The sequence below is a fragment of the Callorhinchus milii genome, unplaced genomic scaffold (assembly GCF_018977255.1).
Source record: "Callorhinchus milii isolate IMCB2004 unplaced genomic scaffold, IMCB_Cmil_1.0 Scaffold1, whole genome shotgun sequence".
Classification (NCBI taxonomy): Eukaryota; Metazoa; Chordata; class Chondrichthyes; order Chimaeriformes; family Callorhinchidae; genus Callorhinchus; species Callorhinchus milii.
The window spans coordinates 97,574,948-97,640,104 of NW_024704742.1; the positions used below are offsets into that span (position 1 = coordinate 97,574,948).

The following is a 65,157-nucleotide window of genomic DNA, read 5'->3' on the forward strand; positions in this document are numbered from 1 at the left end:
CATTTCATTATTTATATTTTAAATGGTTCAAAAAGGAAGTCTGTAATGCCATAACAGCTATGTTAAAAAATACATTGGTCCTTGGAAATAAAACTTAGGGGGGATCCTTCATAGGCTTAGCTGTGCAATTCTAATTGCGAACATCCCAGAACCACACGAAGCAGAAAAGCAGATGAACAATAATAATAATAATCCTTGCATTTGATATAGACATCTCAAAGTGCTTGACAGAATATACTATAAATAATAATAATAATAATCCTTGCATTTGATATAGCACCTTACCACGTCTTTGAGGCATCTCAAAGCGCTTGACAGAATATACTGTAAAGTGAATTGACTATATTTTGTGGGTGAAACGGGGCAGCCAATTGCACACAGTAGTGTCCCATAAACAGTCATGGAGTGAAGTGACCAAATTATTATTATTATTTTCTTTATGAAGGAATTATTACCCCCGGAAAAGTGATCCACCAATCGACTAACAACCAGGTTTCTACTTACTGCTTGGAAGAGGCGTGTGGAATAAGGAAATTTGCCTAACATTTTGACCTGCTGGGAAACCCAGGTCTCTTGCTTGCTGGGTGAGTGCTCTAACCACTACGCTACAGGATTCCACAATTGTAAAGTGAATTGACTGTATATTTTGTTGGCAACATATGGCAGCCATTTGAACAGCAGTGTCCCACAAACAGTCATGGATTGAGTGACCAAATGATCATTATTTTTTAGATTTTTTGTCAGGGGAACTTTCTCTAGGACTATGCCTCCTCTTCCCTCGCCTCCATCTTCTCAAAAATGAAGTGCACCACCTACTCCCTCAACCTCATTCCCACCCTTCTCCTTACCTCCCAGCTCCACCTCCTGGTTCCTCTGTTAACCAACATCATCAACCTCTCCTTATCCACTGGCACTGTTCCCATCCGTTTAAAAACAACTGTCATCACCCCATCCTCAAAAAACCTTCCCTCAACCCATCACTACTCTCCAGCTATCACCCCATCTCCAGCCTTCCTTTCCTCTCCAAGACCCTGGAATGAGCTTTCACACTCCAGCTTTGCTCTTTCCTCTTCCGCCATTCCATCTACAAACCCCTCCAAACCTCTCAAAGTCACTAACAACATTCTGTGCATCTGCGACCAAGCAATCTCTGCATCCTTGTCCTCTTCGACCTCTCTGCTGCCTTCGACACTATCCTCGTCCACCGCCTCTCCTTTTATGCTTAACCTTCATACACTTGCCTGGTTCAAATCCTACCTCCTACCATCTCCACTTGGTCTACACTAACGGCTTTTCCTCCAAGCCCTGCACTGTTTCGTGCGGTGTTCCTCAGGGCTCTTGGTCCCCTCCTTTTCAATCTGGTCTGCCTGTCCCCAAATCTGCAACATTGCCCAGCTCTGTCACTGTCTCTTACTGCAGGCCGCCGAGACCCTCAACCACGTGTTCATCACATCCAGGCTTGACTACGCAAACACCCTGCTTGCCGTCCTCCCCAACTCCTCCCTCCACAGGCTACAGATCATCCAGAACTCTGCAACCCGTGACCTCTCCGGCACCAGGCTCCACGATCCTATCAGCTCCATCTTCGCCTGGCTCCACATCACTCAGAAGATATAGTCAAGGTCCTGGTCCTCACCTTCAAAGTCCTCCATGGTCTTGCTCTTCCCTACCTCTGTCCGTTCCCTCTGCTCAGCAGGCTCTGGCATGCTTCACATAGCCCGCTTTGCCCTCCCCATCATTGGCGGACAGACCTTCAGCCACTCTGCGCCCATCCTCTGGAACGCCATCCCACAGTCCCTCCGCCTCAGCCCCACTCTTGTCACCTTCAAGATCTGCCTCAAGGCCCTCCTCTTCAACTGTGCCTTCAGTCACCCTCCTACCACTAAACTCCCCGACCTCCATCCCCCTGATCCCAACCACCAGCTTGAGTGCGGATTCCTGACTGTCCAGCACCTTGAGATGTCCTCCTGACATGAAATGCGCTATACAAATGTAATTTGTTGTTGGTGCTTTCGGCCATCTTTCCCCCCATCATTCCTACCTCCAGCTCGGGTACCAACCCAAGACTCTCCAGCATTTTGGGGCATACTCCTGACATGAAAAGCATTATATTAAGCTGCCCATATTTTCTAAACTAAATCCGGGAACACTTATGAAAACTATTTAACTCACCACAATTCCTGATGCTGGCAGTACTGTGGAAGCTTGTTGGATTAGTCTGTAATTATGTCTGTATTTCTCTGATGAATGTATCCGTTTTAGAATTTTATTGTTCTTGTTCAGTTTGTTGCTGAACTCAAAACAGGGCAAATTTGGCCATGGATGCAATAGTTTACCCGGGGACTGTCCCCAGAAATTGTGGAAGTATGGTCACCCTAACTATATAAACTGTAATTTGTATTGTAAACAACAACAACTTGCATTTATATAGCGCCCTTCACGCCGGGCAGCGTCTCAGAGTGCTTCTGAGTTGCTGCTTGTTTAGATGCAGCTTGTTTCTCATGGGAGGCTCACACCAATTCTCTGAATCACGTATTTAGCTTCTGAAACTGAGATTTCACAGAAACCATATCAAATTGGCTGAAGAAGTGATGCAGTGTTTTACATACAAATTTTCCACTACAGAAACCCAGTCTGAATCATTTACAACCTCAAATGTCTAATTCGCTGCTAAACTGATAGATTTGCATAATTATGGTGAATTTAATGGCTTAACCTGCTATATTGAGTAAAACTGTTTTTCCAGGAGTGCAAATTCAGTGGAATGCATGGTAACGTTTAAAGAATAATTGAGACCTGGTATTAAAAACTCAAATGCTATGTTGATGACCACTGGACCCAGGATTAGTAAATTCTGATTATTAGAAGTGTGTGGTACATTATAACTTAAGCAGTATTAACCTAATACAAAGAATTCCTGTGTAAGATCAGAAGATTGTCAAGTGAGGTCTGCCAAATCCTCTGTTTCTAAGATATTCAGAGTGATGAGCTATGATAATGAGTCATTTCAAGTATTCAGAGAAAGCAAGAGAATGAGAAAATGTATGACACTAAAGTGATTGACAATTCCTATTCCATAAGTAAGACTACTTACAAATCTGTTAGTAATTTGCGGCAAAACGGCAAAATAGTCGTTTTTTTTGCAATTTCCCCTCCCCCCCTTTGTTTTGCATTATCAACACCTCTTTTGCCCTGTTTTGTTGCAATCCACCCCTTTGTTTTGCATTATTAACACGTATTTAACCCATCATCCTCTGGCCTCGACCCTATTTTCTCCTTTGTCTTCCTTGCCCTGCCTCCCCCTTCTCTGTTAGCCCTTAAAAGCCTCTCCCCCCACCCCCAACATGTCCCAGTTCTGACAAAGGGTCGTAGACCCGAAACTCACTTTCCTTTCTCCATAGATGCTGCCTGATCTGCTGAGTGTTCCCAGCGACTTCTATTTTTGTTAGTAATTTGCAGCAGTTTGCCTCATTGAGGGAATTAAAGTCAGATAAAATGCTGTAAAGTTCTGTTTGCAAATGCAGTAACTTTGTATTTTTAAAAAATTAAAATCACAATTTTATCATAGAATCAGAGACCATTTGGCTGATTGGGCTATCTACTCTGTCCAATTTCTAACCTCTCTCTCCCTTTTATACATTTTGTGTATCTAATTTCCGTTTAAGGTCTAGTCCTGTAATAGATTCTGCAACTTATGGTAGTACATTTCCATATCCTAATAACCCATTATGAATAACGTCTTGCTTCCAGTGATATTTTAGAATTGATGGTCCCTTGGTGCTGATTCAAGGGGATCCTCAGGGAGTGTTGTTCTTTGTTATGGTTCAGGTCTAATGTAATGTAGAGCTCTTTTTCAATTACCTTACAATGCATCTTAATCACACGACCAGAAAATTATCTCCTGCTTGACCAGTGTGACACTTTATTTCCTCAGCCTGTGATACTTCAGAGTCAGATTCCTAAATGAGTGCCAGCAATAACGGACACTGGACAGTTTACACTCTGGGCTCACATCCAATGGAAAATCGATCAGGTATTTTCATTTGCGTCTTTTCAAACCTTCACAGTTACTGAGTTTATGTTTGGGCTAATTCTGGATCTCAGACGCACCATTTGTGATACACGGCATTATCCAGGAAACATTTTAAACACGCTTTCTGGCAGCTAATAAGAGAGGAATACTGCATTGTTAATTTCAGCAGCCAGTTCTAAAAACAAGTAAACTGCTGGTTCCCTTACAGCCATTAACATAGTGCAACAATACAGATACTAATGCCTGCTTCAGTAGCTCTTTGGCCAGGAAGCATGAACCAACTGCTAGGGTGGATCTATCCAATTACAGACTGAGTGAATTACTATGGGTTTAATGACAGATAGAATGGAAAAGGCTCTTTCACCAAGTACATCTCCAGCTAGCTGCTGAGGAGGGTGGATAGACAGAAGAATAATAAGATGTTGACATTTCCCATAGCCAAGGAAATTAGAGCCAGGAAGAGGTGAGTATGAATGGTTGACAGTCGTACATAATGGAACAAGTCATTTGCTAATACAGTATAGGCAGCTTTGTGTTTAGAATTTCACCTCTTTAGAGCCCTGCAAAGTGTGAATTGAGCTCAGTAACAAAGGAGGCCGAGGTTGCTTGGAGGAGTACAACATAAGAGAGACCTGCATAGGAGAAAATTGAAGGCTTCCCGAATTTCTTCCTTATTGAAAACAGAAAACTTTCATTGCAATGCCTAATTGGAGTCCTTGAAAATATAAATTAATGTGAAAATGGGAACATACAATTCCTGATGTTGTAAATGGAAAACTGATGTGACTGCCTGATTTGGCATTAGGAAAGCGTTAAAGAGCACTTTTGGTACAAGTTATAAAACTACTGTATTTTTTATTTATTTTCATTCTTGCAAAATAATTTTTAAAATTGCGTTAGTGAAGCAGCAATAACAGGATGGCTGTAAGCAAAAGGCAAAAGTGCTATTGTGAGATAAATGAGAACACTGCATATATGGAGCACTTTAATGGAATGATCCTACTAAACTGTGTACTTTAACTATAAATTCCTCAAATGCACAAAACACCTGAAAAATACATAAAATCTGAAGATTTATATTGCTATAGAAAATCCAAAGCCAAGGGTCTTTGTTACCAAAGTTCTTTCTCCGTCCATATTTCAGTTAAGAGTTTGGAGACCGTTCATTTATATTCCGGATCAGAATTCACTCTATCTCGGAATAATTGCAGGCTTTTTAATCTCCAACTGTACTGAGAACAATGAATGTGTGTCTTGAAAGCGTAGTCACTAACGGAGTAGATTACAGGCTCCAACCTGCCACATCTACTGCTTTCCCTTTAAATGAAAAATACAATAAAAATAAAGATTATATGCAGGACTTTTTTGGAAACAAAAAATCCCTTGCAGGCAATCAACATCACCCCATACTGAGAGATAATAGGCACTATTTCTGCTAAACTGCATTCTACCTATCCAACTGAATCTTTTGTTTGCAAGGATACTTCAAGTTGTAATAATAAGCCTTGCATTTCATTAAAGCAACTTTCACATCGGGACGCCATCTCAAAGCACTTTACAGGATATACTGTAAAGTGCAATCACTGTGTAATTTGTGGGCGAATGCAGCAGCCAAATTGCACACAGCAGTTTCCTGGATATTGGATGGTGAAGGACAATTTGTAGATTTCCAAACAAACAATACTGCATTGTATAAGACCCGTACAGTCTGACAACTAGGGAGAGAAACATATATATAATGCAATACAATGTCATCCACCATTTCAATGTCTAAGGCCACAGTATGTTATATTACAACAATAAATTGCATTTATATAGTATTTTTCGTGTTGAGAGGATGCCCCAAGGCACTGTAAAAAAGAAAGAAGGGAGGTAAGGTTGAGGCAGAGGGGTTCCGGGATGGAATTCCAGAGGGTGGGTGCAGAAAAGGCGAAGGCCCGAGCACCAATAGTGGAGCAGGCAGTGCCTGGAGAGTGGAGGGAGCGGACAGGTTGGTGAATTTTCATTATTTGACTCAAAGGTAAGAATACTGTAATAGACTGGAAGCAAGGAAAGTTGTTGGATTGTACCTGAGAGGGGCACGAAGCCTAGGACCATGGTTGGTCTAAACGTTTGGTAGTGTCTACAGGACGGAGGGGATTGTGAGGCCTCGTGAATGTAAGAGCATTTGTATGACACAGACTGCAAACGCAGATGCTGGAGCCTCACTGTTGGACTGTTGAGATTTTCCTCTACCCTAATAAACCCATGAACTGTGTGTGTCACATCTGCCTGGCTCGGTGAGGGGGTGGGTTCTGCCCAAGTTATAGTACCATTTCCCATATTTCTATATAACAGTTGTCAGATTCAAATAGATCTTTATTTTGTTGTTTTTATATCATGGAGTCATGGAGCTAAGCATTTTTTTTTGGGGTGGGGGAGTTGTCGGTTTCCAGTATAAAATAACAATAAAATTACCACTTTGTCTTAAGTATATTACTCTCATGTTTCCTACATGATGACATACTACAGACAATACATTTAGGATGATATATAGAGGTTGGTTGCAATAATTGTGTAAATGAGTATTGAAATCCTTTTCCCTTATGATTTTTGTCTCAATCGTGCCAACATGTAATGAATTTGAAAACTATGACTTCTGACTTATTAATTAACCACTGTACAAGATATAGCTCCATTATCTCACATGGGGTAACTCACTAATTTATCTGGAGGTTTGGTGGTTGGTATAGTGGAAGGAAATGTCTTCTTGAAATAGCATCATGTGCTCTTTAACATCCACTTCAATTTTTAACATGTGAGCAGCACAGAAATCCAATTGGAGGGGCTCGTGAAGGGAATGGTAGGAGAGGAATGATTGAAGCTGGGAAGTAACGACTCTTTCAAGGATGTTGGAAAGAAAAGGGAGGTTGGAAATGGTAATTAGAAGGCAGGGATGGGTCCAGCGAAGGTTTTTTCAGGATGGGGTGATTATAGCTGTTTGTAGAGAAATGGGAACAATGCCAGAGATTGACGATATCGATGAGTAGGGGGGTGAGGAGATGGAGCTGGGAGGTAAATGGGGTCAAGGGAGCAGGTAGTGTGTTTTATGCTGGATATGGTGGTGATGAAAGAGGAGGGGGAGACAGGTTCAAAAATGTAGAGGGAGGGATGGGTAGGGGTCAGAGTGTGGGGGAGAGAAGGGGAGGGAATGGTGGTTGGGAGGGCGGAGGCAACTGAATTGGTCCCCTCAATTTTGGACATGAGGAAATCCCCTCACAGTCAGAGCTTGAGGAGAGAATGGGCAAGGCTTGGGAGGATGGATGGAGGAGCCTGTTGCTGGTGGAGGATAGGAACCTGGGGTTGTCCTTTGCCTCCAAGATTATTTTGGAGTAGAAGGATGATTTGGCAGCGGCGAGGGCGGTGTGGTACGTTTTGATGTGATTCAGCCAAATCTGCCAGTGGACTGTTAGGTCAGATTTGATCCAGGTGGTTCAGCAGGTCTGCACCTGAGCCTTGAGGAGATGGAGGTGACTGGTACCAGGGTGAGGTTTGTGAGTAGGAGGTGGTTCGGGAGCTGAGGGGGGCAAGAGCAACAAGAGTGGTGGAGAGGGAATTGTGGAGGAGAGTGAGCGAGGAGGATAAATCAGTGCAGGAGGTAATCCAGAGAAGGAGGAGTTCAGATGACTCCAGGGCAGCGGAAAGGGTTGCAAAGAGATTTTTTTCCAGAGGCGATAGGAAATGGAAGTGGGTTTTGTGGCAGTGGGGAGAGGAACTGAGGAGTTGAAGGAGATGAAATGATGATCAGAGATGGCTTTGTCTGTGATTGTGATATCCGAGACACTGAGGCCCCAGATAATCACCACATCCACTCTGCCACCTACGTTCATGGCCACCCACTCGAGAGGGTGACCATGCACATAGGTGGCAGAGTGGAAGTGGAGGGAGAGGTTGTGAGAGGAAAGGAGAGAGGAGAAGTCTGAGCAGATAAAGCAGAAGGGGGTGAAGTGAAGGTTGAAGTTGCCGAGGATGAAGTGGCGTTCAGAACAGAGGCAGAAGGAAGCTAGAAGGGTGGAAACGTCAGAGATGAACGTAAGCACATAAGAAATAGGAGCAGGAGTAGGCCATTTGGCCCCTCGACACTGCCCCGCCATTTAATAAAATCATGGCCGATCTTCTAATCTAATTCCGTTTACCTGTTCTATCCCCATATCCCTTAATCCCTTTAGTTGGTGGCGGTGGGGGAGGTTTTGAGTGGGGGCACTTTTGAGGGAAAGATTGGAGGGATGGTAATGTGTAAGGTGCTCGAATGAGGAGAATGAGCCAGAGGAGCCTCCATGACCTTGCCCCCTCCTACCTCTCCAGCCTGCTAACCCCTTATCTACCTGTCCACTTCCTCCACTCAGCAAGCTCCAGCCTGCTCCATGCCTCCCGCCCGTCCCGTCCCAATATTGTCAGTCAGGCCTTCAGCCTCTCTGCCCCCACCCTCTGGAACTCCATCCTACATTCTCTTCGCCTCTCTCCCTCCTTTGCCTCCTTCAAGGCACACCTCAAGACCCTCCTCTTCGAACGTGCCTTCGGCCACCCTCCTACCCTCTCTCCCCTCCACTCTCCCTGATCACCATTCCACCACTCCCCGTTCAGTGCCTTGGGACGTCCTCCCGACGTGAAAGATGCTTTACAATTGTAATTTGGTATTTATATTGTATTGTATGAAGTGAAGGACCAATTTTATCCGAGCAATTGTTGGCCAGGACATTGGGAGAAATTCCCTTCTCTAAACTGATTGCTGGGTTTGCCTACAAAATGCACAGTCACTACACTGTACAATAAATCCTGTGAAGCATTTTGAGACTATTCAATAAAGTGCTAAGGCCATATATCACATGCAAGGATTATTTCTGTTAGGATATTTCTGTTATGATATGAAGATTATTCTACTAGACCAAATTGCTGTCTGACCTTTTGGAATGTCACTTCTGGATAAGGTAACAACAATCTTCCTAGGTGATCTCTAAAAGCGTAGACAGTATCTGCCGATCAAACTGCAACATCACAAAGTGCTTCACAATAATTACTGTCAAGTGCAATGACTGTACACTGCAGGAAAATGCAAATAACTCTTTAGAGTCCCACAAACAATCATGAGATGAATAAGCAATTTATCTCATGAATTTCCGTATATGTCAGTTAGCTGGCTGACCAAATATAATCAATTTACCCAGAAAGGACAGTTAAGCAAAACTATATTTAATTGTCTCATCCAAATGACCACCTTAACAATGCCATCTTCTCCCAGTACTGGGCTCGAGAGTTAGCCTAGAATCAATATAATCACAAGTCCCATTTTGAAGTTTGAACAGCGAACGTTCTCACCTAAAGGAGAGAGTGCTACTGGCTCAGCCAAACTGACATTCTGACTCTTACTGCCTCTTACTGCAACATGGTTCATGAATTAGGATAGAATGTACGTTACACATGAATGGTTCGCCAGAAAAAGTTTTCCTTGTGTGGGAATAATTTATATATTGTTCTAAATGTAAATCAAGATTTTTAATCTCTTAGTTGGTAAATTTTTACTGATGGACTAATCAAAAGTAGGTACTTGTGAAAAAAAATCCAATGTGCTTTGTGTGAGAATTGTGAAATTGTGCATATACGTATGAGATTACTAGTAACATTGCTTACATGGGTGCAGTTTTGTAATTCTCTCACATGCATTCAACTAGCTTTTTTTTCTCTGGTGATGCAAAGGTACACATCGATTACAAAGGTGGATAGTATCAGGCAGAAAGAGAAAAGGAATAAATGTACAGAGACAAAGAGTGAGAGAGCAAGAGAAAAAGAATCAAGAGAGACACAAAGAGATGGGCTGGCATAATGTGATTTATGGACACAATAACCGTGGAGAATACTCTAAATTGCCATTTCTTTAAAATTTGGGAAACATGTTTTCGCTGTTATTATAATCTTAATATATTTCTTTGTACCACCTGATTTTGCTTTATATTTGTCTTATGTCAAAAGGTATACAAAACAGATTTACTAACCCAACATGTCAATGGAGCCGCTCAAAATGAGTCACATTATTTGCAATCTGTATTGCCAGAATATAAATAGACTACACGACTACACATCTGATTTTCATCAAGACTTTCTGGAGACAATACTGAGTGGGGGGGTGTGAGGGCAGGCATCTTGGAGCCACAAGCTGCAACACCAGGAGACTATAAAGAAGAAGAATATCATATTGACAATGGCAAGTTGTCTGATGCTAGGTCATCATTGAAATAGAAACAAAAAATGGAACAATAAGAGTGTTTTTTTTTGTTTGATTTGTGAAAACAGTGTAAGGTGATCCAATTCTATAGAAAATAATATCCTTATTTCAATCAGTTGACCCAATGTAGTGCCAACTTAAAATATTACTGGACATCTTTCTAAAGCAAAAATTGTAGCTCTGCCCAATTGAAACAAACTGACAACTAGGTTAATGGTTGCTCAGTAAGATGATGACTTTGGATTGAATGAGTTCACTCATTTAAAGGGGAAGGATATTCCACCAAGTTGCTCCACAATCCTAAACTGAATCAAAGATGTTTGTACCCTTAGGGGCGTAGAATTGTGGGCTTCACTCTACACAACATGAAGTCACTAAAGGTCGAATCTATAGAAGGAGAGAGCCATTTAAAATAAGAAACTAATATTAATATTAAAAAGCGTCATGTTACAAGCTTAGAAACTAATTATTCGGGCAGTACAAACAGCATTAGATGCTAGACTTCTGTTTCTTAGTTACTGCGGGATAGTTATTTCTGAATGAGCATTTTTAAATTCAAACAGTGGAGTTTGTCAAGGAGCAGGTTAAAAACTATAGTCCACACCTTGCCCTTACAGACTTCAAGATCCTCACCTTGTCTTCAAATCCCTCCATTCCTCTGTACCCCCCTACCTCTCCTGACCTCCTCTCTCCTCACAACAATGTCCGTTGTCTTCGTTCCACTGGGTCTGGTCTCCTCCTTGTCCCCCGAGTCCTCCGCTCCACCCTCGGCAGCCGTGCCTTCAGCCACTATGCCCCGAGGCTCTGGAACTCCCTTCCTCACTCCCTTCGCCTCACCCCCTCTCTTCCTATTTTCAGATCTTAGCTGAAGACCTTTCTTTTCGACCGCACCTTTGGTCACCTTCCTCCCCCTCCCCCTGGCTCGGCCCCGGGATCCGTTACTGTGAAGTGCTCTCAGACGCCGTCCGGCGTGGAGGGGCTATATAAATCCAAGTTGTTGTTGTTATTGTATGCGTTCTAACTAAACTTAAAAAAAATTGGTCACTTCAATCCACGACTGTTTGTGGGACACTGCTGTGCACAATTGGCTGCCGCCTTTTGCCCACAAATATACAGTCAATTCACTTTGCAGTATATTGTGTGAAGCGCTTTGAGACATCTAGAAGACATGAAAAGCCCTGTATCAAATGCAAGGATGATTATTATTATTATTATTATTATTAATACTACTCTACATTTACGCAATGTGAACAATTTACAGAACCCATGCAGACCATGTGTTGCACATACAAATAATCTAGTTATAAAAATAAATAATAATAGCACTTATAGCATTCATGGTGCATGTTTTATTGCTCTGCGTTAGAATAAATTATGGTGCTGACTCTTTGGAATGAACTATCAGTGAATTTGACTTCCTGATATTTTTGAAGCAGTCAAAAACCACTCCTCATGACAGTGACCAATTCTTGTTGTGCTGGTCACTGCACGATGTTAGTTGTAGGATCATCCTGCCCGTTGGGGCTTTGGGAGAGGACATATCTGCATCTCCAAATTCGTCTCAGATCATTGTGGACCTATCTAGTTTTGCCAGTTGTATCTCCTTAGAACCAGTTCAGTCTCAGGAAGCCATTATTTACATCTCCTCAGACATTTAAGATAAGCAGAATGTGAATAAGCTTGAGAGAGGAACTGAAATGGTTGCTGAGTTGAACGCAGAAGATGTGCGTTTACAGCCTGCAGCACAAGTGACATCAGGAATGATGCTGTGAATACATATAACTGGTTTCACACTTTTCAAGATAATCCTTAAGAAAATCATTCATGTGATATCTGAAAATTCTATATCCTCAACCATACATTGGCTTATCATTTTCTATAGTTAGAGATTCTTCTTATAATAATAATTACAATTGGTAAAGCAACTTTCACATCGGGAGGACATCCCGAAATACGTCACGGGATATACAACAAAATCAACAACAACAACAACAAAATTACATTTGTAAAGCGCCTTTCACATTGGGAGGATGTCCCAAGGCGCTGGACAGACAGACTTACAGACCTGAGCTGGCGGTAGGGGTGGAGGAGGGTGGAGGGCAGGGGTGGAAGCAGGGAGATGGAAAGCAGGGTCGAAGAGCAGGGTCTTGAGATGGGTCTTGAAGGTGGCGAGGGAGGGGGCGAGATGGAGAGTCTGCGGGATGGAGTTCTAGAAGGTGGGGGCAGAGTGGCGGAAGGCCCGCCCGCCAATAATGGGGTGAGCATGTAGTGTAAAGTGTAGTGATTGTGGGCAAATGCAGCAGCCAATTTACACAAACAATATCCCATCTCTTTTTGAATAGTGCCATGGGATCTTTAACATCCACCTGAACAGGCAGATTCAGTTTACCATCTCATCTAAAGGAAGGTACTTAAGGCTAAAACAACAAAAAATCTCAGGTTTATGCATCTCCTTTAAAAATTCTGCATTTGGAATTTTATCAAACATCTTCTGAAAATCTATTTATGGAATATCTTTCACCCACTAATTTAAAAACATTCTAATAATGCAGTGAGCCGGATTAAATTTCAGATCCAGAAATGCCTGGGCTTTACTGGCAATGATTCAAAATACCTTTCATCTCACAATGAAAGCATTTAATCTCTTGTGATAATTATTCAAATAGATTGCTGCTATTAAATTGTATTCCTATCCCAAATTGCAGCAACACTTGTAAAGGGAAGAAAGGGTCTTGTTTTGCCCTGGCATCAATTTACCTACCTTTCAGATAATTAAGGAAACCTATCTCTCTTGAAGAAGCCTCCTAATAATTAACCACACTAGGCAGCAACAATCAGGTAGAATCTAATTCCCTATGAGTTAATAATGCATGATCTTTCCTGAGATAATTATATGAGCTGCTCTACTCCCGGAACACTTTTATAAGAATTGTCAGGAACAATAATCTTACAGGCACTAACCATTTGGGATGTTTCTTTTAAAATACTGTACCTCCCTTCTCCATACCACCACTAAACTGATATGCTTTATCTCATAGTGCATTCACTGTATGTTGTTGCCTGCAAATCGTCACTATATTTTAAATTTATTGATATTTAAATCAAGTGGGGAGCTAGCACCAACACAGACACAAAGAGCTGAATGCCTTTTATTCTGTTCTGTTTGCTTTCTGTGATAGGTTAGGGTATGTTGTGTAACATATAAACAAGAGAATATGGGTTGATTTGCGCAGTTAGCTGATCTAAATCAGCAGAACAGTTGGTGTACTTCAGCTGGTTTAGTGCTCCTGGTTTGGGAGGAGAGAAATTAGCCCCAGATCACTGTTGAATGCTAGAAAGTACCCATGTGAGGATGCCTGATGAGAATAGTATTGGCTCGACAGTAATGGCCACTATGGTTGAATAGCTTGCCAACACTCAACTAAAGTGTTTAAGCTCACACATGAAGAATTGCCACTTGGGCAAGGTAATGGAAGGCTTGCCAGCATCCAAGCAACCATATCCTAGTTTGAGCCAGCTTGTTCAGGAGAGGAGGAGAGGACAACAGGGAAAACAATTCTCACAAGAAAAAAGCCTAAGAGAAATGTACGAGCCAAAGTAAATAACAGATAATTGGAGTAAATGTTCTCATTTGATTACACTATTTTCAGGAGAACAGAACACGGTACTGAAACCAGACAGTCTAAAAATGAACCGAAAATTAAGCAACCTAATACTGTTGTGGTTTTGACATATTTTAAAGCTGTTGCAGTATGACCTTTCGTAGCTTGTTTTGCTGGCTATAAGTTTACCTATTCATTTAGAGCACTTGGAGCCAAGATGATGTTCACAGGAAGCTGAGTTTCTCCATGGGAGATTAATCAGCTCCTTGTATCCAGACAACTGTCCTCATAACCACGGAAATGGTCAGGGTGAGGGGAGGGAAGGGAGGGAACGAGGAAGGGGAAGAGAGTCGAGAGGGGAGCTGAAGGCTCGGTCAAAGAGAAATACTGTAAATACTGTAAAATACTGTACCTCCCTTCTCCATACCACCACTAAATTGATAAACTTTATCTCATAGTGCATTCACTGTATGTTGTTGCCTGCAAATCGTTACTATATTTTAAATTTATTGATATTTCATTTAAGCAAAATTTTTGACTTGAAAATTCCTGAGTCTTATGTGGTTTGGGACCTTGAGACAATTAAGCTCACACAGACCTACATAAAACAATGTACATGATACAGACAGGTTATAGTTATGAATCCAGAGAACAGAATATACAATTGCAGGAGTTTTCTTCTCAGTAGTTGTTTTTTTCTTCCTGGGTCTGTTCCAACTTCAGTTTGGGTTGTGCCCGATATTAATACATGTGAACAAACAAGTTTTCACAACTTTCAAGATCATCCAGGAGACAGAAAGCAGAGAGTGATAGTAAACGGTTGTTTTTGTGACTGGAGGGAGGTGTGTAGTGGTGTCCTTTGGGGTCGGTATTGGGACCACTGCTCAGTCTGTATCCAGACAACTGTCCTCATAACCACGGCAATACCATTCAGTGCGAGTTGCCTGGATCTGCTTGTGCCAGAAATTGATCTTTGCCAGATGGGACTACTGACTAACAAACTAAACAGTTAAACCATTGAAAAGCAATTTTTAAAAATTCATCAAACGATTTTGCAAAATGATACATCATTTTTAAAGGATTACTTAACCTGTTTTCTATTTTTTTTAGCACGTTAGAAATAGTGGTGTACTTGTACATATGTCAGCTTGGCTCAGTTGGCAGCACTTTTAACTTTATGTCAGAGATTGTTGTTTCAGGACTTTAGACTTAGAGCTCATAGTTCAAGTTGATACTCCAGTTCATTGTTGAGTGTAAGCCCTATATTTTCAGAGGTTCCAACCTTCAGAAAGGACATGAAATCAAAGTCTGGTCTGCCTCTTCAGGTGAATGTTAAAAATCTTATGGTACATTCAAAAAGAGAAGGCAGTTTTTATAAAAATAAAAATATTAAATATTAAGAAGGGAAGCAAAAAGGGAGATTACAAAGGCTAAAAAGAAGTCAACTTGAAGAGCAATAGCAAATCATTTTATGAGCATATAACAAATAAGATAATCAAAGAAAGGGTGAGACAACAAAGGTGGCAATCTTTTTGTTTGGTCAGCCAAGTTTCGGACACATGCTTAAGAGTACGCAAACCAGATAGAATTTCATACATCCTACCTACACATGGAAAGTTACGCATTTTGAATGGGATACACACTCTCTCCCCGGAAGGACAAAAACAACTTGCATTTATATAGTGCCCTTCACGCCGGTTATTGTCTCAGCGTGATTAATAGCAGTGAAGCCTTACGCCCAGCTGGAAGGATAGTGGGGAGATGTCAGTAAACACAGTTGAAGAAAAAGATCTTCAGGGTAATCTGAAAAAGGAGAGGAGGCAAAGTGGAGGGATTGAGGGAGAAAGTATTGGGGAGTGAGAAGTGGCTGAAAGCACAGCGACTTACAGAGCATAGAGAGGAGTGAGTGGGATGGATCCTGAGGAGAGGGACTGGTTGAGTTTGTCTGCCAGCAAGGGGCAGAGGAGGGGGAGTTGTGTGAAAAACAACTGGGTTGGAAGGGGGTCGAGGCAGCAGTGGGGGGCTTCATGTGGGTGATGATCATTGAGAGGGAGGCGGGAGAAATGGAGGCAAAGTGGGGGCAGCAGGCCTTCAGTTCAGAGGCAGAGGAATGTGAGGAGAAAGATGTCCAAGAGGAAGGAGCCAAGTAATTTGGGAAGGGGTAGACAAGGAAGATTTTGAAGGAGAGAAGGGAGGGATGCTGTGGCAAAAGGAGTGGATGATGTAGAAGGTATTGGGTGGGAAGTTCTAGGGGACACAGGAGAGGAGGAAGAGGCAGTCAGGCAGATGTTATCTATCTTTGAAACAAAGAAGTCCAAGACCTCTTCACATTGGATGTAAGGTTCACGGGTGCTTGAGAGGGTGCATAGAGGAGGTGATGTAGTGATAAAGAACAGCACTTTGGGGGTTATTTTTGACTTCCAGAATGGCCTGGGAATTTTGGTTGCGCCACATTTGGCGGTACACAGTAAGGTCGGTTTTGTGTTCAAGTGTTTGGGCTTGGGATTTAATCAGAGCTATCAAGGTCATGGGTAATAACAAGGTAGAGAGGGTAGCCATGGTTGTGGGTCAGGGGAGTTTATATGGAGGCTAAGGTTTAGGGAGGAGGGCAGCAAAATCAGAGTAGATGGTGCAGGAGGAGTTAAGATGAAGCTTGAAATTGCCCATTATGGGCAGGCTTTCAGTTCAGATGCAGAGGGATGAGAGGAGATATCTGAGAGGATGGAGGTTTGGGGGGGTGTAGATGAAAAGGATTATGACGGAGAGAAGTGGGGGATGGCACAGGTTGAGGTGCTCAAAAGAGAGGAAGGAGACAGAGGATCAAGGAGAAATAATAATAATAATCCTTGCATTTGATATAGCGCTTTTCACATCGGGAGGACGTCCCAAAGCGCTTCACAGAACACACTGTAAAGTGAATTGACTGTACATTTGTGGGCAAACGCGGCAGCCAATTGCGCACAGCAATGTCCCACAAACAGTCGTAGATTGAAAATGACCAATTTATTATTGTTTTGGAGGGATTATTATTAGGCTCTGTGTGGAGTAAGGAAACTTGCCCAAAGTTTTGCCCTGCCTGGAATTGAACTCGGGTCTCTCACTTGCAAAGCGAGTGCTCTAACCACTGAGCTACAGGACTCCACACCACTGAGCTACAGGACTCCACGATAGATGGAGAGAGGCTTGGAAGATTAGAACGACCCTGCCACCACCTTGGTTGGGACGGGGATGTGGTGGAAAGTAACTAAGCAGGAAGGCTTTGATGAGGAGTTCGAGGATCACAGGGGAACAGCCAGGCCTCAAGGCGTGGCTCTCACCCAGAGTATGCATTGCTGCTAGAGTTAAATCAGGGAAAATAACATAGGTTGTCAATGAAAACTCCATTTTACAAACTTCCCACTCCTTCGGGGTAATCTTGTGGTTCAGATGCAGGCGTATAATCATAGATTCTAATCTTGCCTCGAGTTTTGGTCAACCATTTCAAACTCTTAGAAACACAGAAACAGGAGTAGACCATTCAACCCCTCGAGCCTGTTCTGCCTTTCAATAAGATCATGCCTGATCTGTACCTCAAGTCCAATTACCCGCGCTTATCCCTGAATACCCTGACCTAACAAATTTCTACTCACCTCAGTCTTGAAGATGTGAATGGATCCAGCATCCACAGCCTTTTGAGGGAAGAGTTCCTTTGTTCCCCAAACCTCCTTTGTTGCAAGGTTACCTCAGATTCCATGCACTTTTATTTTTGCTAGTAACCTCTTTTGCGGAACCTTATCAAATGCCTTCTGGAAGTCCATGTAGACGACATCCATAGACACTCTCTTATCCACAGTATAGTGGAGGATATTTGATCCATTGAACTGTCTGTTCCATAAGTCCTTTGGAAGCTGGAACAGGAATTGCCATTCCGATAACAGCGTGCATCGGACTTGGCTGTTTGTGGGATATTGTTGGATGCAAATTGGCTGCCATATTTGCCCACGTAATTACAGTCACTCCACAGTACAGCCGTTGAAGTACTTTGTGACGGTTCCCCCCCGGATCAACATGCAAGGCGCTATAACAAATGTAAGGGCTCACAGTAAACTCCGGCTTACTAGACTTCAGGTGTCCAAGAATTCGTACCTAGCTGGACCGGACCTGAAATGGATTTTAAAAAAAAGCCAATTAAAAAAAATCCATGTTTTGGAAGCAGAAAAAAATCCATGTTTTGGAAGCATGGAAGCAGACGCTTTAGCTAGCCCACTCTCCAACGCGCCCCACCTCACCATCCTTCAGCGGCCAGGGCCATTGACTTTGATACTTTATTCGCTACCTTCTGCTCGCGGGATCCAAACAATTACAATGGCAGGACCAACATTTTATCAGCACTGAAAAAAGCCAGCAAACAAAAAGCTGGTAAATGTACTGTAATGCCACTTGCCTGGAAATTCCAGCTCACTGGACTGGATTCCCCCCACCGCGCCCCCCCACCATTAGTCAAGCTAGCCGGGCTTTAGTATACTATTATTATGACAAGGGACCAATTCCAGCAATCTATTCCCATATCAGCCACACCATTTTGCTGTTGTATGGATGCAAGGTCCGTCATGATAAATATAATGACTTTGCATGCAGTCATTATATGCAATCCAAAGTCATTACATTTGACATTAAGGAGCAAGAGATCTGTGTTATATTGCTTCATGACAAATAAAATTTGGCTGTACAAACTTCATTGCAAAATGACACGGCAGGATATTGTACAAAAGATTTTATTTATAATAAAGCTTTTCACCAAATTATTCAAATTTGACAATCAAAAACAAATGTTGTGCCATTAAGATATTGAAGTGACAATGTAATTTATTCACCATTTCATCAGCAGGGAACTGAGGCATTCACTCTGGTAAAATATTCATAAATATACAATTTAAATTGTTGTTAACTAAATACACTCCAATGAGTAACAATACATTTAAAACATTGTTGCTTTTTATAAACACTTTTGATTCAAGATTGACTCATATTTTATTAAGAATTAAATGAAAACAACATTTGCAGGAGCAAACTGCTGTGCTTCTGCTGGTTTCTCCCTTGTGCAATAAAACAATAAAAACCTGCATTTATATAGCGCCCTTGCATTCATATAAAAGCCCCAGTCCCGCTATTCATGCCCCTTACACTGCTCTGTTACAGATCCCAGATAAATCAACACCTCTGAGTTGCACACTTCTGTCCCACAATTAAAACATTTACAGCTTTCAAGTAATGTACAGTATAGGTTCACTGCAAATAGATACCATATGTACAGACACTCCATTAAAATATTGCATAAAAGTACAAAGCATTACAAAATGTATTTTGCCTTTAAACGATTCCAATCATTTTATATTAAAAACCTCATTTTAAAAGTGAATTAAGAATAATTACTGTATTATTTCTGTCCTTTATACTGTATGCAGTGATTTGACATTAGGATTTTTTTTGACAATTTTAAGTATGAATTGAATTGATGATAAGCACAATACTGACACATGTCACTAAATCCTATGTTCACGCTTTGTATGATTTCTTGGGAAAATGTGTCGCACCTATCATGCACGTAATACGTTACTGAGAAGCAGCTAATAACGATTGATAGGTATTGTGCACCACAGGATACATTATATTTGTACGAGCCTACAAAATACAGTCACTACACATTGCAGTAAAATTCTGTGAAGCACTTTGAGACATCCTCCTGACATGAAAAGTGCTATATGAAATGCAGGATTACAACACAACAACAATTGCTATTATTGTTGCAATTGTTGTTATTGTCATCATCACTAAATACCAAATGATCCACAATTTCATTCCCAATTCCACCCTTGTGTTCTAACTCCCATGTGATTATGAAATATGGGAATCACTGCTTATCAGTAGTATATTAAAGATTTTGGAAGCGATGTAAGTGAGATGTGCAAAAACCCATTGTAAATGCTCAGTGGTTTGATGTTGTGACTTACAGCCTTAACATATTGTACTGTGTCATTGATCCGACAGTATATTGTGTGGAATAAATGTGCCACACAATGCTTCTGCACATGTCTGTGTTGTTCACTTGAATGACAAGTAAAAGCTTCTTTTGCAAAGTTGACTGCGCCTGTCAAATTATAATGCAGATATTGAGTGTTCCACTGTATACCAGGAATAATTTACACCTCTATAGTGCCATTCTAATTGGGAGAATGTCTCAAAACACTTTACAAAGTCTAAGTTAGAGCCCAAATTGTGAATGGGAGTGAAAGTGGAGATGAGATAAGATTTCAGACCAGATTTAAAAGCAGAGAGGGGGAGGAGGAGGAAGGATACCAGGAGACAGTTCAAGTGAGAAGGGGCAAACTGGCTTCAGGTTTGCCTCCCGATGGTGCGGGGAGCAGGTGGAGGAAGCATGAAGCTTCATATAAAAAGGGGTAAAAATCTTCTGTGCAAGTGTCTAAATAGCAAGCAGGGCCTGCAGGACATGTGTCACCTTGCTTTGTCCTCCACTACAGTGCTGTTTTCAGAAGGTCACCCACAGTTTGAAGAAGCAGAAACACGATCAACCATCAGCTCACATTACACCTGCACAAGATGAGAACTCAACAAAGTGCACATCAGGACAAATGGCTAAGAGCATGATTCTCTCACTTCCTTAAAATAGCTTGTAGCTAACACAACAGAGGCAAGCTGGAGAAAAAACACTTTAGCATATGTTGAATTGCAGTTCAAAGACCCTTTTACATATCATTTGCCTTGAGAAATCATATTATTAAAGATGGTTTCTTTTTCTGTAGGGGCTCCTCAGCACAGTAATTTTCCAGTGTTAACCAAAAAAGTCAAGCTCCAACGAGAAACTCTAGAAACTCAGCATTATTGGGCCACAAACGGTATTAATTTTCTTAAGGGCATCTTTTAAATCATTTTGTATTCTAAGAGTCTTCATCTAGATTCTTTTATTTGATTGTAGTCTAAAAAGTTGCATCAGAAAGAGTAAACATCATCCACAAACACCAGAACATTCCACAATTTTTTTTGTGTATGAATACATAATTTCAGTTCTTTAATTTCCCTCAAAAAATCTAAGCCATTCTTGAAGTTAAACCTCTAAAATCTTAAAAGTTGTAGTACTTAGATCCAGCTTAGTTTTTTTAATATAATAGATTTGCTTTTCATTTAATATACTCCTTTTTTTAAAAAAGTGCACTTGGACTTAGCTAAGATTTAATTGAAAGTGAAAAATGGAGGCAGAATGATGTCCAAAACCTTCGTTCAATATTTAATTTGAAATGCGATGTGAATGTATCGTGTCAACAGAAAACAAACATTACCAGTTTAAATTCACATCTGAATCTTATTGTATCTAATAGTTCTTTGCCTTGAGAACTGCAACAATTCCTTTACTGCAAAGCTTTCATTACTCTTTTGTATGCATTCTCATTTTTTATAAAAAGGGACTCAGGAAATGGATTTGGCTCAATATGGAACAAACCTAATAATTATTTATAAAAATGAGGATGCATTCAAAAGAGTAATGAAGGCTTTGCAGTCAATCATCATCCACATACTGTAATTGGGATATTCATATTGCTAAATAAAGGGATATTCAAATGAAGCCCAATACTAGCAAAGAATCATTTTGTTTCCCCAGAGGCAAAGTTGGAGCTGTAGGTCAGACAACCATGTACAGTACTGGATTGAGGAGAACATATCATTGATGAATCAAGGTTGGTCAAGCTGTCCATCTTAAAGCGATCACAATGTGAAAGTACATTACTGTACTGAGTCTTTAAATTGAAAACATAGCCATGTTGTCAGAAAATTCAAAAATAAGCAGTTCATGATTAATATATATATATATAGAAAGATAAAATAAACTTTTGAACACACATTTCACTTTTCTTTAAAAAACAAAAATCCACTCCCTTTTCTTTGGTTCTTAACCAGGTCTTAGGCTGAGAAATGGAGAGCAAATGAGCTGTCACCAGTCCTCTGCTCTGATAGTGCTGGTAAGTCAATCACAGAATGTGCGTAACTCACTACCGTCCCACAGATGGAATCATCTTACATTTGTTCAGTCCCACTCCACGTAGGCCGACTCAAATCAGAAACTTGGGGAGGAAATCATTCGAGAAACACACAGACTATCCAATCCAGCACACAGCCACACGCTACTGCACCCTTCACTAATAGCCACCGCAAACGTAAAGCTTTTTTTAAATAAAAAAAATGACATTTTGTTTGGTATCTTGTTCATTTCCCACAGGTTATGCTTATCAATGCTCAGGATTGAAGTTTGTTGGTACTTGGTAGTTTTCTCTTTAATCTTGTTATGTAAATCAAGTTATTTGTAAAGTATAACTAGAAACAGACTTTTGCTGGAGCAGCACAGCAGTTAAAAGTGTTAACTTCGTTTCATTTCTTCCCTCCCTCCATACTCTTCTCACAAATCATTTAGTTTCAATACAAGTCATTCTAATGTTGCAACACTTCTTACTTGGTGCTGTAAAATAACATAAGTTCTTAGCAAGTGCCAATTTATTAAGACATCACTGTTAGGAAGCATCCCTTGATGGCCTCTCAGAACATTCAGCATGTCTGCTAACAAGATTTCCCTGCACAAGTATTTCCCGTTTTACAATCGGACCTGATGGTTTAAACTACTGTATTCCCATAGTTAACAGAGCATTAGCCCTGCAATATCTGCGAGTGACATCAAATCAAGCCACCAGCTGTTGGGGTCAGTTTTATGGAGATCATGTTTGTTGGCAGACTAGAGGAATGAGTATTTTGTTACAGAGGAACACATCGCCTCAATAATGGGGACGATATAGTTAAGTAATATCAGAAAAAATATTCAAATCTCATTGCCATGATTCAATGCACTGCTACACTGCACAGAGGATTACATAAGGGCAGTTTTATAAATTAAGAAAATCGGAACAGCTTAGATGTCCTTAAGATACCTTATAATGAAATATCAGTAATGACAATTTGCATATAACTGGCATGCTGTCTTGCCGAAATAAGAACAAACTCATCCCAAGGTTTTATCCTTTAACTATTTAGCTAGCCACAATTTGTCAAGAAACACATGCATTCTGTTGACAACACAATGTGAATGAATTTTCAAATCTTATATGCATTTTCTACTAAAGGAAACAGTCAAATCTTGCAGCAGGTCCAGCAACACCTTGAGTCATGCAACAGTACCAACATGGCAAATTGATCTTTAAGAGATTTGTACAAAAGAGATGTACATGGAATTATGTATACGTTAGAAAGCGCTTGAGAGCTTTGCGCCTCAGATGCTCTTCTAAGCACTGAACTGCTATGCCATCAACAGATGAGTCAAACTTATTAGCAAATAGGTGATGCTGCTTTAACATCCAATTCAGATCGCCTGCTCCATATACACACACCGAACGGATGTGTGTCCCAGTGCAAGGAGGATAAGGAGCTCCCTTGGAAACATCACCTTCCAAGTAGCTCCATTTTACCAGCCTAGCTAAAGAGTTCATGTCAGAGACATCAAATTTGGTATTAACAGGAACCGATCCAGGAACGTTAGGCATTCTCTGAAGTGTTGCCCACATGTGCTCATCTGGACTGAAAGTGTCTTTCTCCCACATAAGAAAGTTCTGAATTTTTGTGTTTCCCAATATGTATTCCACAAAATCTCTACTGACAACAAAGTAGGCACTTCCTGAAAACATTGGTGTTGCAATTGGTGGAGGCTGTTTGCTCGTTCCCATATTCTTTAGCCTCCCATTCACTACTTGATGCTGCTGTTTCCATCTCTTCTCTTTATGAGGTAATGTCTTCTCGGTTTCAAGGCTGTTCTTACCCTTCAAGGCCTTGAGGTTCTCCACCATTTCAAAATTGGTTTTTAAGGGGAAATCCAAACCGCAGAGATTGATCAAGTATTTCCATGTTGAGTTTCTTTGGAGAAGATCCTTCATGCAGTTTACATCAGCCTGTACCCTGCTAAACGATGCATAAGTTACACTCTCAAGTTGGCTGGCGATAAAGACGTTGTCAAAACATGACACAATGCCCTTAACTGCATCAAAGAAAGTTGTAGATGATTTTTTGTCAACATGAACACAGTAAAAATTCTGAGGTGCATATATTGATCTTAAAAGTCTTCCAAACATGTCAATTCTGTGATGGATTACTATAGAGTAGGCTATAGGAAACTCTTCTTCCTCTTTGCTTATTGGGAAAGTGACATATTTTTGAAACTTGGTGAAGTTGGGACAATGTTTGGTCAAGCCTATATAATCAGTCTCACTGAGCACAGGACGATTTTGGTATATATTGGAGATTAACTGAAGTTTTGCCAGTTTTAGTATATCTTCATTTCCATCAAGGACACCAGAGCAGTTTATATAATATCTAGCATCCTCTTCGACCAGCTCCAAATCTTTGCACTGGTTTACAGGCTCCTTTTGACGACTTGTAACAAATAGAAATGTAAGGATGCAGAACACTCCAGTAAGTATCCATCGAAGCAGCTTAGCCTTGAAATGCCGCAGCCTCCTGCACAACATTTCTGGTTACTTGGTAAGACGTCAACCTTACCTCCTGTTCCTCATCAGTTTCCTTACTGTGCACTCGGTCAGTCAAGCCTTCACTGTGGAATCCTGCTTGTTTGCACTTCTGCTACATTAGCTTGGAAATACTCTTCATGAATGAATGAAAAAACTGTAACAGAACGGAAAAAAAAGACTTATTTAAGATAATTGCAGCAATGCGGATCCACATGTATGAAAACTATTTCTGTATCAAGTAAATTAAACAAGAATGGTCTGACAGAGTCAAATGTAAGTTAAGTGATGGTGAAATAGAAGTTTCACAAAAAACAGTAATAAAAACAGAAGTTGCTGGGAACGCAGGTCAGGCAGCAGTTATGGAGAAAGGAAAGTAAGTTAACGTTTCAGGTCGATGACCTTTCATCAGATTTCCAGCAGTATTTTGCAATCCTTTAGTTCCTTTATCTATGTCTTTCCAAATGCAAGGACGTGAATGGGATCGAACTAATGCAATGGTACAGCCTTACCTGAAAGGTAAGCAATAAGACCTTCCATTGTATTAAGCCTTCAATTCTGTCAATTTCACCTTACATCATCTAGTTATTTTCTGTAAATATTTAACAACTGCTAGTAAAGAAAAAAAATATAGATAGAGAATATAGTGAACCAAAGTAATTTCACTATCATTCACACAGCACACACATTATATAATAATAATAATTCCTTGCATTTGATATAGCGCTATTCATATCTTCTAGACGTCTCAAAGCGCTTCACAGAATATACTGTAAAGTGAATTGACTGTATATTTTATGGGCGAAACGCAGCAGCCAATTGCGCACAGCAATGTCCCACAAACAGTCGTGGATTGAAGTGACCAATTTATTATTGTTTTTTTTCTTGATAAGAAAAACAAACATTCCCTGCCCCCCACCACAGCAACTTGTATTTATATAGAACCATTCAAACAGGTAGCACCCTTGGAGTGCTTAATAGTAGTGTGGTTTGATGCCGAATTCGAAAGAGAGGGGAAGTGACCGAAAGCACGGTCGAAAAGGAAAGACTTTGATTTGATTTCCCATACACCAATTTTCTCCACCCCACACAAACTCCACATACACCCATGCTTGATTTTTTCTGGTTACAAGCTAACCACCTGAATATTGATAACAATAAAAACAACAAATAGCACACCTCATTTCATAATTGATAAATATGATACTTTGCAGCCTCTTTAGCTGAATTATGTAATAATAATAATCCTTGGATTTGACATAGCGCCTTATTACGTCTTCGAGACATTTCAAAGTGCTTGACAGAATATACTGTGAAGTGAATTGACTGTCCCGCGAACAGTAGTTTGTCTGGTGACAAACATGACTTTACAACCAATTTGAGGAATCATGAATCTCAAAATTTCAAGTATCTTTCAAAAGTTGTACAGGACAGCCACAAAGACCTTTATCGACTCCAGTGATACATTATATTGCAACGGTGGAGCCAAATGTCTTATCTTCACAAAGTAGTCATAAGAGTAAACAGAACAATTTTGCTACATTTGTAATGAGAACAGGACACTGAATCAATCTAAAAAGCAGTTTGATGTTCAGAATGGGGGGATGGGGTGTGGGCTGGAAGGTGGAGCCCAGTGGTTAGAGCACTCACTTTGCAAGCGAGCAACCTGGGTTTGATTCCCGGCAGGGTGAAATCTTGGGCAAGTTTCCTTACTCCACACGCCTGATAATAATCCTTCAAGAAAATAAAACAATAATAAATTGGTCACTTCAAACCACGACTGTTTGTGGGACACTGTTGTGCGCAATTGGCTGCTGCATTTCGCTCTCAAATATACAGTCAATTCACTTTACAGACTATTCTGTGAAGCGCTTCAAGATGTCGAGAAGATGTGAAAAGCGCTAAATCAAATGCAAGGATTATTTTTCTATTATGAAATCAGGTGGACTGAAGGGCCTTCTTCCAAACCCATCTTGTGATTATTTCACTGCGCCAAAGTATTACTATTATAATCTGTTTGGTTTCAGTATCATGACTGACAATATTACATATTTGTTTGATATAAATGTAACTTCTTTTGCTAGTATATAATCCAACAATACTGTGTTTACAATGTACTCAACATGTGTATTAAAGCACAGCTTTCCTGCTTGCGGTCTCTCTCTCCTTCTTACACCCTGCTTACACCCCGGAGTTCAGCTCCAAGGCTACCCTGCTTACACTCTTCCCACCCCACCTCCAGGAGAATAAGATGTGGGGTTACGGATGCAAACTTGGGTGGGGGATATAGTTGCAAGGATAGGTCTGCAACACACCCCACTTAGATTCTCCTGTTCATTCTCTTCCTTGTTCACTTCTTTCTGGTTCTCAGGAATGTCAACAATAGTAACTTTTAAAAGGAGTTGGACGAGTTTAAAATGAGCCTTCAACTCGAGCTCTCTGAATGGAAAATCGCAAATTGCAGAGAATATGATATGGAACTGGATACCCTCAGCACGCTAATCAAACTGCTCCTACACATCATAGGTCCTGCAATCCAGGTGAAAGACCTTGTAAACAATATCTGGCAATGCTTTTATGAAATTGATTACATTGCTGTGTCCATAGTGTTATGCAAGGATTATTATATATACATATATTGTTTTTAAGCAGCAGTAAAACTATGTAACTGCTCAAAAGTATCGACTAGGCCCGAATTAAGTCTTGTGCAAAGCGGTGAAAAATTACCTGTAATTCACAAAGCAATGCAGCTCTCTGTAAACAGCTATATACTTGGCATTCAGCATCTGTGCTCAGTCAGTGATAGCAGTATTAGCAAATCTATGGCTCACTGAGGTTTCGTAGAGAATAAAGCTTCAAAGGTGTTGAAGCTTTACTGCCAAAATTCAGGATAGTGACATTTAAAATCTAAGTCCCAGGAGAGCCATCTGTTATGAATAATGGATTATTCCTCCGCATAAACAAAGCAACCTCTTTGACTGTATTTGTTATCCTGTGGAACGTGACCCAACTTCTTACAACTGTGTTTGCAAGTACCTTGAAGTGCTGAATGGAAACTAATATCAAACAGAGAAACAACAGAAGCATTATTTTTAGGAGTGTCTAGTGTAAAAATGCACAACGGGTTGAAAAATGTCTACATAATGGAATAGCGTCACACAAACTGCTTATGATAACTGGTGTAGAAGCGTTGCAATTCTTTTAATTCTTTAAGGTAAGAAGACTGTGTCTTAAGGTTGCGGTGTTAAACTAATGACCTGAGTAGTCCAATAATATTAGATAAATACAGAGAGCACTGTTCACAATCAAGGCAGGAAAACAACATACATTTTTATAGAATGTCAAACCACTTCACAGCTAATAGTATCAAGCATATGAGTTCAAACACAACAGCGATTTACACAAGTTAGAACTCATAAAAAGATGAGGATGAATGTTGGCCAGTAGACCGGGAGAAACCTCTTTTAGTGTCATGGAATCTTTAATGTCAACCTGACCTGAAAAAAAGTAATGATATCTCAATTTAATATCTCAGCCAAAAGGCAGGTACCTCGACAATACACGGTAGCCAGTTTGTACACAGCAGTGTCCCCACAAACAGCCATGAAGTGAATGGGTAACAAACTTGTTAGCCAGAACAGTGGGAAAAACTAATTTTTTCTTTTCGAATAGTGCCATGGAATCTTTAACATCCACTTAGGGCTTGAGCCAACAACCTTCTGATACAAAGTCAAGAACTCTACAACTGAGCTAGGCTGACACCTAATCATTGATAGATGGAAAGGGCATTTTATTTTAAGCTAATAATTAACTTTAACCAAAACCAATTTAAAAGATTCACCGGTGAACTACTGCAAAAGCTTGGCCACTCAATATTTTTAATGATTACAATCTCACCAAGAAATGATGCAACACTGAACATTTGACAAAGGGAAATAAGATGTTTGGTAGTTTAATGGAAAAATGCAACAAACTTCCTCATACACAATCACTTTCTGTAAATCATGTGATTTACATCTTTCTGACATCAAATGCACAATATCAAATGCAATTTTTTTTAATCAGTTTAACAGGGGTCAGAGGAACATTATTCAAGGGGTCAATTGAAGGTTTCTTCATTCAGAGTATGTGCAAATCTTTACACGTGACTACTTCTCCTTTCTTCCTCCAAGAATATGACATTACGTGTATACTCAGTTGCTGTCCCAGGGCTGAGGTATAGCTAGGCCTGCTACATTTTCTTCTTGTGCTACATGAAGGAGGGCACCTGGCCTTGCTAGTTTTGATAAACTGAGATGGTGTCTGCAGTCAGTGATGTTTCTGGTGAATTAATAATAGTAAATAATAATACTTGCATTTTATATAGCGCTTTCCACGTCTTCTAGACGTCTCAAAGCACTTCACAGAATATACTGTAAAGTGAATTGATTGTATATTCTGTGGGCGAAATGCAACAGCCATTAGAGGGGAAGGAAGCTGTATGGGGAGTTTTGCTACAAATACACAGGGCTCGCTGGCTCTATTGCTATGCAGCAGACACTTCCTGTGCTAAAATATAAACTCAGTGACTTTTAGGTCCAGATGTCACTACCATGACTACCATACTAAACCTGTATTATAAAGAAGAACATGATAAGAAGGCTGCATTGTAACCAACAAGTATATTCGCACTTAAACTCAATAAAACATCCTTTGGATGAGACATTAAACTGAGGTCTTAGCTGGCCGTTAACGATCCTATGACACTATTTAAAGAAAAAGGGAGTGACCTAGCAGAAGGGACACTGCTGTACGCAATTGGCTGCTGTGTTTCGCCCACAAAATATACAGTCAATTCACCTTATAGTATATTCTTTGCAAGCGAGAGACCTGAGTTCAATTCCAGGCAGGGTGAAACTTTGGGCAAGTTTCCTTACTCCACACGCTTAATAATAATCCCTCCAAAACCAAAAACAATAATAAATTGGTCGTTTTCATTCTACGACTGTTTGTGGGACATTGCTGTGCGCAATTGGCTGCCGCGTTCGCCCACAAATATACAGTCAATTCACTTTACAGTGTGTTCTGTGAAGAGCTTTGGGATGTCCTCCTGACATGAAAAGCGCTATATCAAATGCAAGGATTATTATTATTATTATTCTGTGAAGCGTTTTGAGACGTCTCGATGACTTGATAAGGAGCGATATCAAATGCAAGGATTATTATTATTAAAATATCACTGTGCTCGGCAGTAAATCTTGTCAAGTGCTTTGAGACATCTTCTTAACCTGAAAGGTGCTTCTTCAATTGCAAGAATGATTATTATTATTAGTGCTATATCCACTGTCTCCATTTATACAAAATGGTGGAGTGACACTAAAATTGGTTTTATTGAACATTGGCTAGGAAGGAAAAGTCTCTCTGCTCTTAATTATGACCCTACTGCTTTCCCATCTTGCACAGTTAAACAGCCCCAAGGCCTCCCTGTACAAGCTCACCCACCTGAAGGGCACGAGGTGAGGAGAGCTCCAGCATGGGCCCCCATACTTCAAGAGGAGGAAACCAGAGAAAGCTGGATAGAAAAAAAAATCCAAAAAACAAGCTCTAGACTGTAAAGTTCAAAGAATAACAAACATATCTGGCAAAGAGTTTAAGATGGTAATTAATCTTCAGGGAAAAAGAGAGGGGCTGGGAGATGGGACACATGTGAACTGCCACCATAAACTCAGTGGGCTGGTTTACAGGAAACTAAATAAAAAAATAGGCAGTGCTACGCTGGGTTATTTTATATTTCTACGGTCTTCTGTGAAGTATTTTAGCAACAGTTGATCTTTAGGAGTAATTAATAAATAATCTTAGGGCGAAAGAGAGGGAATGGGTCACATGCAAACAGAACTTAAAACTTCCACTGTTAACACAGTGTGCTGTGGTACAGCAAACTAGATTAAAATAACCAGTGCTACCTCAGGTTATTTTCCATTTTTACTGCCTTCTGGAAATGTTTAGCAATAGTTACAATTACAACTTTGCTTTAGGGCCCGTGTCAGAACCTTTGAGGGTTTATAAATAAGGCTGAGAGCCCTTTGAGAGCCGACTGGGGTTGATATTTTTACTGTCTTTTAATACAGAGAACTTGCTATACGTGCTTATACTGAAGAATGTCAAAAGCTTTACATTGTGATAAATAGATGCTGTAACTAATGTTGATGACTGGTTTATTGGATGGAATAAAAGTAAAGAGGCCTCCTTAGAATGTCTGTTGAGTTTCCTGGTTTGCTGTTTCTCCTCTTAAACATCTGCTGTTTCTCCTCTTAAACATCTTTGTGTACATTGCTCCAGTGGAGTTACTTTCTTCTTTATCTCTTCTGTCTAATGTGATGAAACATTCTGTTTCGCAGCAATGACTCATTCAAACAACCAACAATCTTTTTTTGAAAAATCCCGAGAACATTTAATAATTATCCTTCCATCTTTCACGTCTCAAAGCATGTCACAGGATTTAATGAGTCATGTAGTGACCTTGTAGGAATTGACGTTCAGAACTGAACTCTCTTTGCAAAAATTAGTCTATTCGGAACAAGATGCAACAGCAAGGAAATGTTGGACAACGTTTCCTCTCTTGCACTGGATTTAAATCATTCTTCAGAAACAAGAGAACTTAGAAGGGGAAAAATATCAAAGACCTGGAGATATACCACCAGAGACAGATTAGTGAATATGAGAAGGACATTGGTGTAGATTGTTGAAGTTCACTCAGTGTAACCCTAGGAAATATTCCTTCCACTTTTTCTTGGGATGATGGTGACTTCATTGTCCATCCCTTATTACCCTGAGAGGTGGGGTAGGCCTTCTATTTAAACTGCTGCAGTCCCTGTGGTGACAGTGCTCTGACGATAATAATAATAATCCTTGCATTTATATAGCGTCTTATCGTGTCGCTGAGACATCTCAAAACTCTTAACTTCTCTTCAACCGTGCCTTCAGCTCCCCTCTCGACTCTCTACACCCTCCTCGCTCCCTCCTTTCCCTCCCCTCACCCTGACCATTTCCCCCCTGCTCGGGTCCCAATCCAACTGTCCAGCGCCTTGGGACGTCCTCCCAACGTGAAAGGCGCTCTATAAATTAAATCTTGTTGTTGTTAACAGAATATATTGTATTGGATAGGAAATTGCACTTTACCAGAGCCAATACTAGTCTGTACTAGTATAAGGCCAGGAAACTACTTATGCATTTTCCACACTAAACTAGACTTCTATCCTCAGGATTCAGAAAGCGATAGGACATGGATTAATTCCTACCAGTTCTCAAACAACAAGTTCCAATTTCAAAGAGGTCATCGGGGAAGAGGATTCTGACTCTTTTTGAGACCTATCCATTACTGTAAAACCATTGTACATATGATAGTGCACAATGGAGACTTTCATGCAGGGTAGACGAGCAGTGCAAAGTTGTCCAAAGTAACCTATAAGGTGGTTGAAAACAAAACCTGTGCTAAAGTTCAGTTTATGGACCTAGTTTTCGGAAATTGTAGAAGATTGAGCTAACACCAGTAATAGTTAAATTGATAAGACTATATGTTAGATTTCTGCTGGTATGAATGATTCCTCTAAAACTGAAAATTTAATTTACACCTGGAGGCTAAAATGTGCTAATCCTTAAAGTACAGGAGCCATCTCTCTATTTCAATGATTGTTGCTATATTGCAGAAGCTTTGGGGTCACAGGAAAATAGCCCCTTTTTTAAACCTCGGTTCCAACAGTGACTTGCAGTCAAAGGAAAGGGGAAAATTTAGGCTGCGGCTGACACTATTCCTCACAAGAGACGTTAGAAGAAGATAGTCCTTCAACCAATTTGAACTCATCCTTTCAGGACACACACCCTATCATCATCCCATTACAGTATGCAGCTAAGTATTGACCTCAACAAACCATCCTGGAAACCATATTCAAGGATCAATAACTCGCTGTGTAAAGAAACACTTTGGGGGATCCTAAAGGTGCCCTTTGTAAACCTGAACCGAGGAGCTCCTGTTTTGCTGCCTTGGTGTATCTGAAATATGGCTTCCCACAGTCAATTTGGGACGTCACAACAACAACAACAACAAGATTCCATTTATAAAGCGCCTTTCACGTCAGGAGGACGTCCCAAGGCGCTGCACATTTGGGTCATGACCCGAGCAGGGGGGAAATGGTCAGGGTGAGGGAAGGGAGGGAGCGAGGAGGGGGGAAATGGTCAGGGTGAGGGGAGGGAAGGAAGGGAGCGAGGAGGGGGAAGAGAGTCGAGAGGGGAGCTGAAGGCTCGGTCAAAGAGAAAAGTCACCTCCTTCTGAAGCCTTACGGGTTATTATTTCTTCAAATAAATGCAAGCAGGACAGCTAACAATAATCTTTCATTTGATATAGCACCTTATCATGTCTTTGAGGCAGAGTCGGGTGAGCGGAGGGAACGCGCGGGTTGGTAGGGGGTTAGGAGGTCGCAGAGGTAGGGTGGGGCGAGGTCATGGAGGGCTTTGTATGTGAGGACCAGGATCTTGAACTGGATCCTCTGAAGGATAGAGAGCCAATGGAGTCGGGCGAGAGTGGGGGAGATGGGATCACGGAGTTTGGTGCGGGAGAGGACACGGGCTGCAGAGTTCTGGATTATCTGCAGCCTGTGGAGGGAGGAAATGGGAAGGCCGACAAGCAGGACGTTTGCATAGTCGAGCCTGGAGGTGATGAAGGCATGAACAAGAGTTTCAGTGGCCTGAGGGGTGAGGTAGTGGTGGAGTTGGGCGATGTTACGGAGGTGAGGGAAGGCAGAGCAGGTCATATCTTGAATGTGGGGGAGAAGACAGTTGAGGGTCGAACAAGACACCGAGGTTCCTGACTGGCTGGTGAGTTGTAGTGTGCAACCATGGAGGTTAATGCTGCCAGAGCCTGAGGTGCTGAGGCGCTGGCGCGAGCCAATCAGGAGGGCCTCAGTCTTGTTCACATTCAACTGTAGGAAATTTGCCCTCATCCAGGACTTGATGTCCGACCGGCAGTCTGTCAGGACAGCAGTGGTCCTGGAGTTGAGGGTGGAAGCAGAAAGATAGAGTTGGGTGTCATCCGCATACATGTAGAAGTTGACCCCCATGTCTGTGGATGATGTCACCGAGGGGGAGCATGTAGATATTAAAGAGGAGAGGGCCAAGGACAGAGCCCTGGAGGACGCCAGATGTGACAGTGCGGGGGCTGGAGGAGAAACCGTTAGAGGCAACAAAGTGGAGACGGTGAGAGAGATAAGAATCAAACCAGGCAAGGGTAGTTCCTTGAAGATTGAGTAAAGCATACAAGTCATACAACTGTGTTTTTTGGGTTCAGGTTGTTGTTTTATCAAATGCTTAGGGGTTGCAGTATGTTTCAGCTCAGGCTTAGGTGATTATTATTTTTATGATTTATTCTCATATGTAATTCTCATATGTAAAACAGTAGGATTATGGTATGTGTCTTTATGATCTTAAACTTGATCCATTATATGAGGGGAGGGAGGGAGTTAGTTAGGTTCCATTTTTAGATTAAATTAGAAAAGTTATTTAGATTTTATCTGTAGAAAAATGTTTCCTGCTTTACAGTACTTTATATTTGGTACAGCACCTCAGGATAGTACGTCAGGAGGATATGTAGTGTAATATGTGGTGACTGTAGGCAAACACACAAGCCAACTTGCCCAAAGTAATGTCCCACAAACTGCCATGAAGTGAAAGACTACTTTTATTTGCCCACAATCCCACAAATAGTTTAATCCACTTCATGGCTAATTATGGTGCACACAACCCCTGCTTAAACTGTGGGAAAAAAACTGCCTGTGTTTTTTGGTCAACCGGGTGTCTGACACATATGGAAACCCATCACCATACTTAAGAGTATCCAAACCAAACTAACAATTCCATGCATCCCACCTAAACATGGAAATTCAGGAGGTAGATTGCTGGAATGGACTGTTCACTCTCTCCCTGGAGGGACGCATCCTGCTTACCAATTCCGGAAAGAATTAGACACAGGTTGGCAAGAGCCAAAGCTTGGAGACCCAGAGAGTGTGTGTTGGGGTACAATTGGAGTCTAACTAGCTAAAACCGAATAGTTGCTATTGATAGCACTGCCTGGCAAACTTTCCCACTGCTTGTCCAGCTAGGATGTCGCGATAAGGCACCTACCAATTGCAAGGATTATTATGTCACTTAAGACTGGGCTTGCTTTGAAGCTGGTTTTAATTCAGGTTTAATGCCCATTCATACTGTCTTAGTGTCCAAAGGTGCTCCATATCCTCCTTGTCGACTTTCAATCAGCGTCTTTGTAATGCAGCACTGGAGCACAGCCAAAGAGCATGATGATTGTTTGAATGTACAACATGTAATTTGTTCTTTTGGTTGCATACAGTCCACACAATTTGAATGATGGGGTCATCCAAACACTTGCATCATGCAGCCTTTCTAACACTGTTGGCAGCTTCAGGCCTATAGAATGAAGGCAGGGCTGACAGCTCGCAAAGGTCACCAGTCACACAGTTAGACAGCCTGCCAGAATCACAGAATCCAGTACAGGGTTTTTATCAAGCTTGTTCTTGCCCTGTTCCTTCCAGTGGGAAACTGGTTCGTTCATGATAACAGATTTTCATTTACTGGAAACTGGCAAATTTGTTTCAGTGCTTGGTGCCATGTCCTTCTTTCCCCCAACTGTATGCTAACAATTTAGTATAGAGTCTAATTTTTAGAATGCATATTAAACTTTGTTGAATAAAAATGTAGCATAGCAAATTGTTAGTTACATCCTATGATTGAAGTCTTATTATTGTTTGCAACAAAGGGAAAGAGACAATGGCTTACATTGATGGGAAAGTGGTCACAGGCATTGTATTATTTAGCCGACTATGCAAACCCAGTAAATGAGAGTGGAGTTTTATTTTAAAACAAAGTTTTAGTCGTAGACAGTGACAACCAAATTATCCTGTTAATCAAGTATTCCTTTTTTAGTGGGAAATGTGAGCAAAACCATTGCTCCATACAATTCCCATCTGTGGAGTCCTGTAGCTCAGTGGTTAGAGCACTCGCTTTGCAAGCGAGAGACCTGAGTTCAATTCCAAGCAGGGCGAAACCTTGGGCAAGTTTCCTTACTCCACACGCCTAATAATAATCCCTCCAAAACCCAAAACAATAATAAATTGGTCATTTTCAATCTACGACTGTTTGTGGGACATTGCTGTGCGCAATTGGCTACCGCGTTCGCCCACAAAGATAGTCAATTCACTTCACAGTGTGTTCTGTGAAGCGCTTTGGGACGTCCTCCCGATGTGAAAAGCGCTATATCAAAATGCAAGGATTATTATTATCTGTTACTCTGTGTCAGCCATAAATCTTACTTACATGATCAGAGTATTCATTTCATTATCAGGTTGAATGAGCGATGGGTAGGGCCCCAAAAGTGAAAAGCCTGATCTTGCAATCTTTCCAACACATTCTGGATGCATTTGACAAATCTAGTTAGTATCATCAGAGCTGACATTACTGAGCATTTACATTGAATTAGTTGGTAAGTAGTAACATTAATTGGTTTGTGTACTACAGCATAAATTATAGAAGCAGTATTCCAACTGACGAGAAGCTAAATTGTGGATTAAATTTTTTGCAAGAATGGGCAGCAACATGTTGTAAAGGCTTTCAGAAGATATCTGCATGCTATGTGCTCACATTTCGAGCAATCTGATCACATTCTAGGATCTTAAACTGTGTTCAGGAAACGTGATAATCTTAAAATACTGCTTAGTGATCTTCCACTATTTCCTCCTCTCTCTCATACACAAACCCAATTGGAAAACACCCACTTCCTTTCCCCATTAAAGAGTTGTGCAAAATACAGTTTCAGATTCAGTTAATATCCTGCATGTATTTACACTAACCTACTTATCAGAAAATGAGCAAAAAGGTTACATATTAAACACAAATTCTGAATGCAATCAGAATTTATCACATTTATACTGCAGGAAGTTTTTCATTGTTGCTTTCACAGCAGTAGAGCAGTTGGAGAAGGCAACCTTACTTCTCAACCAAGAGTCTAAAACTTATCACCTGCACAAAACTCTGCTGCCCCAACTTTTGAAAGAAATATTGCCCAACTTGCACTTTAGTAGGTAACATTAAAACCTGTTCCTTAAATGTTCATTGGACTTTTAAGAGGACATTTCTGTTTATACTGCAAGTTACTGCTCTGCCTAAATAATCTACACCATGGTCTCTGCAGTCAGGATCCAGCGCAGATCATTTTGTATGCTTAATCCCCCACCTCCATTGGTCAACAAATATATGAAAAAACACCCCTAGGGATTTAAATTCAGGAACATATTGTACAACAACAATTTTATACTTATTTAGCATTTTTCACATCGAGAGTGTTCAAAGTGTTGCCACCGCTGTACGGCTGCCCACAAAAGTGCATACAACAAAAGCAGTGTTCTGTCCAAGGAATCCCCTGAAGACCCATAGAAATCTACAACATAGGAAACAGCCATTCAGCCCTGCTCTCTGCTGCCTCTTTGAAAGAGCAACCCATTCAGTAACCTGTCTTTTCTGCAAATTACTCGTTTTTGGATAAGATATCGATAACAATAAACATCAATAACTTGCATTTGTATAGTGTCCTACACGCAGGTAGCGTCTCAGACAGAGGATGTCATTCGTAACCTTGACAAGTGATGTGAGCAAAGCACACCATGAAGCCGACTGGTGTTTGAGTGGCAACAATGCATTCCAGGACTTTAGAAAGTAAGGGCAGGTAGTTAGTGACAGACTGACAGATCAAGGCATTTATTTTTTTGGTGGGTGGGGGGTAAAGAGGGATGTAGGCAATAGTCTTGACAGGAAGCCAGAGGAGAGAAACAGGTTGGCCACAATGCCAGAGGAGAGAAACAGGTTGGCCACAATGCCAGAGGAGAGAAACAGGTTGGCCACAATGCCAGAGGAGAGAAACAGGTTGGCCACAATGCCAGAGGAGAGAAACAGGTTGACTATGTCCATCAGTGGGGGGGAGAGGAGCAGTAATTGGAGGGTGAGCAGGTCGATGGAGCAGGTGGTAGACAATTATAATCCTTGCATTTGCAATAGCACCTGATCAGGTCAGAAGGATGTCTCAAAGCACTTCACAGGATTTACTGTGAAACGGAGGACTGTGTATTTGTAGGCAAATTAGTAGATTGATCTGTTTGATGAGGGCTGAGACCCGAGGTAGAAATGTGGCCAAAGGATCAATTGCTTCAACTGATCATCAACAGCATTGAAGGCATTTGTTTGTTTATCAGGACCTCCTTAACTTTGGCTCTGACTTTTATCAACCTGGTTGCTACCCTTGGTGTTCTTGACTCCCAGCTTCTGTGGAAACTCACTATTTTCCATCTTTGAGGCATAGTCCGCTTGTGTCCTATCTCACCCTCTCCACAACTGCATTCCTCACCCATATCTTTCTCCCCTCAAGGATAGGTTTCCAATGCTCTTGTCTCTATCTTCCTTAGCATTTCTTCCACAAGCTGCAACTCATTCAAAACTGCACCCAATAATATCTCATCCACCACTTCATCAAGTCCAAGGTTGACTATTCCAATACTTCATTTGCTGGACTCCCCATTTCCCCCCCACACAAGCTGTAGACTATTCAGAGATCATCAGCCCCTGTCCATTTCTCCAACAGGTTCCACAAGCCCATCAACCCCATTCACACTTGGCTCCCAATCCCTCAGTGGATCGAATTCAACATGTAGAAATGGAAAACATAATAAGGAATAGTTAGCACGGATTTCAAAAAGGAAGGTCATGCTTGACCAAATTCATTGAATTCGTTGAAGGGGTAACAGAAAGAGTAGACAAGGGTAATGCGGTAGATGTAATATGTTTTGATTTCCAAAAGGTGTTCAACAAGGTACCACGTAATAGACTAATAAATAAGGTCAGAGCATGTGGAATCTGGGGAAAAATAGCAGAATGGATAGCAAGCTGGCTGCAAAACAGAAAACAGAGAGTAGGGGTAAAAGGTAACTACTCAGACTGGCAGTGGGTGGGCAGTTGTGCCCCACAAGGATCGGTATTGAGACAACAACAACAAACATTACATTTGTATAGGGCCTTTCATGTCAGGAGGACGTCCCAAGGTGCTGGACAGTAAGGGATCCGCACCCGAGCCAGTGGTTGGGAACAGGAGGGGTGGAGGTGAGGGGTAGGAGGGTGATCAAAGACACGGTCAAAGAGGAGGGTCTTGAAGGATGCCAGGGAGGCGATGAGGCAGAGGTACTGTCGGATGGAATTCCAGTCTATACCCTGAGATATACATGGCCGGTCTTCATAGTCCATTTCACGAGTCAGTAGTTCCGCAGGACTCCAGCACCCACTAATACACACCGGCCAGCCTGGCTCATCTCATTTCAATTGGGAGCAGTGGTTGAGGCAACAATTTGCATTTGTATCGTGCCCTTTACACAGTGTAGCGTCTCGCGAATTTAGTATATAGCACCCTTTGGGATAGTCTCAGATCGCAAAACAATGCAACTGGCATGAATTCTTCCCACTTGGAAGAACTCCTGTGAACCCTGTAAGCCAGAGCTCCTAACAGAGTGGTCCTAGCTGGACAAGCAGCGGGAAAGCTTGCCAGTCAGTGCTGTATGGCTTTAGCTGGTTAAACATCCAATAGACTTCAGGGAGAGAGTGCACATTCCATTCCTGACACAGAGAAATGTCCTCGCGTAGGTGGCATACATGTGTGGAACTCTTCACCCGGTTTGAACACTCTTAAGTACTCTTCAACAGTGATGGGTTTCTGTGAGTGTCAAGCCAAGAATCCAGGTTAGATTACTTTTGAGAATTGACAGGATAAGATCCATAAAAAATGAAAGTTGCTTCTTCTTTGCAATCACACAGTCTAAGCTGACACTCCAATGCAGTGCTGGGGGTGTGTGTGGGGGATTGTATTGTCAGCGGTGCCATCGTTCGGTTGAGACATTAAACCGAGGTCCCGTCTGCTTGGATGTTAAAGATCCCATGTCACTATTCGAAAAGAAAAGGGAGATTCTCTCTCCCGGTGTCCTGGCCAACAATCTACCAAAATAAAATTAGTCATTTACTCTAAGGCTGTTTGTGGGACATTCCTGGGCACAAACTGGCTGCCGTGTTTCGCCCACAAAATACACAGTCAATCCATTTTCCAGTATACTGTCAAGAACTTTGAGAAGTCTCAATGACACGATAAAGCACCATACCAAATACACAGATTATTTCTATTATTCGTTTCAGTAAATCTTACTCATCACATCTGTATCCCTCCCTACTAATCCCTGTTCCAAAGTGGCCCAAAGCAATATTGCATTCCAGTTTACAATACAATCATAAGAATTTGATTTGAACACATTCATCCAACACTCCCTCTCGCATGTAAAGAAAGTATACACCCAGTATACTTATACCGCCTCTGGAAAAAAATCTCCCCACCCCTCTCCCCTGCCTTTGAGTTATCTGAACTCCTTCCTCTCTGGGCTTCCTCCTACAATGACCTATCCTCCTCGGTCACTCTTTTCCACAGCTCCCTCTCCTCCACTCTCGATTCCCTTGCCCTCCCTCACTTCCCAAACCGTCTCCTACTCACATGAGTCACCCTGGTGCACCAGCCACCTCCGCTACCTTAAAGCAGATGCATGCTGCTGAACGCACCTGGCTTAAATCGAACTTTATGGTCCATCAGCAGATATGGCTGGACCTTATCAAATCCAATTGCTCGGCCCTCGCCTCCGCTAAATCGTTGTTCTTGGAGGTCAAAGACAACCCTAGACTCATCTTCTCCATCGTGAACTGGCTCCTCCACCAACCCTCCCACACCTCGCCCATCCTCACCTCCAATGCCAACTGTGAGGCGATGCTGGACTTCCTCAAATCCAAATTTGAGGGGATTCGCTCAGCTGCCTCTGTCCGTCCGTATACTACCTGCTCCCCATCTCCCCCTCTCACCTCAGCCCTCCCTCCACACCTTCGAACCAGTCTTCCACTCCTCTCTCACCACCACTATAACCTGCATGAAACCTGCTCACTCGACCCTATCCCTACCACTCTCCTTACCTTCCAGTTCCACCTCCTTGCCCCTCTACTCACAGATATCATAAACCTCTCCCTGTCCACTGGTACTGTTCCTACCCCATTAATAACAGCCATCATCACTCCTATCCTTAAAAAACCCTCCTTGGATCCATCCCTGCTCTCAAATTACCACCCCATCTCCAACCTCCCTTTTCCTCTCCAAGGTCCTGGAACGAGTTGTTGCTTCCCAGCTTTGCTCCTTCCTCTCCCGCCACTCCTTCAAGAACCCTTCCAATCGGGTTTCCGTGCCGCCCAGAGCACAGAAACAGCCCTTGTCAAAGTGACAAATGACATTCTGTCCACCTGCATCCTCATTCTCGTTGACCTCTCTGCTGCCTTTAACCACTCTACCCTCATCCACCGCCTCTCCTCTCACCTCAACCTTCACGGCTCTGTCCTTGACTAGTTCAGATTGTACCTGTCACACAGCCTCCACTTCATTTCCACAAATAGTTTTTCCTCTAGCTCCCACACTGTCTTGTGCAGTGTTCCTCAGGGCTCTGTCCTTGGTCCCCTCCTCTTCAATATCTATATGCTGCCTCTTGGTGACATCATCCGCAGACAGGGATCAACTTCCGCATGTATGTGGATGACACCCAACTGTATCTCTCTGCCTCCACTCTTGACTCCAGGATCACTGCTGTCCTGACAGAATGTCTGTCAGACATTAAATCCTGGATGAGAGCTAACTTTTTTCAGTTGAACGTCAACAAGACCAAGGCTCTTCTGATTGGCTCCCGTCAGCGCCTCCACACCTCAGGCACTGACAGCATCACCATCCATGGTTGCACACTCCACCTCACTGAGCCAGTCTGGAACCTTGGCATCTTGTTTGACTCTCAACTATCCTTTCTACCCCACATCCGTGCCATTAACCCACTCTGCTTTCGCCCACCTCTGCAACATCGCCCGGCTCCACCAATGTCTCGCACCAAAGGCCGCTGAGATCCTCATATCACGCATTCATAACATCAAGGCTTGACTATGCAAACTCCTTGCTTGTTGGCATCTCCAACTGCTCCCTCCATAGGCTGCAGATCTTCCAGAACTCTGTAGCTCATGTCATCTCCCGCACCAGGCTCGATGACCCTATCACCCCCATCGTCACCCAACTCCTCTGGCTTCCCATCACACAGAGGATACAGTTCAAGATCCTTAATAATACATAGAGAAATGTAGAGCGGATTAAGCCGGTCTTGGAATGCATGTGTGTAAATGCACGGAGTGTGGCCAATAAGTTTGGTGAGCTGCAGGCGCAAGTTGCCACATAGGGCTATGATATAGTGGCAATTACGGTGACTTGGCTCAAGCAAGGACAGGAATGGGAGCTGAATATTCCTGCCTGCAACCTATTCAGGAGGATAGGGAAGGGAAAAAAGGAGGGGTGACAATACTCATTAGGGACACGGTCACGGTCCTGGTAAAGGACAATGTGATAAAGGGTCCAAAAACTGAATCGATTCGGTTAGAGTTAAGGAGCAGAAAAGAAGTTGTTACTCTGTTAGGTATTCACTATAGACCACCAAATAGTGGGAAGTGGATAGATGAGCAAATCCGAAAGCAGATTTCAGAGAGATGCAAAACCAATAGAGTAGTGATAATGGGGGACTTTAATTATCCTAACAGACTGGGAAACATATAGCATAAAGGGCAAGAAAGGGGAGGAATTCCTGAAATCTATGCAGGAGAACTTTCTGGATCAGCATGTTTCCAGCCCAACGAGGAAATCTGGGAAATGAAGTGGGGCAAGTGGAGCAGGTTTCAGGGGGAGAGCATCTGGATAACAATGATCGCAATATCATTAGGTTTAGAATAGTTATGGAAAAGGACAACAATCAATCAAAGGTAAAGACCCTCAACTGGAAGTGGGCTAATTTCAGTGAGCTAAAAAGGGATCTGGCCAAGATAGATTGGAAAGAGAGATTGGCAGGTAAGACCGCAAATGAATAATAGGAAGGCTTCAAGGAGGAGATAGATCGAGGACAGAGCAAATATATTCCCACAAAGGGGAAAGGCAGGGCAGTCAAACCTCCCTGGAAGACTAAGGAAACTGAGATTAAAATAAAACAGAAAAAGGAGGTTTATGACAAATGTCAGGTCCAAAACAGAAAGCAGAGTGGTAGTAAACAGTTGCTTTCATGACTGGAGGGAGGTGTGTAGTGGTGTCCCTCAGGGGTCGGTATTGGGGCACTGCTCTTTCTGATCTATATTAATGCTCTGGACCTGGATATAGGGAGCACAATTTCAAAATTTGCAGACGATACTAAGCTAGGAAAAGTAGTTAATGGTGAGGAGGATAGCACCAGACTCCAAGAGAACTTAGACAGATTGGTAAAATGGGCAGAAACGTGGCAGATGAGGTTTAATGTGGAGAAATGCGAAGTGTTGCATTTTGGTAGGAAGAATGAGTAGAGGCAGTATCAGTTAGATTGTTCATCTGCCCCCTTTAAGATTGTACTGAGAGATCTTGGGGTTCACATAAGCAAATCCTTGAAGGTTTTCAGGACAGGAAGATAAAACTGTTAAAAATGCATATGGGGTACTAGGTTTTATAAATAGAGGCATAGAATACAAAAGTCAGGAAGTTATGATAGACCTTTATAAAGCACTGGTTAGGCCTCAGTTGAAGTACTGTGTTCAGTTCTGGGCCCCACACTTTAGAAGGGATGTCAAGGCATTGGAGATGGTGCAAAGGAGGTTTACCAGGATGGTACCAGGAATGAAGGGCCTTAGTTATGAGGAGAGGTTAGCGAAACTAGGATTATTCTCCCTAGAGCAGAGAAGATTAAGAGGGGATTTAATAGAGGTTTTCAAGATCATGAAAGGATTTGATAGGTTGAACCGGGAAAAACTGTTTCCACTGGCTGTGGGTCAGTAACCTGAGGACACTGATTTAAGATAGTTGTTAAAAGAAACAGAGGGGAGATTAGGAATTTTTTTTTCACCCAGCGAGTTGTTCGGATCTGGAATGTATTATCTGAAGGTAGTGGAAGCCGATTCAATATCAACTTTTAAGAGAGAAGTAGATGGGTATTTGGGGAGGGCAAGATTGCAGGGCTATGGAGAGAAAGTGGGCCAGTGGGATTGAGTTGGATTGCTCTTTACAGAACCAGCGCAGACATGATGGACCAAATGGCCTCTTTCTGTGCTGTATGATTCTATGAATCACAGAGAGTGGCTCCTGGGAACCCAGGACCTAACTCATACTGTCTAACCTAACTTCTGTCTTTCAAACGGACCAACCACTACTACTGTTATTACTTCAATGCCTAGCAGACAGAACCAAAAATATATTACCCACTAATCCTCCTCTTTCACTTTTAATGGTCATATTCTTACTGGAGGTAAATTCCCTCACCCCTGTACGTAAACAGTAGAATGCATACTGATTCAACTGGGAAGTGTGCTGACCCTCTACTCAACTCCAACTATTTCAAAGTTACATCTTTCTTTTATGTGTTCCTAACTTCACATTCCCTGGGCACAGAGATAGCCCCACCATTCGCAGGCTGCACAGATAGAGATGGACAACTTCTGGGCAGCCTTCCACAGCCTGCTTGTTTCTCAGCCTTGCGATAAGTAGGCGTCTCAGGCTGCAGCCTTTCCTTTCTGTGGTCCATTCTTCTTACATCTGTGCTCAAGGACCCAATTGCTCATTATCTCGGAGGAGTGAACATTTTCCCGGGAAAATATGAAATCTGATCAGAAGCTAACCTCAACCCGTCCATCAAAGCTACTTTAACCATTTAACTATCAAACCTTTGAAAATTCAGTTGCTGTTTGAAATGTATCAATGTATCCCGAGGTGATAGTCAATATATTTCAACAGTACTGAACTATAATGATGCAAAACAGTGAGACTCTGACATGTAGCCTCTGCTTTTGGCAAACAGTTACATTTTTTGGCTCATCATTTTTTTTCTCTGACAATTTAGCAGCTCATCGTTCCTTTACCTTCACTGGGACATGGTTCCACAGCGTAAAATCATCCTCTGGTACCTTGCCCTAGAAGGCACATTATTCATGTGTGTGCATTGACAGCCTGTTGTGACTCCACAGTTAAATCCAATCTGTCCACATGTGCACCTCCAGCAGGAACTGTTCAGCAGTCATTAATTTTGTGGAATAACAATAAGTTAGGAGGTGTTGTAAATTGGTGTCAGCTTGGCTCAGTTGGAAGCACTCTTCTGAATTAGAAGGGTATGGGTTCAAACCCCAAACTAAGATTTTGGATTACTATTCTAGGCTGACGCTCCAGTGCTATGCTGAGAAGTCCTGAAAGCCACAAATGACATCCTTTGGATAAGATGTTAAAGCAAGGATGTTAACCATCCCATGACACTATCTGAAAAGAGAAGGGAAATTTCTCCTGGTGTCGTGGCCAACAAACAAATCAAAACAGGGTGAGCTATACTTAATTGTAATACTTTTAAACTATATGCAGCCTCCATGTCAATGGCTAACCTATTAATTCAATTCCTCCTCAAATGAGAAATAATTTGTCATTTTAAAACATTTTGAGATCTTGATAATTTCAAGTGAAGCTAGTGATGAGAAGATTTTATTCCCACAAAGAACTGAATATTTGTGTAAAAGACTCCCAATAAATGCAATTAATGGGACAATGTGCAAGAGAGTCCAAAAACAGAATCTATTTGGTTAGAGTTAAGGAGCATACAAGGATGTTAGGTGCATACTATAGACCACTAAATAGTGGGAAGGAGATAGACGAGCAAATCTGCAAGCAGATTTCAGAAAGATCCAAAACCAATAGAGCAGTGATAATGGGGGACTTCAATTATCCCAACAAAGATAGGCAAAATAACAGTGTAAAGGGCAAGGAGGAGGACGATTCCTGAAATGTGTGCAGGATAACAACAAGAACAAAATTACATTTATAGAGCGCTTTTCAAGTCGGGAGGACATCCCATGGTGCTGTTTTGGAAAGCAAGCTCTTCTGAAAGGTTTCTTTTGTGCACATGAGCTTCGTAAAGGTAGTGGAGAAAGATCCTTACATTTATATTTCTCAATTGAAGACAGGGCTGATAACTTTCTGGATCAGTTTCCAGCCCAACAACAACGAGATTACATTTGGATAGCGCCTTTCAGGTCAGGAGGACGTCCCAAGGTGCTGGACAGAGTACAGCATTTCAGGCCCGCGCTGGGGTTGGGAGGGGGAGGGAGGGGAGGGGAAGGGGTGTGGCCGATGGCATGGTCGAAGAGGAGGGAGCGGGGGCCGAGTGACTGGGGGATGGAATTCCAGAGGTTGGGGGCAGAGTAGCTGAAGGCTCTCCCGCCAATGGTGGGGCGGGTAAGTCGGGGGACATGGAGCAGGCCGGAGCCGGCTGAGCGGAGGGAGTGGGCGGGTTGGTAGGGGGTTAGAAGGTCGCAGAGATAGGGTGGGGCGAGGCCATGGAGGGCTTTGCATGTGAGGACCAGGATCTTGAACTAGATCCTCTGAAGAATAGGGAGCCAGTGGAGTCAGGCAAGAGTGGGGGAGATGGGGTCACAGAGTTTGGTGCGGGAGAGGACACGGGCTGCAGAGTTCTGGATTATCTGCAGCCTGTGGAGGGAGGAGTTGGGAAGGCCGACAAGCAGGACGTTTGCATAGTCGAGCCTGAAGGTGATGAAGGCCTGAACAAGAGGGGTGAGGTAGTGGCGCAGTTGGGCGATGCTATGGAGGAGAGGGAAGGCAGAGTGGGTCATAGCTTGACTGTGGGGGAGAAAAGACAGTTGAGGGTTGAACAAGACACTGAGGTTCCTGACTGGCTGGTGAGTTGTAGTGTGCAGCCATGGAGGTTGATGCTGCCAGAGCCTGAGGTGCTGAGGCGCTGGCGCGAGTCAATCAGGAGGGCCTCAGTCTTGTTCACATTCAACTGTAGGAAATTTGCCCTCATCCAGGACTTGATGTCCGACCGGCAGTCTGTCAGGACAGCAGTGGTCCTGGAGTTGAAGGTGGAAGCAGAAAGATAGAGTTGGGTGTCATCCACATACATGTGGAAGTTGACCCCATGTCTGCGGATGATGTCATCAAGGGGGAGCATGTAGATATTAAAGAGAGGGTCAAGGACAGAGCCCTGGGGGACGCCAGATGTGACAGTGCGGGGGCTGGAGGAGAAACCGTTAGAGGCAACAAAGTGGAGACGGTGAGAGAAATAGGATTCGAACCAGGCAAGGGCAGGTCCGTGAAGATTGAGTAAAGCGGAGAGGTGTGTATGAGGATGGAATGGTCGACAGTGTCGAAGGCGGCAGAGAGGTCGAGGAGGACACGGAGGCAGATGATCACAGATGTTCAGAATGTTATTAGTGTCTTTGACTAGTGACTAGTGGTTGTTTCCATGCTGTGAGCAGCGTGGAAGCCAGATTGGAGGGGTTCAAAGAGGGAATGGCGAGAGAGAAAGGAACGGAGCTGGGACGCGACGACTCATTCCAGGACCTTGGAGAGGAATGGGAGGTTAGAGATGGGGCGGTAGCTGGAGAGGAGGGATGGATCCAGGGAAGGTTTTTTCTGGATGAGGGTAATGACGGCTGTTTTTAGGGGAATGGGAACTGAACCGGTGGACAGGAGCGGTTGATGACATCGGACAGGAGAGGGGCCAGAAGATGGAGCTGGGAGACGAGGAGAGAGGTGGGGATGGGATCGAGGGAGCAGGTGGTGGGTTTGAGTTTGTGGATAGTCGTGGTGAGGGAGGAGGGAGACATAGGGTCAAAGGAGTGTAGGGGGGATGGGTGGGGGGCGGGTGGGGGGTGGGTCATGAGGGAGAGGTGATGTGGGGGTGGCCGGTCTCAAAACCTTTCTCTTTGACCGAGCCTTCAGCTCCCCTCTCGACTCTCTTCCCCCTTCTCGCTCCCTCCCATCCCTCCCCTCACCCTGACCATTTCCCCCCTCCTCGCTCCCTCCCCTCCCCTCACCCTGACCATTTCCCCCCTGCTCGGGTCATGACCCAACTGTGCAGCGCCTTGGGATGTCCTCCTGACGTGAAAGGCGCTTTATAAATGGAATCTTGTTGTTGTTGTTGTTGTGGCTGTGGACGGGGCTGAGATGGCTGAACGTATCCCCTCGATTTTAGATTCGAGGAAGTCCAGCATCTCCTCACAGTTGGAGTTTGAGGAGAGGATGGAAGAGGTATGGAAGGTGGACGGAGGAGACGGTTAGTGGTGGAAAAGAGAAGCCAGGGCTTGTTCTTTGCCTCCAAGATAACCTTGGAGTGGGAGGAGGATTTGGCAGAGGCAAGAGCACAGCTGTAGGTCTTGGTGTGGTGAAGCCAAATCTGCCGATGGACCGTTAGTTTGGATTTGGTCCAGGCGCGTTCGGCAGCTCGCACTTGTGCCTTGAGGGAACGGAGATGGCTGGTGTAACAAGGAAGGAAGCAGTGCTGGATTTAGTTCTGGGGAATTAAGTGGAGCAGGTTTCAGTAGGAGAGCATCTGGACAACAGTGATCTCAACATCATTAGGTTTAGAGTACTTATGGAAAGGGACAAGGAACAATCAAAGGGGAAGATATTCAACTGGAAGAGGGCTAACTTCACTGAGTTAAAAAGGGACCTAGCCAAGGTGGACTGGAAAGATTGGCAGGTAAAACAGCTAACAATCAATAGGAGGTGTGGAGAAATGTGAAGTGATGTATTTGGGAGGAAGAACGAGAAAAGATAATAAGAACATAAGAATTAGGAGCAGGAGTAGGCCATTCGGCCCCTCGAGCCTGCCCCGCCATTCGATAAGATCATGGATGGTACCAGGGATGAGGGACTTCAGTTATCAGGAGAGACTAGAGAAGCTAGAATTAATCTCCTTGGAGCAGAGAAGGTTAAGAGGAGATTTAATAGAATTATTCAAAATTATGAGCGGATTCGATAGGGTTAACAAGAAATTATTTCCCCTGGTGGGTGGGTCGGTAACCTGAGATCACCGATTTAAAATAGTTTTTAAAAGATACAGAGGGGAGGTGAGGAGAAATTTTTTCACACAGCTATTTGTTCGGATCTGGAATGGAAGCCGATTTGTTAACAGCTTTTTAGAGAGAAGTAGATAATTATTTGGGGAGGACAAATTTGCAGGGCTATGGGGAGAGAGCGGGGGTGGGATTGACTTGGATAGCACTTTTCAAAGAGCCGCCACAGACACGATGGGCCGAATGGCCTCCTTATGATTCTATGATAAAGGTCCTTGTGAATTTAGCTTGCTACATTTTCAATCCAGTTTATAATGGAGATATGTCCACTCCACTGAGGGACACATTTATCGACAGTTTGGCAAAAAATGTTGGTCACAGTGACCAAAATTATGGTTAATGTAGCAAAATAAAACAAATCAGTTGTAGATGGTTCTTCTGAACAAAAACATGATATTTTAAAACAATACCTGTAATGTTGAAATGTTTCAAAGCACTGCACACAAAAGCAATTTACAGTAAATGCTCTCAAGTATTGTGATGAGTTTTGGAAAGCAAGCTCTTCTGAAATAGGTTTATTTTGTGCACATGAGCTTCGTAAAGGTAGTGGAGAAAGATCCTTAATCCCCACTTGTGGTATTTCTTGATTGAAGACAGGGCTGATAGTGATAATCATAGGTAAAAATGAAAAGTCTCTCAACTCAACAGCTCAATAATACATGCATTTGGCATAGCACCTATACTGTTGAAATAGATCAAAGCACTTCAGTTAATTGCTGCCAGCCAGTTATGCATTTTTATGCAACAGAAGAGTATACACCTATATACTTGGATTTTACAATCTTTGTAGGAATGAATGTGATAAGGTCAGAATTCATCATTCCGGTAGGCACCATGAATTATGAGACTAGGAAAATAAAGCTATTATTACAAAACTACAAATGAAATAGGCTGTTTATTTTGCATTGCCCATATAAATTTGTTAAGCAATTCGATATTTATTTACATAAAATGAATTAACCTTATCAGCAGGTGGAGCATCACTGGATAATAACTAAATTAAAACCTTAATAAAGACAAGCTAGAATTTACAATGTTAAATGACATTTTGTCCATCTGTGACCAGGGCTCCCTCTGCCTCCTCGTCCTCCTTGACCTCTCTGCTGCCTTCGATACTGTTGACCACTCTATCCTTCACCGCCGCCTCTTCTCTCACCTCAACCTTCGTGGTTCTGCCCTTGAATGGTTCAAATTCTACCTCTCGCACCATTTCCACTTCATTTCCACAAACGGTTTCTCCTCTAGCTCCCGCACCGTCTGGTGCAGCATCCCTCAGGGCCCTGCCTTGATCCCCTCCTCTTCAATATCTATATGCTCCCACTTGGTGACATCATCTGCAGTCATGGAGTCAATTTCCATTGTATGCAGATGACACCCAACTGTATCTCTCTGCCTCCGCCCTCGAATCCAGGATCACTGATGTCCTGACAGAATGTCTGTTAGACACCAAGTCCTGGAAGAGAGCTAACTTTCTACAGTTGAATGTCATTAAGACCGGGGCCCTCCTTTTTGGTTCCTGTCAGCGCCTCCACACCTCAGGCACTGATAGCATCACCATTCATGGTTGCACACTCCACCTTACGAAGCCAGTCCTGAACCTTGGGGTCTTGTTTAACACTCACTATCCTTTCTACCACACATCCATGCCATAACCCACTCTGCCTTCCCCCACCTCCACAACATTCGCCAGCTCCGCCACTGCGTCACACTGCAGGCTGCCGAAACTCTCATATACACTTTCATAACATTCAGGCTTGACTGCGCAAACTCACTGCTTGTCAGCCTCCCCAAAGATCCCCCTCCATAGGTTGCAGATCATCCAGAACTCTGCAGCCTGTGTCCTATCCCGCACCAGGCTCCATGTCCCTATCAACCCCATCCTCACCCAACTGCACTGGCTTCCCATCACACAGTTCAAGATCTTGATCCTCACTTTCAAAGCCCTCTAATGGTTTGCTCCCCCCTACCTCGCGACCTCCTAACCCCCTACCAACCTCCCCGCTCCCTCCATTCAGCGGGCTCCAGCCTGCTTCACGTTCCCCGCCTTCTGCCACTCTGCCCCCACCATCTGGAACTCCATCCCACAGTTCCTCCACCTCACCCCCTCTCTTGCTGCTTCCAGACCCATCTCAAGTCCCTTCTCTGTGACGTGCCTTCAGTTACCCTCCTTCCACCCCTGCCCTCCCAGATCCAGAACCCCAGCTCAGGTCCGAAACACTGACTGTCTAGCGCCATGGGACATCCTCCTGATGTGAAAGGTGCTATATTGTAGAAACACGTAGATAGTAATAGCATTGATTTACAAAAAAAAGCATCTATTTATGAAAAAAACTGCATCAAACCACAATGTCCACTAATAACAGCAAATAAGCAACCCATTTTTCATTTGTGTAGCAAGTTGTCCAGAGCAAACAGCAGTGTTATTGAGGGTTTGAGATAAGAGTAATAATCCTTACATTTAATGTAGCACCTTATCACGTCTTTGAAACGTCTTGAAGCGCTTTACAGAATATACTTTAAAGTGAATTGACTGTATATTTTGTGTGCAAAACGTTGCAGCCAATTGCAACAACAGCAACTTGGATTTATATAGCGCCCTCCACGCCAGATGGCGTCTCAGAGTGCTTTACAGTAATGGATCCCTGCGCCGAGCCAGGGAGAGGGTGAAGAAGGTGACCAAAGGCGCGGTCGAAGAGAAAGGTTTTCAGCAGAGACCTGAAAATAGGAAGAGAGGGAGCGAGGCAAAGGGAGTGAGGAAAGGAGTTCCAGAGCCTCGGGGCATAGTGGCTGAAGGCATGGCCGCCGAGGGTGGAGCGGAGGACTCGGGGGACGAGGAGGAGGCCAGATCCGGAGGAACGAAGGCAACGGGCACTGTTTTGAGCAGAGAGGTCAGAGAGGTAGGGGGGTGCAGAGGAGTGGTGAGATTTGAATACAAGGATGAGGATCTTGAAGTCGATCCTCTCTGGGACAGGCAGCCAGTGCAGACTGGCAAGGACTGGGGTGATCGGGGAGCGGAGTTTGGTACGGGTGAGAATGTGGGCAACAGAGTATTGAATGATCTGGATTTTATAGATGGTAATGGATGGGAGACCGGCAAGGTGGGCGTTAGAATAGTCCAGCCGATAGCTGACCCTAGTATGGGCTAGGGTTTCTGCGGGTTTCGGAGAGAGGTATTGGCGGAGGCGGGCGATGCGTCGGAGGTGGAAGAAGGCGATGCTGGTGAGGAACCGATGTGTGGGAGGAAGGATAATTGGGGGTTGAACCTGACGCCTAGGTTGCGTACAGGTTCAGAGAGTTTTAGTGGGAGGTTGAGTAGGTGGAGGAGGTGAGAACCGTAAGATTTTAGATGCTGACGAGAGCCAGAGTATGGCTTCTGTCTTGTCAACGTTCAGCTGAAGGAAATTTGCGCTCATCCAGCCCCTGAGATCTGACAGGCAGGGGACTGGGGTCACAAATGGAGGTGGAAAAATAGAGTTGGGTGTCGTCCGCATGCATGTGGAAATGTACCCCATGTCTTCGGATGACATCCCCAAGAGGGAGCACGTAGATCAGAAAGAGGAGGGGCCAAGGATGGATCCTTGGGGTACCCCGCAGGTGACCGGGTGTGAGTGGGAGGAGAAGCCGTTTGTGCAGATTGCACACAACAGTGTCCCACAAAAGTTGTGGAGTGAGTGACCAAACTATTATTCTTTTTAAAAAAAGAAATCCGCCAATCGACTAACTACCGAGTTGCTACTTACTGCTAGTTAAACAGATGAATGTAGAGTTTCGGAAACTTCCTCAATGTTGTGCTAATGTCTGCAAAAATTTGTGTAACTTCCTCATAGCTTTAATATGTAAAATTGTTTTTTTCCAGTCACAGAATATTTAGCTATGTTAGCAAAACCTCTGTGATTGCAAAACATGTTTTGCAGATAAACAATGCATTAAATGTTTTCAAAAGTGTAAGTTGCCTGTGCGATTGCAAACCTAAAATATTAAAGTGTAATTAGAAATACATATTCAGGCTACTGTGGTCTTAGTTTAAGTGATCTCAATATCTTGCAACTATAACTATAACTTCAATGTACCAATCTCATTTCACTGGGTGTACTTGGAGGAAATCTGTTTATAGTAGATCTGGTTATCAATTCTACCTCAAAGAGCAAGGGTTTTGCTCTAAATTTAAGCCGAGTACGTATTTTAACACCGTGCTGGCAAAACGGTTGCTGATATGCTGCAACTATATTATAATAAAGACACCTTCTTGTCCATTACAGCTGACATCAACCATTGGATTTCTCCAAATATACTGCTGCATGTCTTTGGTTGATTGAGTTTTAGTGAATACAAAAGATTGATAGTTCATTTCCTTTGTATAACATTTAAAGGAAGCAGTATATATTTTTAAATGCTATCTTTCGTGCTGCACAATACTCATTTCATATTTTCTGTCAACTTCCATCTTTTGAGTGATTGATTTTGTTTAGAAGACTCAGGGCTGTTTCTTTTCAAGCTAAGTAAGCAGCTACGTACATACAAAATACCTAGTATTACATTCTATCTGTTAATAGTGGATGGCAATCTCTTCTGAAATGAGAAGAGATTTTATGTCTATTTATAGCCAGTACTTTTCATCACTTAAATGCACAACTGAAAATGCTGGATAAAAAATGTCTGAGATCATCCAATGGCCTAGTAAGTGGGCAAAGGCACTTAGTACAGTAACATGAAGCTACACTGGAAGACTGACTTAATTTATCAGATAGGCTGCTAGATCTGGCTGAGAACTGTTGGACTGGAGAAAGGGGAAAAAAAACAGCTACTGTTTCTGATGACCAAGCTACCATGCTAGAAAGTGACTTCTGTAGATATTAGTTGGAAACGGGTACAGGCACCCTTCCTCCTTCTCCTCCCCATAATCAACTCCTCCCTCCATAGGCTGCAGATCATCCAGAACTCTGCAGCCCATGTCCTCTCCCCACCAGGCTCCGCAACCCCATCACCCCCATCCTCGCCCGAATCCACTGGCTTCCTATCACATTTCAGGATCCTGATCCTCACCTTCAAAGTCCTCCATGGCCTTGCTTCCCCCTGCCTCTGTGACCTCCTACCAACCTGTCCTTTCCCTCCGCTCAGCAGGCTCCAGCCTGCTTCATGTCCCATGCCTGACCTGCCCCACAATTGGTTGGCGGGCCTTCCGCCACTCTGCTCCCATCCTCTGGAACTCAATCCCAGAATTCCTCCACCTCTCCCCCTCCTTTGCCTCCTTCAAGAACCTTCTCAAGATCCTCCTGATCGACCGTGCCTTCGTTCACACTCCTTCCCCACCTGCCCTCCACGATACTGACCCCCATTTGGGTCCAAAACACTGACTGTCCAGTGCCTTGGAATATTCTCCTGATGTGAAAGGCGTTATACAAATGTAATTTTCCTGCTAGCCAGCTGGCACGCAATGAGCAACACCAGAGACGAAGAAGGGGCACTTGAGTGATGTTCCAGAGGTCAAACAGTGCCCATGAAACCTTACCCCAGGGAGATTCAGTGCTTTGAGCCAAGGAGTGGAGAGCATTGTAATCCTTGGCACTCATAGTAATCGCTTTATTGAACATCATGAATTCAGAGCAATTGTAATTAAATTTTGCTAATTCTTCCTATAGAGGTTCTCATTACTTGGAGGCAACCAAATCTATGCAGGCATGCATGAGCACACAGCGTACAAACACAAGCAAACAATTTCACACCCATGTACACTGGTTTGCAAATAGTCAAGCATTTGTGGAGTCTTGCAGCTTAGTAGTTAAAATACTTGCCTCGCAAGCAAGAGGAAATGGGGAACTATAGATCAATTAGCCTGACATCAGCGGTAGGGAAAATTCTGCAGTCTATAATTAGGGACATCATTGTGGAGCGCTTAGAAAGTCATAATATGATTAGGCAGAGTCAACCTGGATTTATGAAAAGGAAATCGTGTTTAACAAATCTTTTTAAGTTTTTTGAAGATGTAACTAGCAGGTTAGACAGGGGGGAAACCGGTGAATATAGTGTACTTGGATTTTCAGAAGGCATTCGACAAGGTGCCACATAAAAGGTTGTTAAATGAGATTAGGACTCATGGAATTAAGGGTAATATATTAGCATGGATCGAAGAATGGTTAACAGCCAGAAAACAGAGAGTAGGAATAAACGGGTCCTTCTCAGATAGGCAGGATGTGACTAGTGGAGTGCTGCAAGGATCAGTGCTTGGGCCTTAACTTTTTACAGTCTACATCAATGACTTAGATGAGGAAATAAAGCTTAATGTATCTAAATTCACTGACGATACAAAGCTAGTTCGGAAAATAAGCTGTGAGGAGGATACAAGGAGGATGCAAAGGGATATAGACAGATTAAGTGAATGGACAAGAAGGTGGCAGATGGAATATAATGTAGGGAAGTGTGAAATTATTCACCAGGTAGAAAAAACAGAAAAGCAGATTATTTTCAAGAGGGAGAGAGACTAGAGTGGAGTCCTGTAGCTCAGTGGTTAGAGCACTCGTTTTGCAAGCGAGAGACCTGAGTTCAATTCCCGGCAGAGTGAAACCGTGGGCAAGTTTCCTTACTCCACACGCCTAATAATAATCCCTCCAAAACAAAACAATAATAAATTGGTAATTTTCAATCCACGACTGTTTGTGGGACATTGCTGTGCGCAATTGGCTGCCGCGTTCGCCCACAAATATACAGTCAATTCACTTTACAGTATATTCTGTGAAGCGTTTTGAAACGTCTCGAAGACGTGAAAAGCGCTATATCAAATGCCAGGATTATTATAGATCGTGTTAGAATTCAGAGGGATTTAGATGTCCTTGTACACCAATCACAGAAAGTTAGTATGCAGGTACAGCAAGCAATTAGAAAGGTTAATAGCATGTTAGCGTTTATTGCAAAGGGGTTCAGTACAAGAGTAGGAAAGTCTTGCTGCAATTGTATAGGGCCTTGGTGAGACGACACCTGGAATATTGTGTGCAGTTTTGGTCTCCTTATTTAAGAAAGGATATACTTGCCTTGGAGGGGCTGCAATGTAGGTTCATTAGGTTAGTTCCTGGGATAAGGGGGTTGATCTATGAGGAGAGGTTGAGTAGACTAGGCCTATATTTTCTAGAATATAAAAGAATTAGAGGTGATCTTATAGAAACTGATAAGATTCTTAAGGGTCTTGACTGTGAGACTGTTTCCCCTGGTTGAAGAATCTAAAACTAGGGGGTCATAGTCTCACGATTAAAGGTCAGCCCTTTAGAACTGAGTTGAGTAAACATTTCTTCACTCAGAGGGTAGTGTATTTATGGAATTTGCCTGCAAGGCAAATTTCTCTAAAAAAGGAAAATTTCATGGAAAATTCCTACAAATGGTCTGAGACGCTCCGCTGCATGGAGACAGCTACATAAGTGCAAGTCGTTGTTGTTACACATCCACAAACAAGTACATTATTTGCGTAGATTTCATACGGTCACGTAGGTCAGAGTGAAACACACTATCCCAGACGAACTGAGTCTCAGATCCAATTCCCGAGACTTAAGACCAACTTTGAACCCTAGACTGAGATGCAGATTGCACGACCGACCCCCGGGGCTCACTTATGCTGGAGATGTGTGTGTTTTACCCTCTGCTTTCATTCCGACCGTATCCCGCTGTGGAAGAGGGAGGTGAAGGGGGAGCAATGCTACAGGAGAGTGGATGCAATCCAGGGGCGTAAATGATGACTACCCCTCTCTCCCCTTCCCCACACCGCCCCCCCCATACTACCAGCTTGGGAATCTAACTCTCCCCTAGTAGAGAGGCACATTTTTCAGATTGATCCGATGTCAGCCAAGGCATTGGGGAATAAACAATATGTCAACTGTGACCAGGCAGATCGATTCTTCCCCCATGTGTTTGCTCCCAGAAGTTTGGAAAGGATTTTGTTTACAGAAGCCAAGTAAGACTTCACTTCGTTTCCCCAACTTAAAAGGATTGCAACGCAGCATTGCAAAAAAAAAACACACAACACACACAGAGAGAGAGAGAGAGAGAGAGAGAGAATTGGTCAAAATAAGAACCCACACACAGACACATGCAAAAAAAAAAAATACATTTTTGTGTCACACTATCTGAACAACTCCCTCCCTCCCCCCCACAGAGGATTTCAGGGTAAAAGGGTTCGTGGGCTGAAGCAGAACCCGCCTGAAACTACCGGGAAGTCAACAGAAACTGCGTCCAGTTTCACCAGCAGCCGACACTCGAGTATTCCTCTGCGTTTTCTTTACACCCATCATTTTTAAAAGAAAAACAACTTCAAAGGAAGGCAGCGGCAGGAAGCAAAGATGCGAGTGGTTTGCGGGAAAGGCGGCTGTTGGTCCGTGCAAATGCATAAGGGGGGATCCGAAGGTGTCATGAGCAGCGGAAAGTTCAGCAGCGGAGGTGTGCGGAGGAGGAGGAGGAGGAGAGGGGAGGAGGAGGGGAGGAGGAGAGGGGGAGAGGAGAGTTGGTTCTTGTGGACTTACCGCTGAAGGAGCGCTCGGCTGCAGCCGCAGCTCTGGTGCCAATGGCAAAGAGGAGCATTTTGTTTGGGCTGTGGAGCAAACGGCACCGAAACCCGATAACAGCGGCAGGAACCCCCCCCCCCCCCCGCAGCTCACCCTCAGCACCCGCTCACACCGAGACTTCCCGCCACCGCCTGTGTCTCCGCGGCTGGAGGTGATGGAGGGGGTGAGAGAGGAGGGGGTGAGGGAGGGGGTGAGAGAGGTGAGGGAGGGAGGGAGGGGATGGATGGAGGAGGAGGAGGAGGAGGAGTGGTGCAACTTATTGCAACCGATCAGAAGGTGCCCTCTCTGATGCGCAAAGAAGCGGCGGTCGTTCCTCTCGCCTCCGGGCGGACCTGACGTGTGCGGCCAGCGATTGCGGTGGCCGCTCGCTGGTTTGCTGTAACCCGCTACAGCAGCAGCAGCAGCAGCAGCAAAAGGCAGACGCGATGGGTCACTGCTGAGCGCAGACCAATTACTCGCCGGCAATCCCTGGCAGCTCTCCTCCAAGAGGAGGAGTCGCTACTGCCCCCTCACTCGGCTCCAGATGAATGCCCCCAGGGGTGGGGGTGGGGGTGGAGGTGGGGTGGGTGGGGGTGGGGGGTATTTGCTGACAGTTTTTCCCTCCAATCGAGCACCACACCGTTTGCTCGTGGCACCAAAATGTGCATATTTTCCAGGTGTGCACCTCATTGTTCCAGGAGCATTTTAATAATAATAATAATAAATAATAATAATAATAATAATAATAATCCTTGCGTTTGACACCACCTACTCGAGACCGTCTCGAAGCGCATCACAGGATATGCTGTAAAGTCAATTGACTGTGTATTTTGTGGGTGAAATATATATTCGCTCTTCATCCTCCCACCCCCCACCCCCACACCCACAAAAATATTATTTAGGCGCTCACGCGGGAACTGTGCAAAACGTGGGAATTTCCGAGTGGGACAAGCTGAATTGGCCTTGTGTATGGGGAAAGGAAAGTGAGTCAACATTTCGGGTCCACGAACCTTCGTCTGACGGGTATCCACACCAAATTGAGAATTCCATACGTCCCACCTACACCTGGAAATTTCAGACATATGTATTTGAATGGAATGTGTACTCTCTCCCTGGAGGAACATATCCTGTTTACCTATTTCCAGAGATTAGGCACGGGTTGGCAAGAGCCAAGGCTTGGGTTTGCCAGAGTGTGCGTTGGGATACTGCTGGAGTCTAACCAGCTAAAATTGCACAGCTCGCCATTAAAAGCACTGTGTGGCAAGCTTTGCCGCTACTTGTTCAGCTAGAACCACCCATTCGTTAGGATTTTGGCTTGTAGCGGTAACAGGAGCTGAGTGGGAAGAATCCCTGGCCCATGCCTGGTCTGTTCTTCCAAGTTCTGCTTGGGATGATGGGATTGTAGCAATATCTTTGCTCTGGAGTGCTGAGTTGATAGATCAAATGGCCTCCTCTGCTGTAGATTTTTATGTTTACAAGTTTCTATTGCTAAATCAGTAATACAACGGCAAGAAATCATAATCATGTATAGTGTTCTGATTAGGCCACATTCAAAGTATTGTTGCCAGTTTTGATTGCAGAAACACTCCAGAATTGCCCAGATCTAAAGGGAGAGAAGAACAAGGAGCATTCCAGTATTAGAGGAGGAACTTTGAGCAACAATTACACAAGCTAGGGATCTTTGAAAGGAGAAATTTCAGAGAGGTACACTCTATGGGCTTTCAAAATGAGATTGAGAAAGCAAATATAGTTATATCCTTTCAAATGGTCTGAGACATCAAACCAAGAAGACATATGTGTTGGGCTGCAAATGTCAATTTCACCAGGATGGTTTTCTTTATCCAGAGGGTAGTTAATGACTAACAGATTACCAAGAAGGCAGATCACTGGACATGTTTAAAAAATACAACTTGATGCTGAGATAGTAGGATGGGTATTCTGGAAGGATGAGATCAAAGGAGTCAAAGGACCTTTCTCATCCTAACCAATTTTATCATTCCTAATATTTGATCCACACAGCATTTTACACATTGCAAATATTATGCTAATGTTTCTCTGGAACTCCCTTCCTCACTCCCTCTCTTCCTGTTTTCAGGTCTCGGCTGAAGACCTTTCTTTTCGACCGCGCCTTTGGTCACCTTCCTCCCCTTCCCCCGGCCCTGGGATCTGTTACTGTGAAGCACTCTGAGATGCTGTCCGGCGTGGAGGACGCTATATAAATCCAAGTTGCTGTTGTTGTTGCGATCATATTTTATATACATAGACTGTATAGTATCAAAACAGGCCATTTAGCGCAACCTATGCCGGTGTTTATAATGTACATGAACCTCCACTCATCTAAATCCCCTCTCCCTCTGTCTATCCCATACAATACAAAATTGCACTTGTATAGCGCCTTTCACATCGGGAGGACATCCCAAAGGGCTGGACAATCAGGGATTTGGAGCCAAACGAGGAGAAGGGAATGTACGATGGAGTTCCAAAAGGTGGGGGCAGAGAAGCTGAGGTCCGACCACCGATGGTGCGCTGAACTGGGCAGGGGACGTGGAGCAGGCTGGAGCCATATTCCTTGTCAAATGTATCGGCACTGCAACACTTAACCACTGTAGACACAGAAGAAAGGCCGTGCTTGTTGACCATAACATTTATTCCAGGCACCCAGAGGACTGTGAAAGGGATTGTAGAGAGACTTAATTATGGAAGCTCAAGGAAAAAGATAAAGAGGTCCTTTGCAAAAAGACGACATTGATCACTTGGTGCCTCATAGGAATCAGATCATGAGGTCCTTAGGGGTCTGTAGAAAACAAGTTTAGGATAGTTTAGGATATAAGGAAGAGGTTTTGCCAGTAATTGTTGAGAGATGTACGAGCTGAAAGTAGCTGAGAGGGAGCTCAACAGTCCGAGAATGTAGGTGGGTGATGAAGGGAGATGTAAGAGAATGTGAAAGCTGAGGGGAGCAGGATAGTCTGAAAAGGTAGGAACAGAACAGTCAAGGTGGAAGTCAGAAGGGAGCAGAACAGTCAGATTATCCTGGCGCGTCCCTTACAATTTATATAGCTTGATCACCTATACCATTTCGAATAAAACCTTGATTCTAATACTCTGTTTCAAATGCATCTATTATTCAGCATCGAACGCGAAAGCCTTTCGGAAGGATGGGGACGAGATTGACATATTGGTGATGTGACTCGGATTGTTGAAATAACCTGAGGAGATGTGAGGATATAACCTGAGGAGACGGAAGTATACCCTTTCATAGTCAAGAATCTCAATCGAGCTAGAAGGGATGGATTCAAGTCAAATAGAAGGATTCAGTAACAAAACGCAAAATACTGCAGATGCTGGAAATCTGAAACAAAAACAGAAGTCACTGGGAACACTCAGCAGGACAGGCTATGGAGAAAGGAAAGTGAGTCAAAGTTTCGGGTCCATGACCCTTCGTCAGAACTGGGGCATGTTGGGAGGGAGAGGCTTTTAAGGGCTAACAGAGAGGGGGGAGGCAAGGCAAGGAAGATAAAGGAGAAAATGGGGTAGAGGAGAAGGGATGATGGGTTAAAGAGGTGTTAATGATGCAAAACAAAGGGGGGGATTACAACAAAGCAGGGGAATAGAGGTGCTAATGATTAGAGGTGGGAATAAGTGTTCCCAACGACTTCTGTTTTTGTTGTAGAAGGATTCCGTACAAAGGTCGTACCCAAAAAACTAGATGAGTTGATTAACTATTTGGGGTTATATGGACAGACATAGAAAAGACAATGGGAGACTCGATTAATTAATAAATAAAGGATAGTAAATTGGATGATGTCGTATTCTACAAAGGAAAGGAAGCTTTAAAGAAACAACTGGATAATAACATGGTAAAGAAAAGGGAAAGAAAGGCTACACAGCAGAGAATGTGACAAGTTGAAAGAAAGCGAGAGAGAGCAGCATGGGTTAAAAGACTGTCATGAATCCTGCTTTTTTTCTTCCTGTATCCCGGACCTTAACCTCTCAGATTTATGGTTCTGGAGCTTACTCATGGCAAACTATGAACAGGATTTGGTTTGTATGTTCTTAATTGATATAAATTTGGTCTTTATCTTCAATCGCCCTTGGCTAGTACAATAAAGTTATTTCCTGTTTATTCCTTTCCACTCTGAAATTAAAATCAATGACTGCAGACACAGCTTTTAAAATCACTGACTAGGAGCACCTTGTTTGGTTTGTGTTAACTAACCCTGATAAGAAACAAAAGGAGCACAACGCTGTTGTAGAGAGAGTTAACCCTTTGGTTTCCACAGACATGTAAAGTAAAACTATGTTTCTGCAGCTACTGACAAATTTGATTTAAGTATCTTTGGTGTATTTCGTCATAGAAACAACTATGACATAATTAGCCAATTAATTGTGGTAAATTTGGATGCAGAGGGAATATACATCTAGATGAGCAGCATAAAAACTCTACTATTCTTCATTGAGAACTGTCAGTCAATAGGTAGGGGAGCTTAATATTTCTCCATAAGCAATGGGTATCCTGTCACTATTACAGTAAATCTTATTGCTTTGTAATGACAGAATGGGGTTAATTCAGTTCCTCATGCTGTCAAGCAGAGTGATGTTTCCCCACCTATCAGCTCCTCAATTATGTCATTGGTGTTAGAATAACAATAATCCTTGCATTTTATAGAGTGCCTTATCACATCAAGAATGTCTCAAATCTCTTAACAAAGTTTCTGTAAAGTGTAAAGACAATACTTGCAATCAAATGTGGCAGCTAGTTTGTACGCAGCAATGCCTTGCAACCCACCATAAAGTGAATGACCAATTTTATCTGGGGGATTGTTGGCCAACACACTGAGGGAGATATTCCCTTCTCTTTTATAATAGCATATCAAGTCACAGGTTCTTTAATGTCCACCTGAATAGAGAGAAGGAATCTTGGTGTCATCTGAAGTGGAGTCCTGTAGCTCAGTGGTAAAAGCACTCGCCTTGCAAGCGAGACACCTGGGTTCAATTCTAGGCAGGGCGAAACCTTGGGCAAGTTTTCTTACTCCACACGCCTAATAATAATCCCTCCAAAAAACAAAACAATAATAAATTAGTCATTTTCAATCCACGACTGTTTGTGGGACACTGCTGTGTGCAATTCGCTGCCCTATTTCGCCCACAAATATACGGTCAATTCACTTTACAGTCTATTCTGTGAAGCGTTTTGAGACATTGAGAAGACGTGAAAAGCGTTATATCAAATGCAAGGATTATTATTATTATATATAAGGATGGATTCACCACAATTAATTATAGCTCCTTGGGACGGCCTCCCGACGTGAAAGGTGCTATATATAAATATAATTTTGTTGTTCTTGTTACAAATGTTTGCAAGTTTTATTTTTAAAGGGTCCCATTTATGAGACTTAAAAAACAGTATATTTCCTGCATTTTTTTCCCTCAAAAATTATTCTCTCACACTTTATTTAAGTTCTTTCTATGCCACAGCTTTCTCTCCAGATAGACATAGGAAAGGGACTGCTCCCAGTGGTCAATTAGACATCAAAAAGTGCCTGAGTAGCTTGAGATCTTCTCTCTCTCTTGTACACAAGTGTTTTTCATTTGGCAAGTCTGTATTATACCTGTTGCTATGTATTAATCAGAAGCAGGCACATTAGGGTTAAGCAAACTAAATACAATTGATAAAATCTTTGCTTCCACTTTAATACAACAACAATAACAAGATCCCATTTATTGAGCGCCTTTCACGTCGGGAGGAAGTCCCAAGGCGCTGTACAGTTGGGTCAGGACCCGAGCAAGGGGGAAATGGTCAGGGTGAGGGGAGGGAAGGGAGGGAGCGAGGAGGGGGTCATACCTTTCATACTTTGTGCAAGGAAGTATTCATGTATGAATTCTTATAGCACAATAAACCTATGGACGTGGTTGAGTTGCTAATGCCAATACTTTGGTTTAAGTATTTTTTTGATTAGCCGAATGTCTAACAAAATATGGAAACCCATCACCATACTTAAGCATATCCAAACTAAACTCAGAATTCCACGCATCCCATGTACACATGGAAATTCCCATATATTGGAATGCAATGTGCACTCTGGAGGGATGCATCCTGCATATCTAATTCCGGAGAATATTATGCACAGGTGATAAGAGCCAAGGCTTGGGGAACCAGAATGTGGTTGGGGCACTGCTGGAGCCAAACCAGCTAAACCGCATAGCTTGCCATTGAGATTACCAGATTTTGTTGATTTAAGTTTTTTAACATAAGGAAAACAATTCAGTTTTTGTTTTGTTTGCTCTTTTTGTTAATGCTGATGAAAATGTCCAACAGAATGTGAGTCTGGTTTATATTGGAGCGAATGCTTCAAAGGCCTGATCGGTTACAATTGTTGTCAAACCCAAATTGTGGAATTTCAGCGTCACTTCACAGTGATGGTTTGCGTTACACAATCTGAGTAATCTAAATACTCAATCAGCGTATTCAACATCTCACTATACTCTTATTTAAACCTACTACACTACCTACTCCTCAAAAAAATCTCCCTGGACCCATGGAGTCCTGTAGCTCAGTGGTTAGAGCACTCGCTTTGCAAGCGAGAGACCTGAGTTCAATTCCAGGCAGGGCGAAACCTTGGGCAAGTTTCCTTACTCCACACCCCTAATAATAATCCCTCCAAAACCAAAAACAATAATAAATTGGTCATTTTCAATCAACGACTGTTTGTGGGACATTGCTGTGCGCAATTGACTGCCACGTTCGCCCACAAATATACAGTCAATTCACTTTACAGTGTGTTCTGTGAAGCGCTTTGGGACGTCCTCCCGACGTGAAAAGCGCTATATCAAATGCAAGGATTATTTATTATTATGCCCTCTCTCGAATTACCGCCCTTTCTCCAACCTCTCTTTCCTTCCTAAAAGAGAGGTTGGAGAAAGGGCGGTAATTTGAGAGAGGGCATAATTGAATGAGTCGTTGCTTCCCAGCTTTGCTCCTTCCTCTCTGGCCACTCCCTATATGAACACCTCCAATCGGGTTTCCATGCTGCCCACAGCAACCAAACAGCCTTGGATAAAGTGACAAATGATATTTTGTCCATCTGCGACCAGGGCTCCATCTGTCTCCTCATCCTCCTTGACCTCTCTGCTGCCTTTGATACCTTGACCACTCTATCCTCCTCCACCGCCTCTCCTCTCACCTCAACCTTCATTGTTCTGTCCTTGAGTGGTTCAGATCCTACTGCTCACACCGGCTCTACTTTGTCTCCACAAACAGCTTCTCCTCCAGTCTCTGCATAGTCTTGTGTGGTCTTCTTCGGGTCTCTGTCCTTGGTCCTCTCCTCCTCAACATGTACATGTTCCCTCTTGGTGACATCATCCGCAGACATATGGATGACACCCAACTCTATCTCTCTGCCTCTACCCTCGATTCCAGGACCACTGCTTTCCTGACAGAATGTCTGTCAGACATCAAGTCCTGGATGAGAGCTAACTTACTGCAGTTGAATGTCAACAAGACCGAGGCCCCCTGATTGGATCCCGTCAGGGCCTCCACACCTCAGACACTGGCAGCATCACCACCCATGGATGCAAACTCCAAACTTGCCCCCTCACTTCCCAAACTGCCTCCTATTCCCGATCTTCACCCTGGTTCACCAGCCACCTCTGCTCGCTTAAGGGCCAGGTGAGGTGTACCGAACGCACTTGGCTCAAATCCGGGCTAATGGTCCACCGTCACATCTGGCTGGACCTCATCATGTACAACCACTCTGCTCTCGCCTTAGCCAAATCATCCTTCTATTCCAAGTTAGTCCTGGAGGCGAAAGGCAATCCCAGGCTCCTATTCTCCACCACTAACCGGCTCCTCCACCCTCCCCGCCACGCTGCGCAGATACTTTCCTCTGACTCTCACTGCGAGAAAAGCTGGACTTCCTCAAGTCCAAAATTGAGGGAATCCACTCAGCTGCCACTACCCCCCAACTTCCACCCCTTCCCTACCCCCACTCCACACAATTACCCATTCAACAATTACACATCTCTCCTTCCACACCTTTGAACCTGTCACCCCCTCCTTTGTCTTCAACATGGTAACCTCCATGAAGTCCACCACCTGCTCCCTCGACCCCATCCCTACCCCTCTCCTTAAATCCCAGCT

The 65,157-nt window shown here is 43.0% G+C and overlaps 1 protein-coding gene across 1 annotated transcript; it reads right to left on the reverse strand.

Moving 5' to 3' along the window:
* Nucleotides 1-21,168: 21,168 nt before the first annotated feature.
* Nucleotides 21,169-57,169, reverse strand: LOC103186097 (glucosaminyl (N-acetyl) transferase 1). Its single transcript, XM_007904930.2, has 2 exons — nt 57,000-57,169; nt 21,169-24,604 (listed from the first exon to the last, which is right to left on the reverse strand). The coding sequence occupies exon 2, from the start codon at nt 24,448-24,450 to the stop codon at nt 23,164-23,166; it is 1,287 nt and encodes a 428-aa protein (XP_007903121.1). The 5' UTR covers nt 24,451-24,604; nt 57,000-57,169; the 3' UTR covers nt 21,169-23,163.
* Nucleotides 57,170-65,157: the final 7,988 nt, after the last annotated feature.

Bases quoted from the DNA above. Each gene is read 5' to 3' on its own strand.
- LOC103186097 (XM_007904930.2), bottom strand. From the start codon at position 24,450: ATGTTGTGCAGGAGGCTGCGGCATTTCAAGGCTAAGCTGCTTCGATGG.